The 54,340-nt window shown below is 46.1% G+C and overlaps 2 protein-coding genes across 2 annotated transcripts; both read left to right on the top strand.

Moving 5' to 3' along the window:
* The first annotated feature begins 10,265 nt into the window (after positions 1–10,265).
* LOC121377690 (failed axon connections homolog) lies at positions 10,266–22,133 on the top strand. The gene is made up of 6 exons (XM_041505772.1): positions 10,266–10,339; positions 11,629–11,761; positions 12,892–13,091; positions 17,642–17,841; positions 20,352–20,465; positions 21,756–22,133. Exons 1-6 carry the CDS (start codon positions 10,266–10,268, stop codon positions 21,893–21,895), a joined length of 861 nt encoding a protein of 286 aa, XP_041361706.1. The 3' UTR covers positions 21,896–22,133.
* Positions 22,134–25,424: 3,291 nt separating this feature from the next.
* LOC121377081 (failed axon connections homolog) lies at positions 25,425–49,345 on the top strand. Its single transcript, XM_041504947.1, has 6 exons — positions 25,425–25,594; positions 30,175–30,307; positions 30,706–30,905; positions 38,458–38,657; positions 41,942–42,055; positions 47,623–49,345. The coding sequence occupies exons 1-6, from the start codon at positions 25,485–25,487 to the stop codon at positions 47,760–47,762; spliced, it is 897 nt and encodes a 298-aa protein (XP_041360881.1). The 5' UTR covers positions 25,425–25,484; the 3' UTR covers positions 47,763–49,345.
* Positions 49,346–54,340: the final 4,995 nt, after the last annotated feature.

The following is a 54,340-nucleotide window of genomic DNA, read 5'->3' on the forward strand; positions in this document are numbered from 1 at the left end:
CCTGGGTACACACCTCGTGTGCGGGCTGTCTGTCCTGGGTACACACCTCGTGTGCGGGCTGTCTGTCCTGGGTACACACCTCGTGTGCGGGCTGTCTGTCCTGGGTACACACCTCGTGTGCGGGCTGTCCTGGGTACACACCTCGTGTGCGGGCTGTCTGTCCTGGGTACACACCTCGTGTGCGGGCTGTCTGTCCTGGGTACACACCTCGTGTGCGGGCTGTCTGTCCTGGGTACACACCTCGTGTGCGGGCTGTCTGTCCTGGGTACACACCTCGTGTATGCGGGCTGTCTGTCCTGGGTACACACCTCGTGTGCGGGCTGTCTGTCCTGGGTACACACCTCGTGTGCGGGCTGTCTGTCCTGGGTACACACCTCGTGTGCGGGCTGTCTGTCCTGGGTACACACCTCGTGTGCGGGCTGTCTGTCCTGGGTACACACCTCGTGTGCGGGCTGTCTGTCCTGGGTACACACCTCGTGTGCGGGCTGTCTGTCCTGGGTACACACCTCGTGTGCGGGCTGTCTGTCCTGGGTACACACCTCGTGTGCGGGCTGTCTGTCCTGGGTACACACCTCGTGTATGCGGGCTGTCTGTCCTGGGTACACACCTCGTGTGCTGTCCTGGGTACACACCTCGTGTGCGGGCTGTCTGTCCTGGGTACACACCTCGTGTGCGGGCTGTCTGTCCTGGGTACACACCTCGTGTGCGGGCTGTCTGTCCTGGGTACACACCTCGTGTGCGGGCTGTCTGTCCTGGGTACACACCTCGTGTGCGGGCTGTCTGTCCTGGGTACACACCTCGTGTGCGGGCTGTCTGTCCTGGGTACACACCTCGTGTGCGGGCTGTCTGTCCTGGGTACACACCTCGTGTGCGGGCTGTCTGTCCTGGGTACACACCTCGTGTGCGGGCTGTCTGTCCTGGGTACACACCTCGTGTGCGGGCTGTCTGTCCTGGGTACACACCTCGTGTGCGGGCTGTCTGTCCTGGGTACACACCTCGTGTGCGGGCTGTCTGTCCTGGGTACACACCTCGTGTGTGCGGGCTGTCTGTCCTGGGTACACACCTCGTGTGCGGGCTGTCTGTCCTGGGTACACACCTCGTGTGCGGGGGCTGTCTGTCCTGGGTACACACCTCGTGTGCGGGCTGTCTGTCCTGGGTACACACCTCGTGTGCGGGCTGTCTGTCCTGGGTACACACCTCGTGTGCGGGCTGTCTGTCCTGGGTACACACCTCGTGTGCGGGCTGTCTGTCCTGGGTACACACCTCGTGTGCGGGCTGTCTGTCCTGGGTACACACCTCGTGTGCGGGCTGTCTGTCCTGGGTACACACCTCGTGTGCGGGCTGTCTGTCCTGGGTACACACCTCGTGTGCGGGCTGTCTGTCCTGGGTACACACCTCGTGTGCGGGCTGTCTGTCCTGGGTACACACCTCGTGTGCGGGCTGTCTGTCCTGGGTACACACCTCGTGTGCGGGCTGTCTGTCCTGGGTACACACCTCGTGTGCGGGCTGTCTGTCCTGGGTACACACCTCGTGTGCGGGCTGTCTGTCCTGGGTACACACCTCGTGTGCGGGCTGTCTGTCCTGGGTACACACCTCGTGTGCGGGCTGTCTGTCCTGGGTACACACCTCGTGTGCGGGCTGTCTGTCCTGGGTACACACCTCGTGTGCGGGCTGTCTGTCCTGGGTACACACCTCGTGTGCGTGCGGGCTGTGTGCGGGCTGTCTGTCCTGGGTACACACCTCGTGTGCGGGCTGTCTGTCCTGGGTACACACCTCGTGTGCGGGCTGTCTGTCCTGGGTACACACCTCGTGTGCGGGCTGTCTGTCCTGGGTACACACCTCGTGTGCGGGCTGTCTGTCCTGGGTACACACCTCGTGTGCGGGCTGTCTGTCCTGGGTACACACCTCGTGTGCGGGCTGTCTGTCCTGGGTACACACCTCGTGTGCGGGCTGTCTGTCCTGGGTACACACCTCGTGTGCGGGCTGTCTGTCCTGGGTACACACCTCGTGTGCGGGCTGTCTGTCCTGGGTACACACCTCGTGTGCGGGCTGTCTGTCCTGGGTACACACCTCGTGTGCGGGCTGTCTGTCCTGGGTACACACCTCGTGTGCGGGCTGTCTGTCCTGGGTACACACCTCGTGTGCGGGCTGTCTGTCCTGGGTACACACCTCGTGTGCGGGCTGTCTGTCCTGGGTACACACCTCGTGTGCTGTCTGTCCTGGGTACACACCTCGTGTGCGGGCTGTCTGTCCTGGGTACACACCTCGTGTATGCGGGCTGTCTGTCCTGGGTACACACCTCGTGTGCGGGCTGTCTGTCCTGGGTACACACCTCGTGTGCGGGCTGTCTGTCCTGGGTACACACCTCGTGTGCGGGCTGTCTGTCCTGGGTACACACCTCGTGTGCGGGCTGTCTGTCCTGGGTACACACCTCGTGTGCGGGCTGTCTGTCCTGGGTACACACCTCGTGTGCGGGCTGTCTGTCCTGGGTACACACCTCGTGTGCGGGCTGTCTGTCCTGGGTACACACCTCGTGTGCGGGCTGTCTGTCCTGGGTACACACCTCGTGTGCGGGCTGTCTGTCCTGGGCTGTCTGTCCTGGGTACACACCTCGTGTGCGGGCTGTCTGTCCTGGGTACACACCTCGTGTGTCTGTCCTGGGTACACACCTCGTGTCGGGCTGTCTGGGTACACACCTCGTGTGCGGGCTGTCTGTCCTGGGTACACACCTCGTGTGCGGGCTGTCTGTCCTGGGTACACACCTCGTGTGCGGGCTGTCTGTCCTGGGTACACACCTCGTGTGCGGGCTGTCTGTCCTGGGTACACACCTCGTGTGCGGGCTGTCTGTCCTGGGTACACACCTCGTGTGCGGGCTGTCTGTCCTGGGTACACACCTCGTGTGCGGGCTGTCTGTCCTGGGTACACACCTCGTGTGTGCGGGCTGTCTGTCCTGGGTACACACCTCGTGTGCGGGCTGTCTGTCCTGGGTACACACCTCGTGTGCGGGCTGTCTGTCCTGGGTACACACCTCGTGTGCGGGCTGTCTGTCCTGGGTACACACCTCGTGTGCGGGCTGTCTGTCCTGGGTACACACCTCGTGTGCCTGTCTGTCCTGGGTACACACCTCGTGTGCGGGCTGTCTGTCCTGGGTACACACCTCGTGTGCGGGCTGTCTGTCCTGGGTACACACCTCGTGTGCGGGCTGTCTGTCCTGGGTACACACCTCGTGTGCGGGCTGTCTGTCCTGGGTACACACCTCGTGTGCGGGCTGTCTGTCCTGGGTACACACCTCGTGTGCGGGCTGTCTGTCCTGGGTACACACCTCGTGTGCGGGCTGTCTGTCCTGGGTACACACCTCGTGTGCGGGCTGTCTGTCCTGGGTACACACCTCGTGTGCGGGCTGTCTGTCCTGGGTACACACCTCGTGTGCGGGCTGTCTGTCCTGGGTACACACCTCGTGTGCGGGCTGTCTGTCCTGGGTACACACCTCGTGTGCGGGCTGTCTGTCCTGGGTACACACCTCGTGTGTGCGGGCTGTCTGTCCTGGGTACACACCTCGTGTGCGGGCTGTCTGTCCTGGGTACACACCTGTGTGCTGTCCCTGGGTACACACCTCGTGTGCGGGCTGTCTGTCCTGGGTACACTGTGTGCTGTCCTGGGTACACACCTCGTGTGCGGGCTGTCTGTCCTGGGTACACACCTGTGTATGTGTCTGTCCTGGGTACACACCTCGTGTGCGGGCTGTCTGTCCTGGGTACACACCTCGTGTGCGGGCTGTCTGTCCTGGGTACACACCTCGTGTGCGGGCTGTCTGTCCTGGGTACACACCTCGTGTGCGGGCTGTCTGTCCTGGGTACACACCTCGTGTGCGGGCTGCGGGCTGTCTGTCCTGGGTACACACCTCGTGTGCGGGCTGTACTGTCCTGGGTACACACCTCGTGTGCGGGCTGTCTGTCCTGGGTACACACCTCGTGTGCGGGCTGTCTGTCCTGGGTACACACCTCGTGTGCGGGCTGTCTGTCCTGGGTACACACCTCGTGTGCGGGCTGTCTGTCCTGGGTACACACCTCGTGTGCGGGCTGTCTGTCCTGGGTACACACCTCGTGTGCGGGCTGTCTGTCCTGGGTACACACCTCGTGTGCGGGCTGTCTGTCCTGGGTACACACCTCGTGTGCTGTCTGTCCTGGGTACACACCTCGTGTGCGGGCTGTCTGTCCTGGGTACACACCTCGTGTGCGGGCTGTCTGTCCTGGGTACACACCTCGTGTATGCGGGCTGTCTGTCCTGGGTACACACCTCGTGTGCGGGCTGTCTGTCCTGGGTACACACCTCGTGTGCGGGCTGTCTGTCCTGGGTACACACCTCGTGTGCGGGCTGTCTGTCCTGGGTACACACCTCGTGTGCGGGCTGTCTGTCCTGGGTACACACCTCGTGTGCGGGCTGTCCCTGGGTACACACCTCGTGTGCGGGCTGTCTGTCCTGGGTACACACCTCGTGTGCGGGGCTGTCTGTCCTGGGTACACACCTCGTGTGCGGGCTGTCTGTCCTGGGTACACACCTCGTGTGCGGGCTGTCTGTCCTGGGTACACACCTCGTGTGCGGGCTGTCTGTCCTGGGTACACACCTCGTGTGCGCGGCTGTCTGTCCTGGGTACACACCTCGTGTATGCGGGCTGTCTGTCCTGGGTACACACCTCGTGTATGCGGGCTGTCTGTCCTGGGTACACACCTCGTGTATGCGGGCTGTCTGTCCTGGGTACACACCTCGTGTGCGGGCTGTCTGTCCTGGGTACACACCTCGTGTGCGGGCTGTCTGTCCTGGGTACACACCTCGTGTGCGGGCTGTCTGTCCTGGGTACACACCTCGTGTGCGGGCTGTCTGTCCTGGGTACACACCTCGTGTGCGGGCTGTCTGTCCTGGGTACACACCTCGTGTGCGGGCTGTCTGTCCTGGGTACACACCTCGTGTGCGGGCTGTCTGTCCTGGGTACACACCTCGTGTGCGGGCTGTCTGTCCTGGGTACACACCTCGTGTGCGGGCTGTCTGTCCTGGGTACACACCTCGTGTGCGGGCTGTCTGTCCTGGGTACACACCTCGTGTGTGCGGGCTGTCTGTCCTGGGTACACACCTCGTGTGCGGGCTGTCTGTCCTGGGTACACACCTCGTGTATGCGGGCTGTATGTCCTGGGTACACACCTCGTGTGCGGGCTGTATGTCCTGGGTACACACCTCGTGTGCGGGCTGTCTGTCCTGGGTACACACCTCGTGTGCGGGCTGTCTGTCCTGGGTACACACCTCGTGTGCGGGCTGTCTGTCCTGGGTACACACCTCGTGTGCGGGCTGTCTGTCCTGGGTACACACCTCGTGTATGCGGGCTGTCTGTCCTGGGTACACACCTCGTGTATGCGGGCTGTCTGTCCTGGGTACACACCTCGTGTGCGGGCTGTCTGTCCTGGGTACACACCTCGTGTGCGGGCTGTCTGTCCTGGGTACACACCTCGTGTGCGGGCTGTCTGTCCTGGGTACACACCTCGTGTGCGGGCTGTCTGTCCTGGGTACACACCTCGTGTGCGGGCTGTCTGTCCTGGGTACACACCTCGTGTGCGGGCTGTCTGTCCTGGGTACACACCTCGTGTGCGGGCTGTCTGTCCTGGGTACACACCTCGTGTGCGGGCTGTCTGTCCTGGGTACACACCTCGTGTGCGGGCTGTCTGTCCTGGGTACACACCTCGTGTGCGGGCTGTATGTCCTGGGTACACACCTCGTGTATGCGGGCTGTATGTCCTGGGTACACACCTCGTGTGCGGGCTGTCTGTCCTGGGTACACACCTCGTGTGCGGGCTGTCTGTCCTGGGTACACACCTCGTGTGCGGGCTGTCTGTCCTGGGTACACACCTCGTGTGCGGGCTGTCTGTCCTGGGTACACACCTCGTGTGCGGGCTGTCTGTCCTGGGTACACACCTCGTGTGTGGGCTGTCTGTCCTGGGTACACACCTCGTGTGCGGGCTGTCTGTCCTGGGTACACACCTCGTGTGTGGGCTGTCTGTCCTGGGTACACACCTCGTGTGCGGGCTGTCTGTCCTGGGTACACACCTCGTGTGCGGGCTGTCTGTCCTGGGTACACACCTCGTGTGCGGGCTGTCTGTCCTGGGTACACACCTCGTGTCGTGTGCGGGCTGTCTGGGGCTGTCTGTCCTGGGTACACACCTCGTGTGCGGGCTGTCTGTCCTGGGTACACACCTCGTGTGCGGGCTGTCTGTCCTGGGTACACACCTCGTGTATGCGGGCTGTCTGTCCTGGGTACACACCTCGTGTGCGGGCTGTCTGTCCTGGGTACACACCTCGTGTATGCGGGCTGTCTGTCCTGGGTACACACCTCGTGTGCGGGCTGTCTGTCCTGGGTACACACCTCGTGTGCGGGCTGTCTGTCCTGGGTACACACCTCGTGTGCGGGCTGTCTGTCCTGGGTACACACCTCGTGTGCGGGCTGTCTGTCCTGGGTACACACCTCGTGTGTGGGCTGTCTGTCCTGGGTACACACCTCGTGTATGCGGGCTGTCTGTCCTGGGTACACACCTCGTGTGCGGGCTGTCTGTCCTGGGTACACACCTCGTGTGCGGGCTGTCTGTCCTGGGTACACACCTCGTGTATGCGGGCTGTCTGTCCTGGGTACACACCTCGTGTGCGGGCTGTCTGTCCTGGGTACACACCTCGTGTGCGGGCTGTCTGTCCTGGGTACACACCTCGTGTGCGGGCTGTCTGTCCTGGGTACACACCTCGTGTGCGGGCTGTCTGTCCTGGGTACACACCTCGTGTATGCGGGCTGTATGTCCTGGGTACACACCTCGTGTGCGGGCTGTCTGTCCTGGGTACACACCTCGTGTGCGGGCTGTCTGTCCTGGGTACACACCTCGTGTGCGGGCTGTCTGTCCTGGGTACACACCTCGTGTGCGGGCTGTCTGTCCTGGGTACACACCTCGTGTGCGGGCTGTCTGTCCTGGGTACACACCTCGTGTGCGGGCTGTCTGTCCTGGGTACACACCTCGTGTGCGGGCTGTCTGTCCTGGGTACACACCTCGTGTGCGGGCTGTCTGTCCTGGGTACACACCTCGTGTGCGGGCTGTCTGTCCTGGGTACACACCTCGTGTATGCGGGCTGTATGTCCTGGGTACACACCTCGTGTGCGGGCTGTCTGTCCTGGGTACACACCTCGTGTGCGGGCTGTCTGTCCTGGGTACACACCTCGTGTATGCGGGCTGTCTGTCCTGGGTACACACCTCGTGTATGCGGGCTGTCTGTCCTGGGTACACACCTCGTGTGCGGGCTGTCTGTCCTGGGTACACACCTCGTGTGCGGGCTGTCTGTCCTGGGTACACACCTCGTGTGCGGGCTGTCTGTCCTGGGTACACACCTCGTGTGCGGGCTGTCTGTCCTGGGTACACACCTCGTGTGCGGGCTGTCTGTCCTGGGTACACACCTCGTGTGCGGCTGTCTGTCCTGGGTACACACCTCGTGTGCGGGCTGTCTGTCCTGGGTACACACCTCGTGTGCGGGCTGTCTGTCCTGGGTACACACCTCGTGTGCGGGCTGTCTGTCCTGGGTACACACCTCGTGTGCGGGCTGTCTGTCCTGGGTACACACCTCGTGTGCGGGCTGTCTGTCCTGGGTACACACCTCGTGTGCGGGCTGTCTGTCCTGGGTACACACCTCGTGTATGCGGGCTGTCTGTCCTGGGTACACACCTCGTGTGCGGGCTGTCTGTCCTGGGTACACACCTCGTGTATGCGGGCTGTCTGTCCTGGGTACACACCTCGTGTGCGGGCTGTATGTCCTGGGTACACACCTCGTGTATGCGGGCTGTATGTCCTGGGTACACACCTCGTGTGCGGGCTGTCTGTCCTGGGTACACACCTCGTGTATGCGGGCTGTATGTCCTGGGTACACACCTCGTGTGCGGGCTGTCTGTCCTGGGTACACACCTCGTGTGCGGGCTGTCTGTCCTGGGTACACACCTCGTGTGCGGGCTGTATGTCCTGGGTACACACCTCGTGTGCGGGCTGTCTGTCCTGGGTACACACCTCGTGTGCGGGCTGTCTGTCCTGGGTACACACCTCGTGTGCGGGCTGTCTGTCCTGGGTACACACCTCGTGTGCGGGCTGTATGTCCTGGGTACACACCTCGTGTATGCGGGCTGTATGTCCTGGGTACACACCTCGTGTATGCGGGCTGTATGTCCTGGGTACACACCTCGTGTATGCGGGCTGTCTGTCCTGGGTACACACCTCGTGTATGCGGGCTGTCTGTCCTGGGTACACACCTCGTGTATGCGGGCTGTCTGTCCTGGGTACACACCTCGTGTGCGGGCTGTCTGTCCTGGGTACACACCTCGTGTATGCGGGCTGTCTGTCCTGGGTACACACCTCGTGTGCGGGGCTGTATGTCCTGGGTACACACCTCGTGTGTGGGCTGTCTGTCCTGGGTACACACCTCGTGTGTGGGCTGTCTGTCCTGGGTACACACCTCGTGTGCGGGCTGTCTGTCCTGGGTACACACCTCGTGTGCGGGCTGTCTGTCCTGGGTACACACCTCGTGTGTGCGGGCTGTCTGTCCTGGGTACACACCTCGTGTGCGGGCTGTCTGTCCTGGGTACACACCTCGTGTATGCGGGCTGTCTGTCCTGGGTACACACCTCGTGTATGCGGGCTGTCTGTCCTGGGTACACACCTCGTGTGCGGGCTGTCTGTCCTGGGTACACACCTCGTGTGCGGGCTGTCTGTCCTGGGTACACACCTCGTGTGCGGGCTGTATGTCCTGGGTACACACCTCGTGTGCGGGCTGTATGTCCTGGGTACACACCTCGTGTGCGGGCTGTATGTCCTGGGTACACACCTCGTGTGCGGGCTGTATGTCCTGGGTACACACCTCGTGTGCGGGCTGTATGTCCTGGGTACACACCTCGTGTGCGGGCTGTCTGTCCTGGGTACACACCTCGTGTGCGGGCTGTCTGTCCTGGGTACACACCTCGTGTGCGGGCTGTCTGTCCTGGGTACACACCTCGTGTGCGGGCTGTCTGTCCTGGGTACACACCTCGTGTGTGGGGCTGTCTGTCCTGGGTACACACCTCGTGTATGCGGGCTGTCTGTCCTGGGTACACACCTCGTGTGCGGGCTGTCTGTCCTGGGTACACACCTCGTGTGCGGGCTGTCTGTCCTGGGTACACACCTCGTGTGCGGGCTGTATGTCCTGGGTACACACCTCGTGTATGCGGGCTGTATGTCCTGGGTACACACCTCGTGTGCGGGCTGTCTGTCCTGGGTACACACCTCGTGTATGCGGGCTGTATGTCCTGGGTACACACCTCGTGTATGCGGGCTGTCTGTCCTGGGTACACACCTCGTGTGCGGGCTGTCTGTCCTGGGTACACACCTCGTGTGCGGGCTGTCTGTCCTGGGTACACACCTCGTGTGCGGGCTGTCTGTCCTGGGTACACACCTCGTGTATGCGGGCTGTATGTCCTGGGTACACACCTCGTGTGCGGGCTGTATGTCCTGGGTACACACCTCGTGTATGCGGGCTGTATGTCCTGGGTACACACCTCGTGTGCGGGCTGTCTGTCCTGGGTACACACCTCGTGTGCGGGCTGTCTGTCCTGGGTACACACCTCGTGTGCGGGCTGTCTGTCCTGGGTACACACCTCGTCGTGTGCGGGCTGTATGTCCTGGGTACACACCTCGTGTATGCGGGCTGTATGTCCTGGGTACACACCTCGTGTATGCGGGCTGTATGTCCTGGGTACACACCTCGTGTATGCGGGCTGTATGTCCTGGGTACACACCTCGTGTATGCGGGCTGTCTGTCCTGGGTACACACCTCGTGTATGCGGGCTGTCTGTCCTGGGTACACACCTCGTGTATGCGGGCTGTATGTCCTGGGTACACACCTCGTGTATGCGGGCTGTCTGTCCTGGGTACACACCTCGTGTATGCGGGCTGTCTGTCCTGGGTACACACCTCGTGTGCGGGCTGTCTGTCCTGGGTACACACCTCGTGTGCGGGCTGTCTGTCCTGGGTACACACCTCGTGTATGCGGGCTGTATGTCCTGGGTACACACCTCGTGTGCGGGCTGTATGTCCTGGGTACACACCTCGTGTATGCGGGCTGTATGTCCTGGGTACACACCTATGCGGGCTGTATGTCCTGGGTACACACCTCGTGTGTGGGCTGTCTGTCCTGGGTACACACCTCGTGTATGCGGGCTGTACAAGATGCTGCACATCGCTGGGGGTGTCGTGGCCGCGGCTGCCGTCGTCGTCGTCGTCAAGAAGATTTTCTTCAAACAGTGAGTGTTTGTGTCACAGCGACTTTGCACTGAACCTAATCTCGTATATTGGTGTGAAGGTTAACACCCTGATAGCGCTCTCTGTTTGCACTCCACCTAATCTCGTATATTGGTGTCGAGGTTAACACCCTGATAGCGCTCTCTGGTAGGGGCAGGACGTAGCCCAGTGGTAAAACGCTCGATTGATCCCCGTCGACGTGAGTCATTTACCGGCCTCGGTGGCGTCGTGGTTAGGCCATCGGACTACAGGCTGGTAGGTACTGGGTTCGGATCCCTGTCGAGGCATGGGATTTTTAATCCAGATACCGACTCCAAACCCTGAGTGAGTGCTCCGCAAGGCACAATGGGTAGGTGTAAACCACTTGCACCGGCCAGTGATCCATAACTGGTTCAACAAAGCCCATGGTTTGTGCTATCCTGCCTGTGGGAAGCGCAAATACAAGATCCCTTGCTGCCTGTCGTAAAAGAGTAGCCTATGTGGCGACAGCGGGTTTCCTCTAAAAACAGTGTCAGAATGAACATATGTTTGATGTCCAATAGCCGATGATAAGATAAAAAATCAATGTGCTCTAGTGGCGTCGTTAAATAAAACAAACTTTACTTTTTCGTGAGTCATTTGGGCTATTTATCGTTCCAGCCAGTGCACCACAACTGGTATATCAAAGATCGTGGTATGCGTTATCCTGTTTGTGGGATTGTGTATATAAAAAATGCTTTGCTAATAATGGAAAAATTTAGCGGATTTCTTCTCTAAGATAAAATGTCAGAATTACCAAATGTATGACATCCAATAGCCGACGATTACTAAATCAATGTGCTCTAGTGGTGTTGTGAAACAAAGTAAACTATACGCTATGATAGGCTTACTAGTATTTTTTAAAAGGATGAACACTTACTAGCTCAGCCAGTAGAGCGCTCGTCTGGGTGTCTTTGTTCGCAGGATTGAACTGCATCAGTAGACCTATCCTGTGATTGTTTTTCCCATTCCAACCAGTGCCCCACGACTAGAATATTAAAGGTAGTGGTATATTGTATCCTCTCTGTGAAAAAGTGCATATAAAAGTTCTTTTGCTGCTAATAATTACCAAAATAATGTTTAACACTGTAACTCGATATGCACTAGTGCCGTCGTTAAACAAACATACAATTTCTCAAAATTAACTTTAAAAACTTTAACTTGACTCTCGTAGCTCTGTTGTATTAATTTGACAAACACGAGATTTTAAGGGGAACGAGCATTTCAACATTCGAGAAGTTACACGCCTTCGGTATTCTCTTTATTCATACAGATCACCACCAGCAGCCAACCCACGTGACCTTGTCATATTACGTCAGATCGGACGCGGCCCGTACGCACCAAGCATGTCGCCTTTCCCGCTCAAATTGGAAACTTATCTCAGGATGGCCAAAATACCGTACCAGGTAAACACATCTACTTACCCTACCCCCTCTTTGTCTCTCTGTCTGTATCTCTGTCTCTGTCTCTCTCTCTCTCTCTCTCTCTCTCTCTCTCTCTCTCTCTCTCTCTCTCTCTCTCTCTCTCTCTCTCTCTCTCTCTCTCTCTCTCTCAAGAATTGATAATGGCTATTGTGTTATAAAATAAGGATTGATTGAAAACATTTTACTGCAAAAAGAACGAAATAAGTGGGCATACATTTTCCAGCTTGCAAGACTTTTAATAAGACTAGTGTGTGTGATGAGGATGTTGTTGTTGCTGATGTTGCTACTACAGCTGTTGTTGCTGCTGCTGCTGATAATAATGGTGATGATGATAGTGATCATAATAACGATGATGATGGTGATGGTGGTGGTGATGATGGTGGTGGTGATGATGGTGGTGGTGGTGGTGATGATGATGATAATGGTAATGGTGATGATGATGGTGGTGGTGGTGGTGGTGGTGGTGATGATGATGGTGGTGACGATGATGATGGTGGTGACGATGATGATGGTGGTGACGATGATGATGATGGTGGTGATGATGATGGTGACGATGATGATGGTAATGATGATGGTGGTGATGATGATGATGATGGTGATGATGATGATGATGATGGTGGTGATGATGGTAATGGTGATGATGGTGGTGGTGATGATGATGATGGTGGTGACGATTATGATAGTGGTGACGATGATGATGATGGTGATGATGATGATGGTGGTGACGATGATGATGATGGTGGTGGTGACGATGATGATGATGATGGTGATGATGATGGTGGTGACGATGATGATGATGGTGGTGATGATGATGATGGTGGTGATGATGATGGTGGTGGTGGTGGTGATGATGATGATGATGATGATGTGGTGATGATGATGATGGTGGTGACGATGATGATGATGGTGATGATGATGATGATGATAGTGATGGTGGTGGTTATACTGGTTGTTGTGAGAATGATGGCGATTAAGTCGAGGACGATGAAGAAGAAGTAGAAAAAACAAAACAAAAAACAATGTGTTTTCACGGTGAGCTAAAAAAACAAAAACAAAAAACAAACCCAACCGTGTTCGTGAATAACAAACTGTTGAATATTTTGCACTTTCAGAGTGTTCACTCGTTCAAGATGTCGTCGAAGGGGAAGACTCCGTGGATACAGTACAACGACGACGACGTGGCTGACTCTGCGTTCTGCGTGGACTACCTCAACGACAAGTTCGGAGTGGACCTCAACTCAAATCTCAGTCGTCAACAGAGAGCGGTGGCCAGAGCCTTCGAGAAGATGGTAGAGGAAGGAACCTTGTATTGGTGAGGAGGGAACCTTGTATTGGTGAGGAGGGAACCTTGTATTGGTAAGGAGGGAACCTTGTAGAGGAGGGAACCTTGTATTGGTGAGGAGGGAACCTTGTATTGGTGAGAAGGGAACCGTGTATTGTTGAGGAGGGAAGCTTGTATTGGTGAGGAGGGAGCCGTGTATTGCTGAGGAGGGAAGCTTGTATTGGTGAGAAGGGAACCGTGTATTGGTGAGGAGGGAACCGTGTATTGGTGAGTAGGGAACCCTGTATTGGTGAGGTGGAAACCGTGTATTGGTGAATAGGGAACCTTGTATTGGTGATTAGGGAACCGTGTATTGTTGAGGAGGGAAGCTTGTATTGGTGAGGAGGGAACCGTGTATTGTTGAGGAGGGAAGCTTGTATTGGTGAGAAGGGAACCGTGTATTGTTGAGGAGGGAAGCTTGTATTGGTGAGGAGGGAACCGTGTATTGGTGAGGAGGGAACCGTGTATTGGTGAGTAGGGAACCTTGTATTGGTGAGGAGGAAACCGTGTATTGGTGAGTATTGAGCCTTGTATTGGTGAGTAGGGAGCCGTGTATTGGTGAGGAGGGAACCCTTGTATTGGTGAGGAGGGAACCTTGTAGAGGAGGGAACCTTGTATTGGTGAGGAGCAAACCGTGTATTGGTGAGGAGGGAACGTGAGGAGGGAACCTTGTATTGGTGAGGAGGGAACCTTGTATTTGTGAGGAGGGAAGCTTGTACTGGTGAGGAGGGAACCATGTATTGGTGAGGAGGGAAGCTTGTACTGGTGAGGAGGGAACCTTGTATTGGTGAGGAGGGAACCGTGTATTGGTGAGGAGGGAACGTGTATAGGTGAGGAGGGAACCTTGTATTGGTGAGGAGGGGACCTTGTATTGGTGAGGAGGGAAGCTTGTATTGGTGAGGAGGGAAGCTTGTATTGCTGAGGAGGGAAGCTTGTACTGTACTGGTGAGGAGGGAACCTTGTCTTGGTGAGGAGGGAACCGTGTATTGGTGAGGAGGGAACCTTGTAGTGGTGAGGAGGGAACCTTGTATTGGTGAGCAGCGCAAACAAGTGGAACTCCATGTCCTTTCTAATCAAGCAGTGGGCGGGACGTAGCTCAATGGGACTTGCTGGATATGCGGTCGGTCTAGGATCGAACCCCGTTGATGCCCCATTGGGCTATTTCCCGTTCCAGCCAGAGACTTTGAGAAGATGGCCGAGGAGGGAGCCATATATTGGTGAGCAGGCGCGGACCCACCGTTGTTAATAGGGGTGTTACATTGATGTAAACAGGCGCGGACCCACCGTTGTTAATAGGGGTGTTACATTGATGTAAGCAGGCGCGGACCCACCGTTGTTAATAGGGGTGTTACACTGATGTAAGTAGGCGCGGACCCACAGTTGTTAATATGGGTGTTACATTGATGTAAGCAGGCGCGGACCCACCGTTGTTAATAGGGGTGTTACATTGATGTAAACAGGCGCGGACCCACAGTTGTTAATAGGGGTGTTACATTGATGTAAGCAGGCGCGGACCCACCGTTGTTAATAGGGGTGTTACATTGATGTAAACAGGCGCGGACCCACCGTTGTTAATAGAGGTGTTACATTGATGTAAACAGGCGCAGACCCACCATTGTTAATAGGGATGTTACATTGATGTAAGCAGACGTGGACACATCGTTGTTAATAGAGGTGTTACATTGATGTAAGCAGGCGCATACCCACAGTTGTTAATAGGGGTGTTACATTGATGTAAGCAGACGCATACCCACAGTTGTTAATAGGGATGTTACACTGATGTAAGCAGACGCATACCCACAGTCGTTAATAGGAGTGTTACACTGATGTAAGCAGACGCATACCCACAGTTGTTAATAGGAGTGTTAAATTGATGTAAGCAGACGATACCCACATTCGTTAATAGGGGTGTTACATTGATGTAAGCAGGCGCGGACCCACAGTTGTTAATAGGGGTGTTACACTGATGTAAGCAGACGTGGACACATCGTTGTTAATAGGGGTGTTACATTGATGTAAGCAGGCGCGGACCCACAGTTGTTAATATGGGTGTTACATTGATGTAAGCAGGCGCGGACCCACCGTTGTTAATAGGGGTGTTACATTGATGTAAACAGGCGCGGACCCACAGTTGTTAATAGGGGTGTTACATTGATGTAAGCAGGCGCGGACCCACCGTTGTTAATAGGGGTGTTACATTGATGTAAACAGGCGCGGACCCACCGTTGTTAATAGAGGTGTTACATTGATGTAAACAGGCGCGGACCCACAGTTGTTAATAGGGGTGTTACATTGATGTAAGCAGGCGCGGACCCACCGTTGTTAATAGGGGTGTTACATTGATGTAAACAGGCGCGGACCCACCGTTGTTAATAGAGGTGTTACATTGATGTAAACAGGCGCAGACCCACCATTGTTAATAGGGATGTTACATTGATGTAAGTAGACGCATACCCACAGTTGTTAATAGGGATGTTACACTGATGTAAGCAGACGCATACCCACAGTTGTTAATAGGAGTGTTACATTGATGTAAACAGGCGTGGACACACCGTTGTTAATAGGGATGTTACACTGATGTAAGCAGACGCATACCCACAGTTGTTAATAGGGGTGTTACATTGATGTAAGCAGACGCGGACACACAGTTGTTAATATGGGTGTTACATTGATGTAAACAGGCGCGGACCCACAGTTGTTAATAGGGGTGTTACAATGATGTAAGCAGACGCGGACCCACAGTTGTTAATAGGGATGTTACATTGATGTAAGCAGGCGCGTACCCACAGTTGTTTGCAACTTTGCAAATTTAAAACATACAAAAAGAAACCTCCAATCGAAACAGGAATATGGTATAATATTCTTAGAGAAAACAGAATGTCTCATATATGTAATCTTTTTTGAGATTAGAGACGAATTTCATTATATATTTAAATGTACAGATTCTATATTATTAAATATGAAAACAATATATACCAGAAAAATACAGAAAAGATCCTAATAGTTTATAATATAATTAATTGCTCAACAGTAAAAGTATATTTGTTTCAAAGAAATGTGTCAGTTGTGTATGCCCTTCATGTTAGATCTACGTCGCATGCGCACTGTTCATTTGTATAAAGATGTGTGTGTGCGTCTGTTTGTCTCTGTGTGTGTGTGTCTCTGTGTGTGTGTTTGTGTGTATAGGTGCGTGTGTGCGTGTGTGCGTGTGTGTGTGTGTTTATTTCATTCTTCTCTACACTGTAAGCTTACGGTTTATGAGAATAAAGGCTATTGTCATTGTCATTTTCATTGTTAATAGGGGTGTTGCAGTCGTGTGATTCGGCGTCAACTCAGTTGGTAATAACAGCGTGACATATTTTAACGGAACGCCACCGATATATGCATAACTAGTGTGGTCTATTCTGTTTTATTACTATTGTGTTCGTGAAAACATGTCAGATAACTATAGGAGTACTTTTGGCAAATTTAGAAAGAATTTTTTTTTTTTATTTAAACGACGCACTCAACACATTTTTATTTACGGTTATATGGCGTCAGACATATGGTTAAGGACCACACAGATTTTGAGAGGAAACCCGCTGTCGCCACTACATGGGATACTCTTTCCGATTAGCAGCAAGGGATCTTTTATTTGAGCTTCCCACAGGCAGGATAGCACAAACCATGGCCTTTGTTGAACCAGTTATGGATCACTGGTCGGTGCAAGTGGTTTACACCTACCCATTGAGCCTTGCGGAGCACTCACTCAGGGTTTGGAGTCGGTATCTGGATTAAAAAGCCCATGCCTCGACTGGGATCCGAACCCAGTACCTACCAGCCTGTAAACCGATGGCCTAACAACGACGCCACCGAGGCCGGTTGGCAAATTTAGATGCGAGGTTACCCGATACACATAGCGTTATGAGAAGCTTCTTGTTTAGCAGCGAATCTGCTCTATGTGCAATAATAACTGTGTTGAAGATGAAGTCCATGTTTTAATCGAGTGTCCACCGGCCTTGGTGGCGTCGCGGTTAGGCCATCGCTCTACAGGCTGGTAGGTACTGGGTTCGGATCCCAGTCGAGGCATGGGATTTTTAATCCAGATTATCCAGATCCAGATCTTGCACCGACCACTGATCCATAACTGGTTCAACAAAGGTCATGGTTTGTGCTATCCTGCCTGTGGGAAGCGCAAATAAAAAATCCCTTGCTGCCTGTCGTAAAACAATAGCCTATGTGGCGACAGCGGGTTTCCTCTAAAAAAAACAAAAAACAGTGTGTGTGTGTACGTTCATTTTTATTTTCATCTATTTGATATTCTCTCATAGTTCCTGTAAGGAATGGCTTATGTACTTGTATACTGTATTTAACTTGTATTTTATTATTGTGAACATAAGGTCTGTCTGGGTTAGATAATATAAAAGAAAGCCATATCAAATGTGGACATCCCATGTTGCTCACTGGGAACCTTCATATGTCCTTTATTATAAGTTATGGCTACGTAACTGGGCCACGGTTACTTTCATTTCTTCCAACCTTGATGACCAATGTATTTGCAGGTCTCTCCTCCTCTATCGGTGGGTGTACCCAGTGGACAGGTCGCTGATGATGAAGACGTTTGGACTTCCGTTCTTCGCTTTCTGGATCATCAGTCGATCACTGCGGAAGGCAGTCTGGGCTCAAGGCACGGGCCGGCACTCTGTTGAAGAAGTGGACCGCATTATCGAGGCCGACATGCGAGCTATATCAGATTTCCTAGGTATTCCTAGTTCATAATAGTAGTTTCACTATTCATGATTCAACACGTACTAGGTATTCCCAGTTCATCACAGTAGTTTCACTATTCGTCATTCAACACGTACTATGTATTGCTAGTTCATCACAAGAGTTTCACTATTATGAATTCAACACGTACTATGTATTGCTAGTTCATCACAGTAGTTTCACTATTATGAATTCAACACGTACTAGGTATTCCTAGTTCATCACAGTAGTTTCACTATTATGAATTCAACACGTACTAGGTATTCCTTGTTCATCACAGTAGTTTCACTATTATGAATTTAACACGTACTAGGTATTCCTAGTTCATCACAGTAGTTTCACTATTATGAATTCAACACGTACTAGGTATTCCTAGTTCATCACAGTAATTTTACTATTCGTCATTCAACACGTACTAGGTATTCCCAGTTCATCACAGTAGTTTCACTATTATGAATTCAACACGTACTATTCGGTTATATCAACTTGTTTAGGCATTCCTTGCTCGCATTCAGTAGATCAAATTTTGTTCTGACCATTATGTGAACGTCACATGGATATATTGTGTATACGAAGCTGACGTGTCTGAATTACACCCCCATACACTCACATACACACTCACACTCACTCAGGGAAAGGCATACAGAAAGTCACACGCTCACACATGCATACATCACGAACGCACACACACACAAGTGTGAACTTTGTAGACAACTGATCAGAGAAGTAAATACAATATTGTTGAATCCAATATATATTTCGTTCCACTTTCTACTGGGTGTATATTTTATAACTTACCCGTGATATCCATGTCAAAAATCCATGTGATAATTTAGTGTATTTAAGTATTGTCTGTTATTTCTTTCAAAACAAATCATCCGCAAACTATGTGAATCGGTGAAGCCGTTCTCAGCGTCTTCTCGCATACGTTTGCAGATGGTTACCTTTTTTCATACCCAGATGAACCGTAACAGAAATAACAGACAATGCTTATAACTAAATTTGAGTCATACTTGCTAATAATTACATTAAAAGTGTATACTTTATTTTGTATTATTTTTGGTCCATAAACAATAACGCTCAGTAAGACAACTTGCCCATATAAAATGACGTCATCAGTTATAGCGTTCCCTGACGACGTCAATGCTGTCAACCTGTGGAGTGAGAAAATTAGAAGTCAGGGTCCAGAGACTGCAGGCTCTTGGTCAGGTCCAGGGCGAAGTTTTTTGTTGTTAAGTCCAAAATGGAAATGTCTAAAAAATAAAAAATAAAAATGTTTTGTTCGAGTGCAAGTTTTACTCATTAATACGGTTAATGTTAAACCATACAAAGTCGGTCATCGGTAGCACCCGCGAGTGATTGTTTGTATTGAACCGAGGGTAGTTTCAATATGCTGTATTGTTAGTAATCTGTAACGAATTCAGAGACCTGCATAATCAGCATATAATTCCATTCAGCTCTAAGATATAAACCACGATTATAATTCTTATTTATTTTTAGAAAAAAGTGTGAGATTATAGTAACGTTGCGTGATAGCGTGATGTTTGTTACAAATGCGTGAGAATTGACAGGTATGCGACGTAATTTTTACATTGCCGTTGCTACGTCTGGACCTATGTAATGACGTCATATTGTAATGCATGTAACGGAAATTTAATTATTAACCCGTGTAATAATGGTATGCAACTTTAAAGGTATATGCATATTTTCAAGGTCTCTAGGTTATAATGTGCTGCTGTAAAGGTGTCATTTCTTTACAAGCCAACAAGACCTGTATACCTAAGCGTAATGTTTTCATAAGATTTAGTTAAAATGCGTGACGTCAAACTAATTTGTGCTAATCGTGATAAAATAATATTACCGGTGGACGGGACTTTAGTACTGCACAAATACCGATTAACTCGGTTGATATTTTCCATATTAAAAAACACTCGTGACGAATCTTCTCTTTCTCGGCCCATTCATTCATGACTGTTGTTGTTATGTTTCCAAGTGCCTGTGCCGATCTCTTTGTCAAAACACAACAGGAAAACTATAGCAATGTTTAAGGGCTATTCACCTATTATCTCTCTCTCTCTCTATCTCTCTCTCTCTCTCTCTCTCTCTCTCTCTCTCTCTCTCTCTCTCTCTCTCTCTCTCTCTCTCTCTCTCTCTCTCTCTCTCTCTGTGTGGGTGTGTGTGTCTTTTTCCCTTTTTATCTCTGTGCCTCTCTCTAAATCCTTCCCCCGTCTGTCTCTCTGTCTCCATCTCTCGCTTTCTGACCTCACAAATTGTCCCTAGCCGTTGCTGGGACTCGAACCTATGGCACCGAATCGCCCGTAACTTGCTGATTTCCCACGATACGTTCCGAGTTGTATGTGTGTATGTATGTATGCATGTCTACATGTATGTATGTCTACATGTATGTATGTCTGTATGTCCGACTATATGCATGTATGTCTGTATGTATGTATATACCACTCCACAGGTGAAAAACATGTCTACTAAAGTTTGTTTCCACTACAGGTGATAAGATGTTTATGTTTGGAGACACGCCATCTGAAGTGGATTGCTCTCTGTTTGGTATGCTTTGCCAGCCTCGATACAACATGCGTGGATTGAAACCGGAAAAACTTCTTGGTAAGAAATACAGAGATACCCTATATTCAATATAATAATTTAATTTCATACTCATTTAATAGTAATATAGACAATTCTGACCTTGCAATAAAACAAATTATTCAACATATATGTAATAAAAAAAAACCCTCGCATGTGTAGTAGATGTTCACTCGAATGTTCCTGGCCAGTTCAGCGTTCCGTCAATTTAATAACATTCGACTAACTTTCTAGGGAAAATAAATTTATGTTATTTAATAAAACTTTCGTTAATCGTGATATATATATATATCTATAGCTGGTATGTAATAAATACAGAACCAAATATCAGTTGTTTGCACGTGTTATTTATTGCACTCCTGTATAATGTGCAAAATTTATCCCACTCGACCGCTACGCACCATAAACTCATACAATGAACAACATAGCACAACATCTAGTATGTAGTTATGTATATATAATCCATATTAAAGTAATACACGTCAAAGTCATACACGTAGTAGTATGTTATAATTAAATAATGCCTGACTTGGTGGAAAGTGTAAGTATTTTTAATTTGAAGTAAAACGCAACATACTGACATGCCTGGCAGTCGGGAAACTAGTTGTCACCAAGTGTTGTTTCGTGAATCCAGTCCATGTGCGATGTTTTCTTTGATCTTGGGTCAGTGGACTACATATACAGCAATACATCCATTTTCTGATTTACGTTTTGCTAATTTGTACACACCATTTTCTCATGCATGTATAATACTGTCATAAAATGGTCTCTGTATGCTACATTTTACCCCCACTGCCCCCTTTCCTTTCTCTCTGAATTTCATCTCCTTTCTTCCCGATCTAGCAACTCCTATCTTTTGACCTCCACATCCCAGTCCTTGTCACTTCAACCGCGACAGGTACTTGTTTCTTGTGGCTATATGTGCCACACACCTGCCATTCCCCATCAGCTTTTAGCTGTGGGCTTAGTCTGACCACTTCGGAGAGTGTTCAGTAGTTACTTCTGGCATTGTTAAGAGACACTTGTAACCACCTACTATGCACCTCTACTACCGGCGGTCGTTAGTTAGTGCCGTGGGTCAGACCAGCTTTATTAGTGGCAGAGGACGAGGATGCTACATTTTAGTACGTATTGTTTATTTTAACAGATAAAAACTCTAATCTTGTCAAGTACTGTGCCAGAATACAACCTCTGTAATATATCTCAATACTTTCTGTTTATTTTAACAGAGAAATTCCCCAATCTCGTCAAGTTCTGTGATGGAATATAACCTCTGTAATATATCTGAATTCTTATTGTTTATTTTAACAGAGAAATTCCCCAACCTCGTCAAGTACTGTGACAGAATGAAATCTCTGTATTGGCCTGACTGGGATGACAAAATCACTCACGGGGAGTTCTCTGGAATCGGTAGAAACACGGTTATCAGAGAGGAAACATTCAGACCGTAGCATCAGGAGCGGATCCAGAGTTTCAAAGCATGTTATTAAACTACTGACCTGTTGTTGTTGGTGTATATGAGAGAGAGAGAGAGAGAGAGAGAGAGAGAGAGAGAGAGAGAGAGAGAGAGAGAGAGAGAGGAGAGAGGGAGGGAGGGAGGGAGGGAGGGAGGTGTTATTATACCATGTAATATCTGCACTAGTGATGTTACTATGATCGATTGTAATAATAAAAAACATAATGTAACTATGTTGGGTTTGGTGTTTGTTTTCATGTGTACATACAGCAACACCAAATAGAGATATTAAAGACCTAAAGTGATTAAAGGTGATATTAGATATGTCTAGGGTGTAAACGTCGGTGTACATACAGCAACACAAAATAGAGATATTAAAGACCTAAAGTGATTAAAGGTGATATTAGATATGTCTAGGGTCTAAACGTCGGTGAACGCAACATGGACACGGTGTTATGTTATTGATAATTATATATATATATATATATATGAAACATATAAAACTATTTTAAAACATTAAAAATCACACACACACACACACACACACGTGTGTGTGTGCCATTTTTAATGTTTTAAAATAGTATGTCACATTGTTGAATAAATGCGAAACTTGACCACTGTCAAGCCAAAATCAACATGGATTGTAAAAGGTGAACTTGAAAAGTAATTTCTATAGTTAAAGGGACAGACCCAAATTTCAACCCGTGAGGATTAACACTAAGTTTAGTTAAAGGGACAGACCCTAGTTTCAACCCGTGAAGATTAACACTAAGTTTAGTTAAAGGGACAGACCCTAGTTTCAACCCGTGAAGATTAACACTAAGTTTAGTTAAAGGGACAGACCCAAGTTTCAACCCGTGAAGATTAACACTAAGTTTAGTTAAAGGGACAGACCCTAGTTTCAACCCGTGAAGATTAACACTAAGTTTAGTTAGTCTACCAACCTGTAACACATTTAGATAAAGTTACGATTGAGTGAAACATGAGTCTGTGACTTTGAAATGGTGAAATACCCTCTAAAATAGACCAAAACTCGACTCCATAACTGTTACTTCTCAGACGCACGTGCGTTTTTTAAAACTATGAGAAATGCATTTTGTGATAATAAAAACACTAGGATGACCAAACACACTTCGAATGTACGGAAATGGGTAATCCAAATAATAAAATGTAAGTAAAGTTCAGTTATCACAAAACGGCTCTAATAGTAAAAAAAAAATGCCGTAGTGTTTAAAAACTAGGGTATGTCCCTTTAATCGTTCACAAATCATGTGTGTATTTAAAGGCAGCTGGTTGTAAGACTCGTAAATGAATGTTCCTCTTACATATGTTCCAAACAGCAGAATACGCAGAAACAGACACTGACATATCCTAGGCAAGAAAAGGTAACGACCATGTAATGTTAGTCGTGAGAGAGAACCAATCAAAACCACACAGGTTGCCAGGCGTAGCCCTTTGATAAAGTGTTCGCCTGATCCGCGGTCGGTTTGGGTTCGATCCCCATCGGTGGGTCCATTCGGGTATCCCCCCCCCCCCCCCGCTAGCTACGACCCTGCACACACACACACTGACACACACACACACACACAGACACACACACAGACAGACACACGCACACAGACACACACACACATGCAGACAAACACAAACACACATACACACGGACACACATACTGACACACACACACACAGACACAGACGCACGCGCACACACCCACACAGACACAGACAAACACATACGCACACATACACACAGACACAGAGACAGGCGCACACACACGCATACACACACACCAATGTCATGTTTTGCACAGTATATCTACATCATATGTGTTTCTGTGTTTGGGTGAAGGAGATCAAAGTCTATAAGGACTTGTTTGTTAGCAGACTGTAACCGGCAGGTGTCTAGTGAAGCGATCAGTGTAGTGTCTGTTACTGGTTGTTGTTGTGAATACCTGCACATATTTCCACTTCAACTCGACTGTTTTATTGATATCCAGCTGTTGGAAAGCCTCAAATACTTGTCGGTCCAGGATGTGGATTAGCGGCTAGTAAGAGAGAAGTCGGTGTAGTGGCCTTGCATCTGCCCATTAAGTCATTGAAATCACTCTGACTGACCGGCGTCGGTGGCGTCGTGGTAGGCCATCGGTCTACAGGCTGGTAGGTACTGGGTTCGGATCCCAGTCGAGGCATGGGATTTTTAATCCAGATACCGACTCCAAACCCTGAGTGAGTGCTCCGCAAGGCTCAATGGATAGGTGTAAACCACTTGCACCGACCAGTGATCCATAACTGGTTCAACAAAGGCCATGGTTTGTGCTATCCTACCTGTGGGAAGCGCAAATAAAAGATCCCTTGCTGCTAATCGGAAGAGTAGCCCATGTAGTGGCGACAGCGGGTTTCCTCTTAAAATCTGTGTGGTCCTTAACCATATGTCTGACGCCATATAACCGTAAATAAAATGTGTTGAGTGCGTCGTTAAAACACTTCTTTCTTTCACTCTGACTGGGCGAGGACCTGGTACAGGGAGGAGAACTTAGTACCCATCAGTCTTCATTTTGATGACTCGCCCTCCTCGGCTCTGTGGTCAACACTAAATATAATTATTTTTGTGTCGCATGCAGGTCCAAATTTAGCAGATAAATGAAGCAGCACTGCGACGATTCGAACCCGGGTTCGCTGTGTGAAGTCCGAGTCCTCTAACAACTGCAGGGGTGGGATGTAGCCCAGTGGTAAAGCTTGACGCGCGGTCCGATTAGGATCGATCTCCGTCGGTGGATCCATCAGGTTATTTCTCGTTTCAGCCAGTGCACCAAGACTGGTATATCAAAGGCAGTGGTATGTACTATCCTGTCTGTGGGATGGTGCATATTAAAGATCACTTGCTACTAATGTATAGGGTTTCTAAGACGATTTGTGAAAATCACCAAATATTTAACATCCAACAGCCGATGATTAATAAATCATTGTGCTCTAATAGACGTTTTATGTACCTCGCCTTAACCCACGGTCAGCTCGATCCTTCATTTAGTAACAACTAATAATAGTTTTTTATCTGTGACACAAAAACCCACCCACCCTCCCAACAACATTAATTGGATACCGCGCCTCCCAGTGGTAAAGCGTTCGCTGGATGCGCGGTCGGTCTGGGATCGATTCCTGTCGGTTGGCTCATTTCTCGTTCCATCTAGTGCACCACGACTAGTATATCAAAGGCCGTGGTATGTGCTATCCTGTCTGTGGGGTGGTGCATATAAAAGATCCCTTGTACTACTGAAAAACGAGTTTCGTCTGTAATACCATGTCAAAATTATCACATTTAACATCTAATAGCTGATGATTAACAAATCAATCTAATAGATGATCATTAACAAAGCAATGTGCTCTAGTGCTGTCGTTAAACAGAACAAACTAACTTAAAACAAACGATATCGGGACCAGTGAAATGGGCCGCGAACGTTAGCGTCGTGCTGGGTCGCTGAACACGAGCAGGTTGTTTGACCTGACACAACAGTCACGTGACCTAGCTGTGTTTCACGCAGTCGACTTGTTCTTGAGTTGATCGACAGACGCGCGGACGGACGATGGAGACGTTTAGAGATCTCAGCACGTCAAAAAAGATTCTGCACATCGCGGGGGGTGTCGTGGCCGCGGCTGCCGTCGCCATGGTGATGAAGAAGATTTTCTTCAGACGGTGAGTGTTCACGTGGCAATGTCACGGTGATATTGCGCTCGGTGTGGGTCACGTTGTGTGCACTGTTTAGTAAAGGGTGGGAGATGGGATGTGGGGGGATACAGATGGTCCTGATTTAGTTTACCATGACAATGCACTTTTTGTAGACCCGCATGCTATGTTGTTTTGGGTGAGGGTTTTTGTGGGTTTTTTGTTTTTTGTAAGGGGCGAACACGTTTTCTAAGGGGGTGCAAGTATAGTTAGTTTTGTTTAACGACACCACTAGAGATAATCGTACGAGACAGGGGGCAGGGGGACAACTGCCGACGCAGCAAGGTGCTTTCTACATGAGCTTCTCCACAAACAGGACAGCACATACCACGGACATTGATATACCATTCATGGCAGGTGCAGATCTGGGGGTGTTCTGCATGCAACTACTTAGCTGGACGTTGTATATTAGCGGTATGTGCACACTGAATAGATGGCAAACCCACCGTGTCGTCGTTAACAGGTGTGCTGGGGCGGGACGTTGTATATTAGCGGTATGTGCACACTGAATAGATGGCAAACCCACCGTGTCGTCGTTAACAGGTGTGCTGGGGCGGGACGTTGTATATTAGCGGTATGTGCACACTGAATAGATGGCAAACCCACCGTGTCGTCGTTAACAGGTGTGCGGGGGCGGGACGTTGTATATTAGCGGTATGTGCACATTGAATAGATGGCAAACCCACCGTGTCGTCGTCAACAGGTGTGCGGGGGCGGGACGTTGTATATTAGCGGTATGTGCACACTGAATAGATGGCAAACCCACCGTGTCGTCGTCAACAGGTGTGCGGGGGCGGGACGTTGTATATTAGCGGTATGTGCACACTGGATAGATGGCAAACCCACCGTGTCGTCGTCAGCAGGTGTGCGGGGGCGGGACGTTGTATATTAGCGGTATGTGCACACTGGATAGATGGCAAACCCACCGTGTCGTCGTCAGCAGGTGTGCGGGGGCGGGACGTTGTATATTAGCGGTATGTGCACACTGGATAGATGGCAAACCCACCGTGTCGTCGTTAACAGGTGTGCGGGGGCGGGACGTTGTATATTAGCGGTATGTGCACACTGAATAGATGGCAAACCCACCGTGTCGTCGTTAACAGGTGTGCGGGGGCGGGACGTTGTATATTAGCGGTATGTGCACACTGAATAGATGGCAAACCCACCGTGTCGTCGTTAACAGGTGTGCGGGGGCGTGACGTTGTATATTAGCGGTATGTGCACACTGGATAGATGGCAAACCCACCGTGTCGTCGTCAACAGGTGTGCGGGGGCGGGACGTTGTATAGTAGCGGTATGTGCACACTGGATAGATGGCAAACCCACCGTGTCGTCGTCAACAGGTGTGCGGGGGCGGGACGTTGTATATTAGCGGTATGTGCACACTGGATAGATGGCAAACCCACCGTGTCGTCGTCAACAGGTGTGCGGGGGCGTGACGTTGTATATTAGCGGTATGTGCACACTGGATAGATGGCAAACCCACCGTGTCGTCGTCAGCAGGTGTGCGGGGGCGTGACGTTGTATATTAGCGGTATGTGCACACTGGATAGATGGCAAACCCACCGTGTCGTCGTTAGCAGGTGTGCGGGGGCGGGACGTTGTATAGTAGCGGTATGTGCACACTGGATAGATGGCAAACCCACCGTGTCGTCGTTAGCAGGTGTGCGGGGGCGTGACGTTGTATAGTAGCGGTATGTGCACACTGGATAGATGGCAAACCCACCGTGTCGTCGTTAGCAGGTGTGCGGGGGCGTGACGTTGTATATTAGCGGTATGTGCACACTGGATAGATGGCAAACCCACCGTGTCGTCGTTAGCAGGTGTGCGGGGGCGTGACGTTGTATATTAGCGGTATGTGCACACTGGATAGATGGCAAACCCACCGTGTCGTCGTTAGCAGGTGTGCGGGGGCGTGACGTTGTATATTAGCGGTATGTGCACACTGGATAGATGGCAAACCCACCGTGTCGTCGTTAGCAGGTGTGCGGGGGCGGGACGTATATTAGCGGTATGTGCACACTGGATAGATGGCAAACCCACCGTGTCGTCGTTAACAGGTGTGCGGGGGCGTGACGTTGTATATTAGCGGTATGTGCACACTGAATAGATGGCAAACCCACCGTGTCGTCGTTAACAGGTGTGCGGGGGCGTGACGTTGTATATTAGCGGTATGTGCACACTGGATAGATGGCAAACCCACCGTGTCGTCGTTAGCAGGTGTGCGGGGGCGGGACGTTGTATATTAGCGGTATGTGCACACTGAATAGATGGCAAACCCACCGTGTCGTCGTTAACAGGTGTGCGGGGGCGTGACGTTGTATATTAGCGGTATGTGCACACTGGATAGATGGCAAACCCACCGTGTCGTCGTTAGCAGGTGTGCGGGGGCGGGACGTTGTATATTAGCGGTATGTGCACACTGAATAGATGGCAAACCCACCGTGTCGTCGTTAACAGGTGTGCGGGGGCGGGACGCATCCAGTGGCAAGGCGCTGGCTTTATATGCGGTCTGTCTGGGGACTATTACTCGCTCCAGCCAGTACACCACGACTGGTACATCAAAAGCCTTGGTGTGAGCTATCCTGTCTGTGGGATGGTGCATATAAAAGATGGACACAAATGTAGCGGGGTTCCTCTTTAAGACTATATATCAAAATTACCAAATGTGTGACAACCAATAGCCGATGATTAGTAAATCAGCGTACTCTAGTGGTGTCGTTAGACACAACAAACTTTGAACAGTGGTGCAGGTGCAGATGCAGGTGCAGACCAATGGATGAACGGAATATGTTGGCTTTCATTTCCTACTTTTTACGAATTTTTCGTAATAAACAGTTATGTACTATAACTGGGCGGTATACCGTATATACCGTTCGGTATCGCTATTATGTCAATACCGATTTATCGTACCGAGCTAATTTCAATATACCGAAATTTCGGTGTTGAAACATTTCCCGGAAAGCACTAATAACATATCAAAGTGGATTGGTATAAATCAGACGAGAGCCTTGTGTATGGAATTTAATTGTATTTAGATGAAATTAGCGGGTGAGCCATAACACAGGCATGCATTTAAAGGGACATTCCTGAGTTTGCTGCATTGTAAGATGTTTCTGACTAATAAACTATTTCTACGATTAAACTTACATGTTAAATATATTTTCTTGTTTAGAATATCAGTGTCTGTATATTCAATGTGTGTCTGGTCGTCTTAATATTTGTAAGAAGCCCAAACTGGATTTCGTCTTCAAATAATTTCGTACGTACGAAAAAATATATTTTAGGAAATAAAACGAAATTTAATCCAGTACAAATATTAGAACGATCAAAAACATGTTTAATATACAGCCACTAATATTTCATGCAAGAAAATATATTTGATATTTAATTACAATCGTTAAAAAGTCTGTTAGTCGATAACATCTTAAACATTGCAGCAAACTCAGGAATGTCCCTTTAAAGCCGAGTATACCGAAAATAGCGCTCGAAATAACCCCAAAATACCGATACCGAACCTCAAATTTCAATACCGCCCAGCTCTATTAATATGTACCCTTAACGTCTGGAGACCGTATTGCGTCCTTTTGACACGGGGAGAGGCTGGTCCTCGTTATTCTTGATAGGCTTGGAAATAAATAGTCTTGTCCTGTACCCTAACCCTAGCATTAAGATTGGGTGGCAGTGCTAAAGGTAACTTCTGTCAACCATAGGGCAATTATCCTCCAAAAACACCACGGTATTATCATATCTCCCCCACTAAAGGGAATAGCAACAGGTCCGTGTTACATACTGCATTTCCAGTACACAGTCATCTTTCGCTCTCTCTCTCTCTCTCTGTCTCTCTCTCTCTCTCTCTGTCTCTCTCTCTCTCTCTCTCTCTCTCTCTCTCTCTCTCTCTCTCTCTCTGGGTCTGCGTCTCAACAAGATAGAACAGATCAGTTCAGCTAAACGATAACAAATACAATCTAAGCATTAACCCTGCCCACACAAACACAGAAGTTGATGTTTCTGGGAGGTGGGGAGGAGGGGGGAGGCGCATTGGTTTAATCTTAGTAACTTACCACAGAAAAAAAGCTTTGCACGTCTAGCACCTAAACTGTGTTCGTGTGCATCAACGTACAAGCTCTCTACAGGAGATGCCCCGAAAGCAGCAAGACAAAACCCAAGTCCCTGGTTATGTATAGGATCATGTTTGTGTCGTTAACCATCCATTCATTCATTCATTCATGTATATCATCTAGCATCTGCAAGTACGACTTGCATGCTGACCCATACCGTACACAATAAAGTTTAGACCTAACTAAAGATCGTCATCGATAGAGTAGAAGCATATCCGTTCGATCTGCTCCCCATTCAGTCTTGGCCAATAACCTTTTAGACGTGGTATTAGAAAATCCTGGCCAGGATCTATGGCAAGCTCACCATCACATTATTTCTCCATTGTAAGATTTCCAAATTCGAGAGGTGGTGCTCACTGCGCACCCCGAGCTTTATCCCCCACTGCACACGCACCTGTGATATTGTTTGTTTTTTCGTCATTCGTACAGAGCAGCACGGGAAGCCAACCCACGTGACCTTGTCATATTACGTCAGGTCGGACGCGGCCCGTACGCACCAAGCATGTCGCCTTTCCCGCTCAAATTAGAAACTTTTCTCAGGATGGCGAAAATACCCTACCAGGTAAACACATCTAATTTACCCCCCCCCCCCCCCGTCTCTCTCTCTCTCTCTCTCTCTCTCTCTCTCTCTCTCTCTCTCTCTCTCTCTCTCTCTCTCTGTATCTCTGTATCTCTCTCTCTCTCTCTCTCTCTCTCTTTGATGGCAGTAGTGATTGTGATGAAGATAAATGATCATAAGAAAGTTTGTGAATTTAATTGTGGTGTTAATTATGATGATTATGGTGATAATTATGATGAGTGTGGTTGTGATAATGATCGTAGTGGTGGTGATGATTATGATGAGAACGATGATGATTGTGGTGATGATGTTGATGTCGGTGATGATGTTGTTTTGATAATTAATTTGATCATGACGAAAACATTTGTTTTTGCGGAGTAATAAAACCGTTTGTATTCCAGAGTGTGCACTCGTTGAAGATGTCGTCGAAGGGGAAGACGCCGTGGATACAGTACAACGACGACGACGTGGCTGACTCTGCGTTCTGCGTGGACTACCTCAACGACAAGTTCGGAGTGGACCTCAACGCAAATCTCAGTCGTCAACAGAGAGCGGTGGCCAGAGCCTTCGAGAAGATGGTCGAGGAGGGAACCTTGTATTGGTGAGCAGCGCAAACAAGCGGAAGTCGTTTGTTGATTTTTCTAATCAAGGCGAAGGTCGTAGTTCTGATCATCAGTATATTCGTTTTGCTGATTCATCGGTATATTCGCTTTTCTGTTGTATTCAGTAAATCGAAGGGACATTCCTGAGTTTGCTGCATTGTAAGATGTTTCCGACTAATAAAATATTTCTACGATTAAACTTACATATTAAATATATTTTCTTGTATGAAATATCAGTGTCTGTATATTCAGTGTGTTTCTGGTCGTCTAAATATTTGTAAGGAGCCCAAACTGGATTTTGTCTTCAATAATTTCGTATGTAATAAAAAATTTTTTTTTTTTAGAACGATCACAAACACGTTTAATATACGGAAGCTAATATTTTATGCAGAAAAATATATTTAATATGTAATTACAATAGTAAAAAAGTCTGTTAGTCGATAACATCTTAAACATTGCACCAAACTCAGGAATTTCCCTTTACGGTAGTACAAATTCAAATAACTTTCGGCTGAGTGAACGTTCGAGGTGCACATAACGTTTAATAGCAGTTAATACCACAAGTCCTGCACTGTTGACAAATGTGAGTGTTTGTTTGTTGTATAACAACTAGTACCACTGTGTCAAGTAGCTTTGTGGGTGAAACAGGTATTGGGTTTCATTTAAAAAAGTACTCACATTTTGTGCGTTATGTCAGAAATTAACATCTTATCCCTTGTTCTGTTTTATTTTAAGGGTGAGGGGTAGTAGTATTAATATCTGCGGTGTATATATCGATTCATACGTTGCAGGTAGGAGCTTTAGCCACATATGTTACTATTGGCGTCTATGGCATTTTGATTTGGTAGTATAAACCTTAAAAGCAAACACATGAAATATTGACGCATGGAACTGTACTTCAGGGCCACGTTACACGAATCGATATTACCCCTAAGATCACCGTCTGCACTGAAGGTAGTCTTAGTGCTAAGATCGCTCTGTGGAACGGACCCAGGTCACCAAATAAAAGGTGTGTTATCCTCTAAAACTGTAACATACGTCATCGAATGGAGCGCTGCAGGAAGAATGTATTGTCCAATAATAAAAGGTGTTATCCTCTAAAACTGTAACATACGTCATCGAATGGAGCGCTGCAGGAAGAATCTATTGTCCAATAATAAAAGGTGTGTTATCCTCTAAAACTGGAACATACGTCATCGAATGGAGCGCTGCAGGAAGAATGTATTGTCCAATAATAAAAGGTGTGTTATCCTCTAAAACTGGAACATACGTCATCGAATGGAGCGCTGCAGGAAGAATGTATTGTCCAATAATAAAAGGTGTGTTATCCTCTAAAACTGTAACATACGTCATCGAATGGAGCGCTGCAGGAAGAATGTATTGTCCAATAATAAAAGGTGTTATCCTCTAAAACTGGAACATACGTCATCGAATGGAGCGCTGCAGGAAGAATCTATTGTCCAATAATAAAAGGTGTGTTATCCTCTAAAACTGTATCATACGTCATCGAATGGAGCGCTGCAGGAAGAATCTATTGTCCAATAATAAAAGGTGTGTTATCCTCTAAAACTGGAACATACGTCATCGAATGGAGCGCTGCAGGAAGAATGTATTGTCCAATAATAAAAGGTGTGTTATCCTCTAAAACTGGAACATACGTCATCGAATGGAGCGCTGCAGGAAGAATGTATTGTCCAATAATAAAAGGTGTTATCCTCTAAAACTGTATCATACGTCATCGAATGGAGCGCTGCAGGAAGAATGTATTGTCCAATAATAAAAGGTGTTATCCTCTAAAACTGGAACATACGTCATCGAATGGAGCGCTGCAGGAAGAATGTATTGTCCAATAATAAAAGGTGTTATCCTCTAAAACTGGAACATACGTCATCGAATGGAGCGCTGCAGGAAGAATGTATTGTCCAATAATAAAAGGTGTTATCCTCTAAAACTGTATCATACGTCATCGAATGGAGCGCTGCAGGAAGAATGTATTGTCCAATAATAAAAGGTGTGTTATCCTCTAAAACTGGAACATACGTCATCGAATGGAGCGCTGCAGGAAGAATGTATTGTCCAATAATAAAAGGTGTGTTATCCTCTAAAACTGGAACATACGTCATCGAATGGAGCGCTGCAGGAAGAATGTATTGTCCAATAATAAAAGGTGTGTTATCCTCTAAAACTGGAACATACGTCATCGAATGGAGCGCTGCAGGAAGAATGTATTGTCCAATAATAAAAGGTGTTATCCTCTAAAACTTTAACATACGTCATCGAATGGAGCGCTGCAGGAAGAATCTATTGTCCAATAATAAAAGGTGTTATCCTCTAAAACTGTAACATACGTCATCGAATGGAGCGCTGCAGGAAGAATGTATTGTCCAATAATAAAAGGTGTTATCCTCTAAAACTGTAACATACGTCATCGAATGGAGCGCTGTAGGAAGAATGTATTGTCCAATAATAAAAGGTGTGTTATCCTCTAAAACTGTAACATACGTCATCGAATGGAGCGCTGCAGGAAGAATGTATTGTCCAATAATAAAAGGTGTGTTATCCTCTAAAACTGGAACATACGTCATCGAATGGAGCGCTGCAGGAAGAATGTATTGTCCAATAATAAAAGGTGTGTTATCCTCTAAAACTGGAACATACGTCATCGAATGGAGCGCTGCAGGAAGAATCTATTGTCCAATAAGGGGAGGGACGTAGCCCAGTGGAAAAGCGCTCGTTTGATCAGCCGTCGGTCTGGGATCGATCCCCGTAGGAGGGCTCATTGGGCTATTTCTCATTCCAGCCAGTGCACCACGACTGGTATATCAAAGGCCGTGGTATGTGCTATCCTGTCTGTGGGATGGTCAATATAAAAGATCCATTGCTACTAACGAAACAAATTTAGCGGGTTTCTTCTCTAAGACTATGTGTAAAATGTCCCATACGTTTGACATTCAATAGCCGATGACAAATAAATCAATGTGCTCTAGAGGTGTCGTTAAACAAAACAAACTTTCTCTTTTGTTTTGTATTGTCCAATAAAGGATCTCATTGAAAGTGGCAATCCCTCATATTTACCAAACTGCCCATTCCACTTTGCATTGTTCAGAGATACGGGTTTCTTCGTGGATACTGGTTTTGTCCTTCAGATGTTTATACAATAAATGAACAATGAATATAACTATTTGTAAAACGAACATATTCTAGATATTGTTATATAACAGACTGACAATGTAAAATGCGACATAGTCCTGCGACATAGTCTAGAACTAAATGAATTATTTTCATCAATTAAATATTGTGTAAATGTATCGAGTACTTTAGAATGTTTAAAACTTCAATTAGCGTAACAAGCACTTGGTCGTCTGTAACCTTCACTAACAGTTAACCTCATTGTTGGTCCTATTAAAATAATTTGCCCTAATAAGAAAACGATATGAACCCCGGCATAGGAAATACCTGTATGGGTGGGTGAATACTTGTATGGGTGGGTGAATACTTGTATGGGTGGGTGAATACCTGTATGGGTGGGTGAATACCTGTATGGGTGGGTGTATACCTGTATCGGTGGGTGTATACCTGTATGGGTGGGTGAATACCTGTTTGGGTGGGTGAATACCTGTTTGGGTGGGTGTATACCTGTATGGGTGGGTGTATACCTGTATGGGTGGGTGTATACCTGTATGGGTGGGTGAATACCTGTTTGGGTGGGTGAATACCTGTTTGGGTAGGTGTATACCTGTATGGGTGGGTGTATACCTGTATGGATGGGTGTATACCTGTATCGGCGGGTGAATGCCTGTATGGGTGGGTGTATGCCTGTATCGGTGGGTGTATGCCTGTATGGGTGGGTGAATATCGGTGGGTGAATACCTCCCAACGGAAGGTCTGTTTGGGTGGGTGAATACCTGTTTGGGTGGGTGAATACCTGTTTGGGTGGGTGTATACCTGTTTGGGTGGGTGTATACCTGTATGGGTGGGTGTATACCTGTATGGGTGGGTGTATACCTGTATCGGTGGGTGAATACCTGTATGGGTGGGTGTATACTTGTATGGGTGGGTGAATACTTGTATGGGTGGGTCTCTAGCTCTGTATCGGTGGGTGTATGCCTGTATTTGTAGGTCTCTAGCTCTGTATCGGTGGGTGTATGCCTGTATGTGTAGGTCTCTAGCTCTGTATCGGTGGGTGTAGACCTGTATGTGTAGGTCTCTAGCTCTGTATAGGTGGGTGTATGCCTGTATTTGTAGGTCTCTAGCTCTGTATCGGTGGGTGTATGCCTGTATGTGTAGGTCTCTAGTTCTGTATCGGTGGGTGTAGACCTGTATTTGTAGGTCTCTAGCTCTGTATCGGTGGGTGTAGACCTGTATTTGTAGGTCTCTAGCTCTGTATCGGTGGGTGTAGACCTGTATTTGTAGGTCTCTAGCTCTGTATCGGTGGGTGTAGACCTGTATTTGTAGGTCTCTAGCTCTGTATCGGTGGGTGTAGACCTGTATGTGTAGGTCTCTAGCTCTGTATCGGTGGGTGTAGACCTGTATGTGTAGGTCTCTAGCTCTGTATCGGTGGGTGTAGACCTGTATGTGTAGGTCTCTAGCTCTGTATCGGTGGGTGTAGACCTGTATGTGTAGGTCTGTAGTTCTGTATCGGTGGGTGTATTTGTAGGTATCTAGTTCTGTATCGGTGGGTGTATTTGTAGGTATCTAGTTCTGTATCGGTGGGTGTATTTGTAGGTATCTAGTTCTGTATCGGTGGGTGTATTTGTAGGTATCTAGTTCTGTATCGGTGGGTGTATTTGTAGGTCTCTAGCTCTGTATCGGTGGGTGTATGGCTGTATTTGTAGGTCTCTAGTTCTGTATCGGTGGGTGTAGACCTGTATGTGTAGGTCTCTAGCTCTGTATCGGTGGGTGTATGGCTGTATTTGTAGGTCTCTAGCTCTGTATCGGTGGGTGTATGGCTGTATTTGTAGGTCTCTAGCTCTGTATCGGTGGGTGTATACCTGTATTTGTAGGTCTCTAGTTCTGTATCGGTGGGTGTATTTGTAGGTATCTAGTTCTGTATCGGTGGGTGTATTTGTAGGTCTCTAGCTCTGTATCGGTGGGTGTATGGCTGTATTTGTAGGTCTCTAGCTCTGTATCGGTGGGTGTAGACCTGTATGTGTAGGTCTGTAGTTCTGTATCGGTGGGTGTATACCTGTATTTGTAGGTCTGTAGTTATGTATCGGTGGGTGTATACCTGTATTTGTAGGTCTGTAGTTATGTATCGGTGGGTGTATACCTGTATTTGTAGGTCTGTAGTTATGTATCGGTGGGTGTATACCTGTATTTGTAGGTCTCTCTAGTTCTGTATCGGTGGGTGTATACCTGTATTTGTAGGTCTGTAGTTATGTATCGGTGGGTGTATACCTGTATTTGTAGGTCTGTAGTTATGTATCGGTGGGTGTATACCTGTATTTGTAGGTCTCTAGTTCTGTATCGGTGGGTGTATACCTGTATTTGTAGGTCTGTAGTTATGTATCGGTGGGTGTATACTTGTATTTGCAGGTCTGTAGTTATGTATCGGTGGGTGTATACCTGTATTTGTAGGTCTCTAGCTCTGTATCGGTGGGTGTATACCTGTATTTGTAGGTCTCTAGCTCTGTATCGGTGGGTGTATGCCTGTATTTGTAGGTCTCTAGTTCTGTATCGGTGGGTGTAGACCTGTACTTGTAGGTATCTAGTTCTGTATCGGTGGGTGTATACTTGTATTTGTAGGTATCTAGTTCTGTATCGGTGGGTGTATGCCTGTATTTGTAGGTATCTAGTTCTGTATCGGTGGGTGTATACCTGTATTTGTAGGTCTGTAGTTATGTATCGGTGGGTGTATACTTGTATTTGTAGGTCTGTAGTTATGTATCGGTGGGTGTATACCTGTATTTGTAGGTCTCTAGTTCTGTATCGGTGGATGTATACCTGTATTTGTAGGTCTGTAGTTCTGTATCGGTGGGTGTATACTTGTATTTGTAGGTCTCTAGTTATGTATCGGTGGGTGTATACCTGTATTTGTAGGTCTCTAGCTCTGTATCGGTGGGTGTATACCTGTATTTGTAGGTCTCTAGCTCTGTATCGGTGGGTGTATGCCTGTATTTGTAGGTCTCTAGTTCTGTATCGGTGGGTGTAGACCTGTACTTGTAGGTATCTAGTTCTGTATCGGTGGGTGTATACTTGTATTTGTATGTATCTAGTTCTGTATCGGTGGGTGTATGCCTGTATTTGTAGGTATCTAGTTCTGTATCGGTGGGTGTATACTTTTATTTGTAGGTATCTAGTTCTGTATCGGTGGGTGTATACCTGTATTTGTAGGTATCTAGTTCTGTATCGGTGGGTGTATACCTGTATTTGTAGGTATCTAGTTCTGTATCGGTGGGTGTATACCTGTATTTGTAGGTATCTAGTTCTGTATCGGTGGGTGTAGACCTGTATTTGTAGGTATCTAGTTCTGTATCGGTGGGTGTATACCTGTATTTGTAGGTATCTAGTTCTGTATCGGTGGGTGTATACCTGTATTTGTAGGTATCTAGTTCTGTATCGGTGGGTGTAGACCTGTATTTGTAGGTATCTAGCTCTGTATCGGTGGGTGTAGACCTGTATTTGTAGGTATCTAGCTCTGTATCGGTGGGTGTATACTTGTATTTGTAGGTATCTAGTTCTGTATCGGTGGGTGTATACCTGTATTTGTAGGTCTCTAGTTCTGTATCGGTGTTTGTACACCTGTATTTGTAGGTATCTAGCTCTGTATCGGTGGGTGTATACTTGTATTTGTAGGTATCTAGTTCTGTATCGGTGGGTTTATACTTGTATTTGTAGGTATCTAGTTCTGTATCGGTGGGTGTATACCTGTATTTGTAGGTTTCTAGATCTGTATCGGTGGGTGTATACCTGTATGTCTAGGTCTGTAGATCTGTATCGGTGGGTGTATACCTGTATGTGTAGGTCTGTAGTTCTGTATCGGTGGGTGTATACCTGTATGTGTAGGTCTGTAGTTATGTATCGGTGGGTGTATACCTGTATTTGTAGGTCTCTAGCTCTGTATCGGTGGGTGTATACCTGTATTTGTAGGTCTCTAGCTCTGTATCGGTGGGTGTATGGCTGTATTTGTAGGTCTCTAGTTCTGTATCGGTGGGTGTATACCTGTATTTGTAGGTCTCTAGTTCTGTATTGGTGGGTGTATACCTGTATGTGTAGGTCTCTAGCTCTGTATCGGTGGGTGTATACCTGTATTTGTAGGTATCTAGCTCTGTATCGGTGGGTGTATGCCTGTATTTGTAGGTATGTAGCTCTGTATCGGTGGGTGTATGCCTGTATTTGTAGGTCTCTAGTTCTGTATCGGTGGGTGTATGCCTGTATTTGTAGGTCTCTAGTTCTGTATCGGTGGGTGTATACCTGTATTTGTAGGTCTCTAGTTCTGTATCGGTGGGTGTATACCTGTATGTGTAGGTCTCTATTTCTTTATCGGTGGGTGTATATATGTATTTTTTGTTCTCTAGTTTGGTATCAGTGGGTTTATACCTGTATTTGTAGGTCTCTAGCTCTGTATCGGTGGGTGTACCCAGATGACAGGTCTCTTGTGAAGAAATCGCTAGGAATTCCGTTCTTTGTCTTCTGGATGATCAGTCGAGCTGTGCGGAAGGCTGCCTGGGCCCAAGGCACGGGCCGGCACTCTGTTGAAGAAGTGGACCGCATTATGGAGGCCGACCTGACAGCTATAGCAGATTTCCTAGGTAATCGTATTTCAGTCCACATCTTTTCCCTCCATAACGTTCCTCCTGTGTTGGACGGACGTACTGACCCTGAACGACAGCTTGCCCTGAACGTGCACGTTAAATTATTTCCTATCCAATCAAAACGTAGTTCGTGTTTACTATTAGTACCAATCAGCTATGTAATAGAAGGAAAATATAGTACATTTATGTCACATTTTATTTGATTATTTTTCTTGTAAATATTTAAAGGGACATTCCTGAGCTTGCTGCAATTTTTAAGATGTTATCGACTAACTGAGACTTTTTAAAGATTGCAATTACATATTAAATATATTTTTCTGCATAAAATATTAGCGGCTGTGTATGAAACGTGTTTATTATCCATATGGTTCAGCATAACCGAGTTAATAATAATCATACGAAGCACACGTGTAATAACAATTGTAATGACGTAATTTTGGGAAGCGACGTAATAACATGACGTTGCTTCTCCAGTCCTAGCTCGGACTGTGCATTTGAAATGTGACGTCATTTCGTCGTCTCCTTCTAGTTGTGGCTGATACATTTTGAGGTGGGTCTTGTTATTCATAAAAAAAAACCACAATAATAATATGCATAATAAAGAAATTATTACATTCGCGTGTGAGTCGTACTGATGTTACGAAACTTATGTCAGGACGACACACAAGCTCGTATAATAATCTCTATTTGTGATCGTTCTAATAGTTGTACTAGGGTAAATTTCATTTCATTTCCTAAAAAAAAAATTTTGCCGACAAAATCCAGTTTGGGCTTCTTACAAAATTATATTAAGACGACCAGAAACACATTGAATATACAGACACTAATATTCTAAACAAGAAAATATATTTAATATGTAAGTTTAATCGTAGAAACATTTTATTAGTCGGAAACGTCTTACAATGCAGCAAACTCAGTAATGTCCCTTTAAACGTTTTATTGACGTGTCCGTTAAATATGTAACTATTGGTAACTTCGGACTTCGGTAATATCGGACTTCGGTAACTTCGGACTTCGGTAATATCGACCCTGTAATCTCGGCCGTATTAAAATCACTTTTAATAGTATCAATATCCGATTTATTTGTCAGTTATATGAAGCTTGTATGTTAGTTTAATTTATAAAAGAGATTAGATTAGCCGAAAATACAATAAAATAAATAAGATTGAAACGTTCGTAAATACCATCATAGAATGATCCGATGGCTACTGACAGGTACCGCGAGTCCACAGCATGCCGCCATTTTTAGCACACCTTGCCGGTAATTCCCGAATTACACATACGAGATTCCCGAATTACACATACGAGATTCCCAAATTACACATACGAGATTCCCAAATTACACATACGAGATTCTTAATATACACATACGAGATTCCAAAATATACACATACGAGATTCCAAAATTACACAAACGAGATTTCCAAATTACACATACGGTCCAATGATTACATTGGATAACTTCTAGTTGTGGACACACAGTACAATGACTCGACAAGCATGGATATGGCGTGTCAATGGCAGCTGGTGTCATGTTTACTGGTATTCGTCTAACTACCTATGTATATTAACACGATGACTCGACAAGCATGAATATAGCGCGTCAAGGGCATCTGGCGTCATGTTTACTGGTATTCGTCTAACTACCTATGTATATTAACACGATGACTCGACAAGCATGGATATGGCGCGTCAAGGGCAGCTGGCGTCATGTTTACTGGTATTCGTCTAACTACCTATGTATATTAACACGATGACTCGACAAGCATGGATATGGCGCGTCAAGAGCATCTGGCGTCGTGTTTACTGCTATTTGTCTAACTGTAGTTACAACACGATGACTCGACAAGCATGGATATGGCGCGTCAAGGGAGCTGGCGTCATGTTTACTGATATTCGTCTACCTACCTATGTACAGGTATCGTATAGACCTATATTGCCTATGGTGTAAGGCCATGCTTAATTCTGTAGATCTGTTGCTTTCGTATTTAATCTGCAATCAGACGTTGATTGAGGCTATGCTTAATTGGATACATGTTATGTATTCTAATTTAATCACTCATTTTCCTGCTTATATGCAATTAAGGTTCCAGCACGCTTTCCTGGGCACACACCTCAGCTATCTGGGCTCTCTCTCCAGGACAGTGTGTTAGTTGTTATTTAGTTAGTGGTTTGTGAGAGAAAACCGTGTAGTGGCCTTACACCTACCCAATGAGCCCTTACGAACTCGCTCTGGGTGGGAGCCGGTACTGGGCTGCGAACCCTGTACCTACCAGCCTATAGTCCGATGGCCTAACCACTGCGCCACGAGGCCGGTTCACTTACTTAAAAGCATCGATCAAAAGTTGATTGCTAAAACATACGTACTTTGGATTGGATTGGATTGGATTACATAGTAACGTGCCTATATCCAATTAAGTTTCAAGCACGTCTCTCCCGACTTCGCCAGTGACTGGGTGCGGGACAGAAAGGGGTGGTGGTACAGTTGAAAATGGGTAGTACGTTGAAAATAGCAATTAGTAAAAAAAAAGGCAATAGAATTTTTTTTTTAATCCACAAATAAAAAGAATTGACTGCTCGGCCGAATATTTACATAATTTGAACAAGAGAAAGTAATTTAGACATAAACTTTTGAACGAAGATCTAAAAGTTTAAAATTCGATCTATATGTGAGTGGCCTCGTTAAGGCCGTTAGGGTGCACAACTTGTAGGGACGAGATGGGTTGCATCCCGTTAAGAAAACCCCTAGATTGACAGTCATTAGACGTTGAAGGTGTAGTGCTGTGCTGAAATACAGATCTTGAGAAGCCGGATCCGTCTGAACGAGAGAGAGAATCAGACTAGGGTATAGTCCAGTCATCATGGGTTGGTATAGTGGTGTGGACGGGTCCGAACTCCGGAGAATACGAGATGGTATCAGTATAAAACAAAGCAGTCTAGAAAAGAGTAATAGGGGCCGACCCCGTTTCCTATTTCTTCTTAGAGTGAGGCGGTCAATCTTCCAATGCTGCTAGGTCAGGCTCGGGCATACAGACACGAAAGCACGTGCAGTAATGCACAAGCGAAACAAACATGTCATACCGCGTCCAGCTCCAGACTGGGAATGATTTATGATTTGTATTTTAATACGGTCGTACATCATCAGCAATCACGTGCTAGGAAAGTAGTAAAGGATCAGACAAATTACTTTGAATTCACGCATGGGAACAAGTAAAAAGCCTGGTTTATAGGGGTATTCACTATATATATTGTTTTGTTTCTTTTTCTGTTTCTCTCTGTAGATGATAAGATGTTTATGTTTGGAGACACGCCGACTGAAGTGGATTGCTGCCTGTTTGGTATGTTCTGCCAGTTTCGCTACAACCTACGTGGCTTGAAACCAGAAAAAGTGTTTGGTAAGAAATACAATGATACTCTATACTGACTATAAGAATACTCCATATATATATATATATATAGGCCGTGGTATGATGTACTACCCTGTCTGTGGGATGGTGCATATAAAAGATCCCTTGCTGCTAGTCGAAATGAGTAGCCCATGAAGTGGCGACAGCGAGTTTCATCTCTCAATATCTCTGTGGTCCTTAACCATATGTCTGACGTCATATAAGCGTAAATAAAACAGTTATTTTTTTTCATTCATTTTAACTTATTTTTGTGCTTGTATCCAATTAAGATTCAAGCACGCTGTCCTGGGAAAACAGCTAAGCTATTTGGGCTGACTGTCCAGTACAGTGGCTTAGTTGTTAGTGGTTAATGAGACCGAAGTCGGTGTAGCGGTCTTACATCTACCCACTGAGTCGTTAAAATTCGCTCTGAATTAGCCAATACCGGGCTGCGAACCCAGTACCTACCAGCCTTATGTCGGATGAATTAACCACTACATCACTGAAGCCGGTACCCATAATTGTACACACAACATCAAATACCTAGGATGCGTGGCATTGGTGAGAGGAGTTGACATCAACCCTTGTTTGATGCATTCAGTACATCTATGTTGTTTCTCTTCAACTAGCTAGGATGCGTGGCAGTGGTGAGAGGAGTTGACATCAACCCTTGTTTGATGCAATCAGTACATCTATGTTGTTTCTCTTCAACTAGCTAGGACGCGTGGCAGTGGTGAGAGGAGTTGACATCAACCCTTTGATGCATTCCGTACATCTATGTTGTTACTCTTCAACTAGCTAGGATACATGGCAGTGGTGAGAGGAGTTGACATCAACCCTTGTTTGATGCAATCAGTACATCTATGTTGTTTCTCTTCAACTAGCTAGGATGCGTCTTAGTGGTGAGAGGAGTTGACATCAACCCTTGTTTGATGCAATCAGTACATCTATGTTGTTTCTCTTCAACTGGCTAGGATGCGTGGCAGTGATGAGAGGAGTTGACATCAACCCTTGTTTCATGCATTCAGTGCATCTATGTTGTTTCTCTTCAACTAGCTCGGATACATGGCAGTGGTGAGAGGAGTTGACATCAACCCTTGTTTCATGCATTCAGTACATCTATGTTGTTTCTCTTCAACTGGCTAGGATGCGTGGCAGTGGTGAGAGGAGCTGACATCAACACTTGTTTCATGTACTTCAGTACATCTATGTTGTTACTCTTCAACTAGCTAGGATGCGTCTTAGTGGTGAGAGGAGTTGACATCAACCCTTGTTTCATGCATTCAGTGCATCTATGTTGTTTCTCTTCAACTAGCTAGGATGCGTGGCAGCGGTGAGAGGAGTTGACATCAACCCTTGTTTGATGCATTCAGTGCATCTATGTTGTTTCTCTTCAACTAGCTAGGATGCGTCTTAGTGGTGAGAGGAGTTGACATCAACCATTGTTTCATGCATTCAGTACATCTATGTTGTTTCTCTTCAACTAGCTAGGATGCGTGGCAGTCGTGAGAGGAGTTGAAATCAACCCTTGTTTGATGCATTCAGTACATCTATGTTGTTTCTCTTCAACTAGCTGGGATGCGTGGCAGTGGTGAGAGGAGTTGACATCAACCCTTGTTTCATGCATTCAGTACATCTATGCTGTTCCTCTTCAACTAGCTAGGATGCGTGGCAGTGATGAGAGGAGTTGACATCAACCCTTGTTTCATGCATTCAGTACATCTATGTTGTTCCTCTTCAACTAGCTAGGATGCGTGGCAGTGATGAGAGGAGTTGACATCAACCCTTGTTTCATGCATTCAGTACATCTATGCTGTTTCTCTTCAACTGGCTAGGATGCGTGGCAGCGGTGAGAGGAGTTGACATCAACCCTTGCTTCATGCATTCAGTGCATCTATACTCTTCAAAAAAAGAAACGCAAAAGGGTACAAATGGGTTATAACTCCGATTTTATGTTTCCTACCGGTTCATGCTTTGTGAATATAAGGTCATTGCATGTCCCAAACACATTCCCACGGTTACATTCGATAAAACGCAGCTACTGTACAATAAAGTTCCAAAATGTGAATATTCGCAAAAACGCAGCCACGTGCAAACCATGTCACCACTGCACGTGCGTTGTCTGCACGTGCAACATTAACACCGACAGTATAAAAGTGCAGGGTGTTCGCTTGCCTGGCCTCTGTATCTGGCCGACAGTTGACAATCCAGGACATGCCACGTCTCAGTGAACCGCAGAGAAACAATGCCATCGGCCGACTAGACGCAGGCGAATCCAGAACGGCCGTTGCCAGGGCATTCCATGTGTCCCCAAGCACCATCTCCAGACTGTGGGAACGTTACCAGCAACATGGATCAACACGTGACCTCCCTAGATCCGGTCGACCACGGGTCACTACCCCCGGGCAGGACCGCTACATCCGGGTACGCCACCTTCGGGAACGATTGACTACTGCCACCTCCACAGCCGCAGCAATACCAGGTTTGCGCAGGATATCCGACCAGACCGTACGGAACCGCCTACGTGAGGTAGGAATTCGTGCCAGACGTCCAGTTCGAGGTGTCATCTTAACACCACAACACCGTCGACTCCGACTGCAGTGGTGCCAGATTCATCGACAATGGCCTCAACTGCGATGGAGACAGGTGTGGTTCAGTGGCGAGTCCCGATTTCTGCTCCAACGTCATGATGGAAGATGTCGCGTGTATAGGCGTCGTGGTGAACGTTATACGGCAAACTGCGTGCAGGAAGTGGACAGATTCGGCGGGGATAGTGTCATGGTGTGGGCAGCCATCTCACACACTGGCAGAACTGACCTGGTCCACGTGCAGGGCAACCTGAATGCACAGGGCTACATTGACCAGATCCTCCGGCCACACATCGTTCCAGTTATGGCCAACGCCAACGCAGTGTTCCAACATGACAACGCCAGGCCTCACACAGCACGTCTCACAACGGCTTTCCTACAGAACAACAACATTAATGTCCTTCCTTGGCCATCGATATCACCGGATTTGAACCCAATTGAGCATCTATGGGACGATTTGGACCGACGCCTCCGACAGCGACAACCACAGCCCCAGACCCTGCCCGAGCTGGCAGCAGCCTTGCAGGCCGAGTGGGCCACCATCCCCTGGGACGTCATCCGTACTCTGGTTGCTTCAATGGGCAGGCGGTGCCAGGCAGTTGTCAACACACGCGGAGGCCACACCCGGTATTGACTCCAGATGACCTTGACCTTGGTGGTGTGTCCTATCACTTACTCACAATGGACTAGAGTGAATTGTGAACAATCCTGCAACATTTGGTAATTATCGGACTCACCATTCAATAATTAAATCAATTCTCCAAATGTTACGACAATGTGGTTTTGCGTTTCTTCTTTTGAAGAGTATATATTGTTTCTCTTCAACTGGCTAGGATGCGTTGCAGCGGTGAGAGGAGTTGACATCAACCCTTGTTTGATGCATTCAGTACATCTATGTTGTTTCTCTTCAACTAGGTCGGATGCGTCTTAGTGGTGAGAGGAGTTGACATCAATCCTTGTTTCATGCATTCAGTGCATCTATGTTGTTTCTCTTCAACTAGCTAGGATGCGTGGCAGCGGTGAGAGGAGTTGACATCAACCCTTGTTTGATGCATTCAGTGCATCTATGTTGTTTCTCTTCAACTAGCTAGGATGCGTCTTAGTGGTGAGAGGAGTTGACATCAACCCTTGTTTCATGCATTCAGTGCATCTATGTTGTTTCTCTTCAACTAGCTAGGATGCGTGGCAGCGGTGAGAGGAGTTGACATCAACCCTTGTTTGATGCATTCAGTGCATCTATGTTGTTTCTCTTCAACTAGCTAGGATGCGTCTTAGTGGTGAGAGGAGTTGACATCAACCCTTGTTTCATGCATTCAGTGCATCTATGTTGTTTCTCTTCAACTAGCTAGGATGCGTGGCTTGCGGTGAGAGGAGTTGACATCAACCCTTGTTTGATGCATTCAGTGCATCTATGTTGTTTCTCGTCAACTAGCTAGGATGCGTGGCAGCGGTGAGAGGAGTTGACATCAACCCTTGTTTGATGCATTCAGTGCATCTATGTTGTTTCTCTTCAACTAGCTAGGATGCATGGCAGCGGTGAGAGGAGTTGACATCAACCCTTGTTTGATGTATTCAGTGCATCTATGTTGTTTCTCTTCAACTAGCTAGGATGCGTCTTAGTGGTGAGAGGAGTTGACATCAACCCTTGTTTCATGCATTCAGTGCATCTATGTTGTTTCTCTTCAACTAGCTAGGATGCGTGGCAGTGGTGAGAGGAGTTGACATCAACCCTTGTTTCATGCATTCAGTGCATCTATGCAACTAGGAGCGGGACGTAGCGCAGTGGTATAGCACTCGCCTGGTGCGGGCCCATTGGTCTATGTCTCGTTCCAGCCAGTGCTCCACAACTAGTATAACAAAGGCCGTGGTATTTACTATCCTGTCTGTGGGATTGCGCTTATAAAATATGTTATGCTGCTAATCGAAAAAAGTAGCCCATGAATTGGCGACAGCGGGCTTCCTCTGTCAATATCTGTGTGGTCCTCAACCATATGTCTGACGCCATATAACTGTAAATAAAATGTGTTGAGTGCTTCGTTAAATAAAACATTTTCTTTCTTCCTTAATTTGAACTTGTCACTGAACATTTACTATGTCACCTGAAGCATGTACGATATCATTGAAAGTACGACACTGACTGAACTACGTGGATAATACAATCTCTGTACTATACTGACTGAACTAAGTGGATAATACAATCTCTATACTATACTGACTGAACTACGTGGATAATACAATCTCTATACTATACTGACTGAACTAAGTGGATAATACAATCTCTATATTATACTGACTGAACTACGTGGATAATACAATATATATACTATACTGACTGAACTACGTGGATAATACAATCTCTATACTATACTGACTGAACTACGTGGATAATACAATCTCTATACTATACTGACTGAACTACGTGGATAATACAATCTCTATACTATACTGACTGAAATAAGTGGATAATACAATCTCTGTACTATACTGACTGAACTAAGTGGATAATACAATCTCTATACTATATTTTACCATTCATTGCCTATTTTAACAGAGAAATTCACAAATTGTTTAGAATAAAATCTCTGTGCTATGTCAGAGGTCGATTAACGACTGCACCGACGGTAGTTCCTGTATCTAGGACATGAATTACTATAAGCCGGGTTTTGCTACAGAGAAACTCCAAACTAGTCAGGTACTGTGACATAGTAAAATCTATATACTATATTTCAGTTTTATTGTTTATTTTAACAGAGAAACTCCAAACTAGTCAGGTACTGTGACATAGTAAAATCTATATACTATGTTTCAGTTTTATTGTTTATTTTAACAGAGAAACTCCAAACTAGTCAGGTACTGTGACATAGTAAAATCTATATACTATGTTTCAGTTTTATTGTTATTTTAAAAGAGAAACTCCAAACTAGTCAAGTACTGTGACATAGTTAAATCTATATACTATATGTCAGTTCTAATTGTTTATTTTAACAGAGAAATTCCCCAAGCTGATAAACTACTGTGACAGAATAAAGACTCTATATTGGCCAGACTGGGATGACAAAATCACTCACGGGAAGTTCTCTGGTGTCGGCAGAAAAACGGTTATCAGGGAGGAAGTATTCAGACCCTAGCACCAGGAGCGGTTCCGGAACTGTACAGAGGGAGACCGAGTACCATGTATATAAAGATTGTAGCGATACTACTAATACATTGAAATATGGGTTGTTGTCCTTCCTCCGGAGAGAAAACACTGATGTCGTAACAATATGGGTTGTTGTCCTTCCTCCGGAGAGAAAACACTGATGTCTTAACAATATGGGTTGTCGTCCTTCCTCCGGAGAGAAAACACTGATGTCTTAACAATATGGGTTGTCGTCCTTCCTCCGGAGAGAAAACACTGATGTCTTAACAATATGGGTTGTCGTCCTTCCTCCAGAGAGAAAACACTGATGTCTTAACAATATGGGTTGTTGTCCTTCCTCCAGAGAGCAAACACTGACGTCTCAGCAATCAGCAGCAGTGAGGGGAGGGATTCACATTTAATATGTTTAGTGATATGAATACCTTGCGTTTATTTTTAATTCGTCACCACATTTTAAAATTATCTTCTTAACCGTTTAAGCAGTTTTAGACTATTAACTACTCAGTTGCCCTCACAAACAAAAAATCCTAGCTACGGCCCTGCATTTGCGTCATAACTGACCATGCGTGTATACATGCCTACAGTGGGCATCACGACATTTCGTGTTTTTAATGTTTACTTGCTAATATTAATTTCGTTCATGTACGAAAGTACAGCACAATGGAGTCGGTAATTCAGACGTGTTCGCCACCTATATCGCGTCTGCTTGTTCAGTGTATATTAGTTCCCTTACCGTTAGCTGATAATGAACATAGCCTGGACAATTTTAAGTTTTGAGCAGAAATGTTTATTGTGAGTATTGATGACGTCATCATTGAGTGTAGCACAAGAACTATTTTCAGTGCTTGTATTGCTCGGCGCACACATTATTTTTATTCCTAATATATGATATTGATGATACCTAAACACACTAGGGTATTAATCTCTTTATCATATAATCTTAACATAATACAACGTGTTTTTGTAAACTGTATACGCAACTTTAATTCCAGTCAGCCATTACCCGATATTGAAATGGCGTAAGAATATGTGACGCCGTGTCTTGTTGAATGGAAATGACGTCAAACTCGAATGACATCAGTTTAGATGTACAGACATCAGTTTAGATGCACATACATTCGTTATTGAAGACGAATACCATTTTATACTTATGTGTCCTGTTTATAATACCATTCGTAGAAGATATATTCCTGAATTTTATACAAGAAATCCTAGTATGTTTAAATTTATTCAATTATGTAACAGTGAAAGTGTTCAGTTATTGAGGAAACTAGCTCTGTTTTGCTATAGAGCATTTCAACACCGAAATAATATATTATATAATTAATTTAAAGCTTCTCCAGCATAACTCATGTATAATATTAATATTATTTGTGTGTGTCTATATCCTAAAGTATTTAATTGTGTTGTATTAATTAGCTTATCCTCTTATTATTATTACATTGTTAGCATTTATATAATGAAATGCATGTATATATACACCTCCTGTTTTATAATGTATTTACTTAATGTTATTTTGTATGCTCAAGGGCCAGTTGGCCTAATGCAATAAAGAATATATATAAGAATAAACTAGTGCTTAACGGGGTTGTTTTTTCTTCTGAAAGCTGGACAGCTTTCAGTGTAAAGTTGCTATAATTGTAATGTTTTTGTTTGATGACTGAATTCATACATCAGTTATTGAGTGTCACCCTAGTAAGTTTGCTTAAATGTCAATAAACATTGTGCCGTGACCTCGATTAATTTACATCTAATTTGCAAAGTTATCACATTCTTAAAGTATGTTATCTGAAAAATATCAGAGAGAGAGGGAGAGAGAGGGGGAGAGAGGGAGAGGGGGGGAGAGAGAGAGGGGAGAGGGAGAGAGAGGGTAGGTAGGTAGGTAGGTAGGTGTATTTGGCCGTTAAAACCTGATCTGAGTGGTAGCTGGAACCGGGATGTGAACCCACTACCTAACAGTTATAAGTTCGATGACAGAGTTTTGACACATGGACTTGACACCGTTACGGTTGCACTATACCAGTTAATTTCCGGCTGGGTCGAAGTTCGAGGTGCACCGAACTTTTGATAGAGAAGTTAACACCACAAGTCCTGTGATTGGTTATAAATGTGAGTGTGTTGGTTGTAAAACAAATTAGTTTCATCTGGGCTAAAAATGTATGCAATTTTATTTGATGTAGTACCACCGTGTCAAGTAGCCTTGTGCTTGGAACATGTATGGGGTACCTGTAAAAAAAGTACTCAAATTTTGTGCGAAACTAGGGGTGTTGCAGAAACATCTGGTTATATCGAAAATGAGCCATGAAAGGTACCATTTTCTGCAGTTAATACTTTGAGGTAGGGGTTGTAGTACTGATATTTACGGGTCACAGTTTGGTTGATATATTGCATATAGTGTTTTTAAACACAAACGTTAACTTGGTCGCCTATGGGATTTGAATTGGTATAGTCCAACCTTAATGTATACCTGACTCCTTGCATAGGACATACAGGGTTATCCCCCTTTCCAAACAGTCGTTTACGACTAATAAATGCCGGCCTCTGTGGAATGAATGAATGAATGAATATTTAGCGACACCCCAGCACGAAAAAGGCATCGGCTATTGGGTGCCAAACTGATAAATGCAATAAGATAAACTGTTGATCAACACCAGTTGTGGAACGAGAAATATTCCAGTGTGATCCACCGACGGGAATTGATCCTAAACCGACCGCGCATCAAGCGAACGTTTTACCATTGGGCTACGTCCCGCCTCAAATTAAAAGTGTAAACAACAGTACAACAATACTAATATCACATAGAGATACAATTAAAACCGTGTAAACAACAGTACAACAATACTAATATCACATAGAGATACAATTAAAACACAGTGTAAACAACAGTACAAATATACTAATATCACATAGAGATACAATTAAAACAGTGTAAACAACAGTACAACAATACTAATATCACATAGAGATACAATTAAAACACAGTGTAAACAACAGTACAAAATACTAATATCACATAGAGATACAATTAAAACACAGTGTAAACAACAGTACAACAATACCAATATCACATAGAGATACAATTAAAACACAGTGTAAACAACACTACAAAAATACTAATATCACACAGAGATACAATTAAAATTTAGAATACAAGTCAGTATCACGTAGAAACTGTAATATAATTTCTGGATGGAATCGAAAAGATTCCATGACTGTCATTCCTTAGTTTACTCCATTGTAAGATGTTTCCGACTAATAAAATATTTCTACGATAAAACTTGCATATTAAATATATTTTCTTGTTTAGAATATCAGTGTCTGTATATTCAATGTGTTTCTGGTCGTCTTAATATTTCTAACAAGCCCAAATTGGATTTTGTCTTCAAATAATTTCGTACGTACGAAAAAAACAATATTTAAGGAAATGAAATGAAATTTAACTTAGTACAACTATTAGAACGATCACAAACACGTTTAATATACAGACGCTAATATTTTATGCAGAACAAATATATTTAATATGTAATCACAATCGTAAAAAGGTCTCTGTTAGTCGATAACATCTTAAACATTGCAGCAAACTCAGCGGAGAGGTGATTTGGTGCTGTGGAATTTTGGAGTCCAAAGAGAAATAGTGCGCATTTATGAGAAGGAATTAGGCGCATTTTTGAACGGTCCGTAAAGAAGGGAGCAACGTATATAGTTTTGGAATTTAGTAAGCCGAGTAAATATATTAAACCTTTTTATTACAATAAACCATCAACATTTAAATTAACGCAACTACTGTCCAGCGACAATTCAAAACAGCTAATTAAATTGTGTAAATATTTGAAAACTGCTACCACGCATAGAACAGACAACAATGATACATGACATATGTTATTATTGTATAGTATTGCTATGCATGCATTATCCATTTACTATAGAATTTTATCGATTGTAACCCGATGCTACATACCATTCCCGCAGTGTGCACATTATATTATTTTATATATAAATATGTATGTATGCCTACAAAATGTATATTTTTTGGCAACAAAATAAAATGTGTATTCTGTAAGGGGCATTCTCCATTGCAACCTGAACTTGGTATCATCGACTGTTTCGTGCTATTACTAAGACGTTTGTCTATTGGCTGTATTTGTCAACAGCCGATCAATGAAAATGTGTTTGACAATCGAGTAAACTGAAGCCAAATTTGTCTTGCTTGTTATGCAGTTTATTTATTCGTTTTAAAGATATTTCAAATATCATATAATAATTACTACGGGACAGACATCGGTTCTGTGGCGATGCATGCAACCTCGCCACGGTGTGTAAAAACCTGAACATCAGAACACTTGCGATCGTACGAAAACAAAACAAACGGATCCACAAGTCTCTTCTTAAGTTCTTTTCGTTTGCTTTTACGTGCAACATTTCGCTAAATACTATTTGGCTACCAGTAATCTGTGACACATTCATGACATTAATATTAATTAATTAATATACCTACCGATCTTGTTTTATTCAAGTAAGTTAAACTATAAACATATATTAATTTTTTACAAACCATTGTTAGATTTTGCCGCGAAAAGCGCAACAATATAAGCGTAATGCCGAACGACAGCCAGTCTTAATGTGGGTACCAGACGTTTCGTCCCCGATTCATTTAACCACAAATTAGTTCTACCCCACTGATGAAATGTGGCAATGTACCTACATAAAAATAATATTGGTCCCAAGTTTGTCATTTAGTACTAATCTGTAGGTGGGAGTGAAACTGTACTATACTATTTGCTTATAAAGAGGGGCTTTTACGGGGGGGGGGGGGGGGGGGGGGGGGGGGCCTTTTGTGATAATTTTTGATAGTGTGCGTGTGTGTGTATATATGTATGTGTGTGTGTGTGTGCGTGCGTGTGTGTGTATATATGTATGTGTGTGTGTGTGTGTGTGTGTGTGTGTGTGTGTGTGTGAGTGTGTGTGAGATAATGCTGTTAATTGCTGTACTAGGTATAGTAGCTTTATTTACACTGATGAATATATTTATCATGTTTTGTAAACCAGACAAGCCATAAAGTAGGGCTATGCTTAAAAAGAAAGAAACATTCTGCCACTTATGTGGATTGATTTATACTTGTATTATTGAATACATAACATTCCAATAAATAATTTTAAAAAATTATTGTTATGTTATCTCTGGTTGTTGTTATTGTTTTTTAATATGTCAAATATGGCGCTTTTTAAATTATTTTTTATATTTTTGAAAATGGCGTTTTCGCGTGCTTTAAACTATTGTTTTGAACTATTGTTCGCGCGCTTAAAAATGAAAATACCAGAAAATTCCTGGTCGCCCTGGTGACATTTCTTTGACTAAATATATATGTTCTAGTTTCTATGAGACAATTTCACTCCGCCAAAATGTGGCGTACCGTCAGAGTACACTGACAGTGCTCACACTGAGGTGGAGGATCTTTCTTCAAGATAAAGGAATGGGTCAAATAAATATGGCCGAAGCGGGAACGACACAAGACTATGTCACCCCTATTGCAATGCAATGTGTTGAGTGCGTCGCTAACTTAAACATATACTTTCTTCCTTCGTTTGTATTGTCGGGTTGTGTGAAAGTGTATACATGATCCGCACGGAAAGTGAATGCCGGTGCAATCTGACGTGACGTCACACAGTGCTGCTCGTGCAATGTTTGTTGTAACACTGGTGAGCGACCTCTCAGAGGTGTGTGGGTCATCAATTAGCCGCCAGCTGATGACTGATCCATAACCGTCGTCCTCTGTTCTGTGGTCGTGTTCAATCGAGCCACAAACTAACAATTACCGTAAAGCTCATCTATCACCCTCTGCCTAGCATTCTCGTTATCTTTACATAAAACAACTTTCCAATTTCGCCCATGATTCAATCTGGTTCGACCCTTTCACTTTCCTCCGACTCTTTCAACTCCTACCTGTCTCAACGTCCTCCACTGGTGCAGTCTCTGTGTATTTCCCTGCACCCACCTGACATTCTCATCCTCCTACCTGTCTCAACGTCCTCCACTGGTGCAGTCTCTGTGTATTTCCCTGCACCCACCTGGCATTCTCATCCTCCTACCTGTCTCAACGTCCTCCACTGGTGCAGTCTCTGTGTATTTCCCTGCACCCACCTGACATTCTCATCCTCCTACCTGTCTCAACGTCCTCCACTGGTGCAGTCTCTGTGTATTTCCCTGCACCCACCTGACATTCTCATCCTCCTACCTGTCTCAACGTCCTCCACTGGTGCAGTCTCTGTGTATTTCCTGCACCCACCTGGCATTCTCATCCTCCTACCTGTCTCAACGTCCTCCACTGGTGCAGTCTCTGTGTATTTCCCTGCACCCACCTGACATTCTCATCCTCCTACCTGTCTCAACGTCCTCCACTGGTGCAGTCTCTGTGTATTTCCCTGCACCCACCTGACATTCTCATCCTCCTACCTGTCTCAACGTCCTCCACTGGTGCAGTCTCTGTGTATTTCTCTGCACCCACCTGGCATTCTCATCCTCCTACCTGTCTCAACGTCCTCCACTGGTGCAGTCTCTGTGTATTTCCC

This window comes from Gigantopelta aegis, chromosome 7 (genome assembly GCF_016097555.1).
Source record: "Gigantopelta aegis isolate Gae_Host chromosome 7, Gae_host_genome, whole genome shotgun sequence".
NCBI classification, from domain to species: domain Eukaryota; kingdom Metazoa; phylum Mollusca; class Gastropoda; order Neomphalida; family Peltospiridae; genus Gigantopelta; species Gigantopelta aegis.

What these genes read in the sequence shown, in the direction of transcription:
- LOC121377081 (XM_041504947.1), top strand. Translation starts at nt 25,485, where the DNA reads ATGGAGACGTTTAGAGATCTCAGCACGTCAAAAAAGATTCTGCACATC. An exon ending in TGGCGAAAATACCCTACCAG is followed by an intron (nt 30,308 to 30,705) that starts GTAAACACATCT and finishes TTTGTATTCCAG; the next exon opens with AGTGTGCACTCGTTGAAGAT. An exon ending in AGCTATAGCAGATTTCCTAG is followed by an intron (nt 38,658 to 41,941) that starts GTAATCGTATTT and finishes TTCTCTCTGTAG; the next exon opens with ATGATAAGATGTTTATGTTT.
- LOC121377690 (XM_041505772.1), top strand. Translation starts at nt 10,266, where the DNA reads ATGCTGCACATCGCTGGGGGTGTCGTGGCCGCGGCTGCCGTCGTCGTC. An exon ending in AAGAAGATTTTCTTCAAACA is followed by an intron (nt 10,340 to 11,628) that starts GTGAGTGTTTGT and finishes TTATTCATACAG; the next exon opens with ATCACCACCAGCAGCCAACC. An exon ending in GAAACCGGAAAAACTTCTTG is followed by an intron (nt 20,466 to 21,755) that starts GTAAGAAATACA and finishes TTATTTTAACAG; the next exon opens with AGAAATTCCCCAACCTCGTC.